The 72089-nt window shown below is 36.0% G+C and overlaps 1 long non-coding RNA gene across 1 annotated transcript; it reads left to right on the plus strand.

Moving 5' to 3' along the window:
• The first annotated feature begins 19816 nt into the window (after window positions 1–19816).
• LOC130458550 (uncharacterized) lies at window positions 19817–44774 on the plus strand. Its single transcript, XR_008917965.1, has 2 exons — window positions 19817–20597; window positions 44123–44774. It is a non-coding gene; the product is annotated as an uncharacterized LOC130458550 (long non-coding RNA).
• The last annotated feature ends 27315 nt before the right edge of the window (window positions 44775–72089 follow it).

The raw sequence follows: 72089 nt of genomic DNA on the forward strand, positions 1-72089 counted from the left end.
AGATACCAAATTTCCCAGGATCCATTCACCTCTTGTCTAATATCCCTACTCCTACATAAGATCTTTCCTGATACTCCCAATTATTAGAGTTGCCCCATCAAAACTATTTTGTATTTGCTTGGTATATATTTTTATCTAATGTTTTTCCTTTCATGCCAAGAGGCAGGCCACCACACAAGGAATATTTGGGAATTTAAGAGGGGTCTAGGTGGAACCTGGGATGGTTTTTCAGTACTGAGAAGAAATTCCAGAGCTATGTTGAAAGACAATGGAAAACTCCTGGATACACCATCTTACTAATGATGCTACATATTAAGCAGTGAAAATTATTCAACTTCAGAGGAGGTGGCTTAAACTGACTGTATCATTAAAAATGAAATAAAAGTTTATAGGCTGAAAAACATTACTTATGTTTCAGTCCTCCAAAATAATGTAACATTTGCAATCCTCAAATGAACTCAGAATTTAATGATTCAGTTTATTGGTGTTAAAACCGACTGTTCCCCCTGCCCTCCCTGTTTATTCTCAAGGCACAAACATCAGGTGGCTGTTCATTTTGAGAGACACATTAGGTCAAATGACCAAAAAGTTGAATGATGACACCTGCAATGGTTAAGTACCTTGCCCAAGGTCATATAGATAGTAAGTAAAAGAGTCATAATTTGAACTCAGGTCCCTTGTCTTTGGATTCAGTTTTCTTTCCACTGCACCAGGCTCTTTCTTAATTTTCTACCCTTTTTCCTGCTTTCAAGCTTTTCTCTTCATTTTCCATGAAAGGAAATGTCTGATGTCTGCCTGGGGGAACAACACTTCTGACCCTATTATTTTTCCTAAATTCAGACATGGAAAGCATGTGTCAGTGATGAATAAGAACACTCCTGCTTCTTTACAGGGAAAATCTAAATGACTTAGAAAATTCTGGAATATCAGCAGAATAAGTATCAGAAAAGAAACTTGTAGATAAGCAAATGCATAGGTTATCATTTGGAAAAAAAACTGCAAATTAATGGAGAATTTAAATTCATACAGAATGTGGGTATGAAAATGAGGATATTGCAATGTTTTAAAAACCAGATAAGACTCCAAAAATTGGCTTAGCATCATATTTTATTTGTTCTATATTTTGAGTTTCATTTAAGCATTGTTATTTTTAGAGATAAGGCTATGAATATCTGTTCTTTTTGTAGTTTCTTTTAGAAATGAATAAATAGGGGGCAGCTGGGTAACTCAGTGAATTGGGAACCAGACTAGAGATGGGAGATCCTAGGTTTAAATCTGGCCTCAGACACTTCCTAGCTGTGTGACCCTGGGCAAATCATTTAACCCCCCATTGCCTGGTCCTTACCACTCTTCTGCCTTGGAACCAATACAAAGTATTGATTCTAAGGTGGAAGGTAAGGATTATAAAAAACAGAAATGAACAGCTTCATCTTAAGAGGACTTAAATTCATTGCTAGAGTAAAAATAGCTAGGCATTAATTCTAGTTTTCTTTATAAACCTGTTATGGTATTATAGTTCAGGAGAAGCCAAATAAAAGGTGTTATCCCACTTAGAGGTAGTTTCAACAGACTTTATTATCACTCACAAAGGGAAGGAGAAAAACAATGGCTATCAGAGACAATCTCAGTGGAAGGTTTCTAAGTCCATGGTGGGCATCATAGTTTTTGGATGGTGGTGGTGTATAATCAGTCCTGTGATTGAGAAGCTAGAGACCTTCAGGGCTTAGCCTTATATATCTCTTGAACAAAGAGTCAATATGATACCCATAGAGGACTACCTTACTATTTATAGGAATAGTAAAATGAAGATATTTTCTAAATTACCTAATAAGGTGGGAGGAATGAGACAGAGGGATGTAGGAAATTTAATCCTAACAGAAACATTTTAGTAAGAGATGGAAATGGGGGACTAGCATTGTAAGAGCAAAACTAGTTTTATTGATTGATAGATATTAAACTAATTATATCATTTTTCATAATTATTTCATTTTCTTACATCTTATTAGGTGGTACAGTGATAGAGTTCTGGGTCTTGAGTCAGGAAGACTCATCTTCCTCAATTTAAATCTGGCCTCAAACACTTACTAGCTATAATCCTGGGCAAGTAACTTAACTCTGTTTGCCTCAGTTTCCTCATCTATAAAATGAACTGGAGAAGGAAATGGCAAATGACTTTATTATCTTTATTGAAAAAACCCAATGGGGTCATGAAGATTTGGACATAACTGAAAAACAACTGAACAAAACATTTTATTGCTCAGAAGCCTCTAATGTATTTTTTTTTTATAGAAAAGCCTAAACCAAATGATGGTACTATAAAACAACAAGGACTGAACCTGGGATTGCCACATAGACAGTAGCCCTTTAAAATTCTTGATGAATTCCTCTTTATCATAATCCTATAAACATCAGAAGCTATATGGCATAGTGAATAGAGTTGGATTTGGTGTCAGTTAGAACTGTGCAACCCTACTTAAATCACATAATCTGTCTCAATCGACCCTTAAATATAGAAGTTACAGAGCAGTTGTTGATTGGCATTAGAAGAGGAATTTCTCCTCTAGGAATTTCCTACATAGTGAAATTATAGGTCTATACAAAAACAATAAAATAAGCCAACTTTTCTTATGTCAAATCTGGTTCTCATTTATAGAAACTTAACATTGATTTGGAAATAGACAATTACTAAATATATATTACATATGTATATATATTATATTTCCTTTGAAATAATGTTATGTTTAATATGGAATAATTAGGAAATCTGAGGGGTTAAGATAAATCTCATTAGGGAAGCTCTATATCACTATGGATTTTCATATAATAAACACAAATTCATTTGTAAAAAAGAGCATCTAGAGAATCTAGTCAGCTACTGGGAAATCCTTTTCAATTTGGTCCTTGAGTTGAGCATCACAAAAACAATCAGCATCTTTGTTGAGTCAACATCTCCTCATTTCATGTTTTGCTTGATTTTGAAAAGCAGAGGAAGACCTGTGATCATCTTCTGAAATAGATTTGGGCATATGGGCTAAAATTATCTTTGCTGTCTTCTTTTGTATTGATGGGTCTTATGAACTTTGCAAGGTGAGATGACCAAATATATAAAATTATAATTTTTGTTGTCTATAGGTACATAATAAAATCAATTCCCATAGACTTTTTATTTTCCTCGATGAGAATATTTAAGCCATTGTTCCTTACTTTTCCCCTTCTCATTTAGAAAGAGAGTGGGGCAGCTAGGTGATCAATTGGATAGAGTGCTGACATTGGAATCAGGAAAAGGAGTTCAAATTCATTATCAGATTTAGTAGCTGTGTGATCTTGGTCAAGACATTAACCCTGTTTGCTCAGTTTCCTCATCTTTAAAATGAGCTAGAGAAGGAAATGGCAAACCATTCCAGTATTTTTGCCAAGAAAATCCCAGAGAGTCATGAACAGCTGGACATGACAACCAACTGAACTATAGCAACAGAAAGAGAATGTCAGTATTGATAGAATTCAATCCCATTAGTTTATCAACTGGTTAAGCACTGGACTTGTTAGTTAAAAACAACTCACATGAGCATTATTAAGAGATTAATGCTTATAGAGGTTTTAAAATAGTTTTTTGTAGCAGTCTCTATACCCTTCTCTGAAACTATTCTCTAGTCAATGTGAAAATAGAAGAGACTTCTATAATATTGACTGTTTTTTTTTAAGGGTTGCCATAGTCAAATAAATCCTCCAGTTGTCAATATACTGATGAGACCTTTTCATCTTAACTAGACTGAGTATCAGGTTGTAAGCATTGTCTGTTGTTAGAACCATACTCTTTCAAGGCTTTCCATTTCATGCATATTCAATATGTACTTCTATGTGTATATCTCTCAATTGTATGTAAATTCTTGAGAACAAGGACTGTTTCATTATTTCTTGCTACAGAGATGTGTCTTACTAAATATCTATGGAACCATAGAATTAAAGGGTCAGAAGGCCATACAATCTAACCTTCTTATTTTATAGAAAAGGAAACCGAAAGAAATGGGAAATAACTTCCCCATGGTTAAAAGGATAGTAAGTGTAAGAGAGAAGATTTGAACTGTCATCTTTCTGAATCCAAGTCTAGAACTCCATTTACTATGCCAGAAGTGTCAACCATGCAGCCTACTCTGGGTCAGACCCTTACGTAGTGGACTGAGCCAGATTAAAATGCAATTAGGGATTATTTAAAAAAAATAAAAACATAATAGAACATAGGCAATATTAATATGCAGTTTTCTAAGTCAATATGTTGCCAGCAGAGATCTTTATGTATGGTTTAGCATCCCTACTCCATTTGCATTTGCTTTTGATACTACTACACTCTAACATATTTGGTAGATGCTAAATTTTTGGCATGTTGATGATAAATTATTTCATTTAGGCATTCTGTAGTGTTCATTTCCCCATTTAAAAAGCCATACAAATAAACAAGTAACTGGAATTGATGGATTTGCTTTTGAGATCTATTCTACTATTCTATTCAGTTCTATTCTATTCCACTGATCTTTTGGGTAAGGGGTACTGGAGGAAAGCACTAATATAAATTAAGAAAGATATTTGCTTTATCATTCTCCAAGTAATTCTGATTCTAGGAAAATGAGAGAAGATATGCCAAGAGGAAATAAAAGTGAAAGTTTCTTAATTGGAACCAATTGAAATAAGGAAAACAATAAAAAATCAAACACCCACATTCATAAAAATGGAATTTTATAATAAAAATGAATGACAATGTAGATTAACTAAAACTTTTAAAGACTGAAAATAGACAAGTAAATCATTGAATATCAACCCAAATTTGCAACTAAGTAGGTCATCTCAACTCTTTTATACACCGTAACCATTTGTAATTTGTTTAGTTAAACTTTTGTGCATATCTGTTACTCTGAGGACAAATAGCACTAAAATTGGGAACATTGGTAAATCTAGAATCACGGATTACATGATTCTTGTGGAGCAAGTATCGAACTCAGAATGGAACAAATGGAAAAAATTACCATGTGATTGATTGTTTACCATGTCCCAAGTTCTGTGCTAAGTGCTGGGGATACAAATTTAAAAAAAATGAGGCCATCTATCTTTCTTTTTTTTTGTTTTTCTTTCTTTATTTTTTTTTTAAATATTATTTTATTTGGTCATTTTCATACATTATTCACTGGAAACAAAGATCATTTTCTTTTCCTCCCTTCCCCTCCCCCCCCCTCCCCGCCTTTCCCTCTCCCATAGCCGACGCATGATTCCACTGGTTATCACATGTGTTCTTGACTTGAACCCATTTCCCTGTTGTTGGAGTTTGCATTATAGTGTTCATTTAGAGTCTCTCCTCAGTCTTATCTCCTCCAACCCTGTAGTCAAGCAGTTGCTTTTCAGCGGTGTTTTTACTCCCACAGTTTATCCTCTGCTTGTGGGTAGTATTTTTTTTAAGATCCCTGCAGATTGTTCAGGGAAATTGCATTGATACTAATGGAGAAGTCCATCACCTTCGATTGTACCACAAGGTATCAGTCTCTGTGTATAATGTTTTCCTGGTTCTGCTCCTTTCGCTCTGCATCACTTCCTGGAGGTTGTTCCAGTTCACATGGAATTCCTCCACTTTATTATTCCTTTTAGCACAATAGTATTCCATCACCAACATATACCACAATTTGTTCAGCCATTCCCCAATTGAAGGGCATCCCCTCATTTTCCAATTTTTGGCCACCACAAAGAGCGCAGCTATGAATATTTTTGTACAAGTCTTTTTGTCCATTATCTCTTTGGGGTACAAGCCCAGCAGTGCTATGGCTGGATCAAAGGGCAGACAGTCTTTTATCGCCCTTTGGACATAGTTCCAAATTGCCCTCCAGAATGGTTGGATCAATTCACAACTCCACCAGCAATGCATTAATGTCCCTACTTTGCCACATCCCCTCCAGCATTCATTACTTTGCATAGCTGTCATGTTAGCCAATCTGCTAGGTGTGAGATGATACCTCAGAGTTGTTTTGATTTGCATCTCTCTGATTATAAGAGATGTAGAGCACTTTTTCATGTGCTTATTAATAGTTTTGATTTCTTTGGCTGAGAATTGCCTGTTCATGTCCCTTGCCCATTTGTCAATTGGAGAATGGCTTGATTTTTTGTACAATTGATTTAGTTCTTTATAAATTTTAGTAATTAAACCTTTGTCAGAGGTTTTTATGAAGATTGTTTCCCAATTTGTTGCTACCCTTTTGATTTTGGTTACATTGGTTTTGTTTGTACAAAAACTTTTCAATTTGATGTAATCCAGATTATTTATTTTGCATTTTGTAACTCTTTCTAATTCTTGCTTGGTTTTGAAGTATTTCCCTTCCCAAAGGTCTGACATGTATACTATTCTGTGTTCGCCTAATTTTCTTATAGTTTCCTTCTTTATGTTCAAGTCATTCACCCATTTTGAATTTATCTTGGTGTAGGGTGTGAGGTGTTGATCTAAGCCTAATCTTTCCCACACTGTCCTCCAATTTTCCCAGCAGTTTTTATGAAATAGTGGATTTTTGTCCCAAAAGCTGGGATCTTTGGGTTTGTCATATACTGTCTTGCTGAGGTTGCTTGCCCCCAGTCTATTCCACTGATCCTCCTTTCTGTCTCTTAGCCAGTACCAAATTGTTTTGATGACCGCTGCTTTGTAATATAGTCTGAGATCTGGGACTGCAAGACCCCCTTCCTTTGTATTTTTTTTTCATTAATTCCCTGGATATCCTTGATCTTTTGTTCTTCCAAATGAACTTTGTTATGTTTTTTTCTAAATCAGTAAAAAAAATTTTTGGAAGTTCCATGGGTATGGCACTAAATAGATAGATGAGTTTGGGTAGGATGGTCATTTTTATTATATTGGCTCGTCCTACCCATGAGCAGTTAATGTTCTTCCAATTGTTCAAGTCTAGTTTTAGTTGTGTGGAAAGTGTTTTGTAGTTGTGTTCATATAGATCCTGTGTTTGTCTCGGGAGATAGATTCCTAAGTATTTTATTTTGTCTTGGGTAATTTTGAATGGGATTTCTCTTTCTAGTTCTTGCTGCTGAGCTGTGTTGGAATTATATAGAAATGCTGATGACTTATGTGGGTTTATTTTGTATCCTGCAACTTTGCTAAAGTTGTTGATTATTTCAATTAGCTTTTTGGTTGAGTCTCTAGGATTCTTTAAGTAGGCCATCATGTCATCTGCAAAGAGCGATAATTTGGTCTCCTCCTTGCCTATTTTGATGCCTTCAATTTCTTTTTCTTCTCTAATTGCTACTGCTAGTGTTTCTAATACAATGTCAAATAATAGAGGTGATAATGGGCATCCTTGTTTCACTCCTGATCTTAATGGGAATGGATTTAGTTTATCCCCATTGCAGATGATATTAGCTGATGGTTTTAGATATATACTGTTTATTATTTTTAGGAATGACCCTTCTATTCCTATGCTTTCTAATGTTTTTAGTAGGAATGGGTGTTGTATTTTATCAAATGCTTTTTCTGCATCTATTGAGATAATCATGTGGTTCTTGTTGGTTTGCTTGTTGATGTGGTCAATTATGTGGATAGTTTTCCTAATGTTGAACCAGCCCTGCATCCCTGGTATAAATCCTACTTGATCATGGTGGATGACCCTTCTAATCACTTGCTGGAGTCTTTTTGCTAGTATCCTATTTAAGATTTTTGCATCTATATTCATTAGGGAGATTGGCCTATAGTTTTCTTTCTCTGTTTTTGGCCTGCCTGGTTTTGGAATCAGTACCATGCTTGTGTCATAAAAGGAGTTTGGTAGGACTCCCTCTTTGCTTATTATGTCAAATAGTTTGTATAGTATTGGGATTAACTGTTCTCTGAATGTTTGATAGAATTCGCTGGTGAATCCATCAGGCCCTGGGGATTTTTTCTTAGGAAGTTCTTTGATGGCTTGATGGATTTCAATTTCTGATATGGGATTATTTAAGAAAACTATTTCTTCTTCTGTTAGTCTAGGCAATTTATATTTTTGTAAATATTCATCCATATCACCTAGGTTGGTATATTTATTGCCATATAGTTGGGCAAAGTAGTTTTTAATGATTGCCTTAATTTCCTCTTCATTGGAGGTGAGATCCCCCTTTTCATCCTTGATGCTATTAATTTGCCTTTCTTCTTTCCTTTTTTTAATTAAATTAACCAGTACTTTGTCTATTTTGTCTGTTTTTTCAAAGTACCAGCTTCTAGTCTTGTTTATTAGCTCAATAGTTCTGTCACTTTCTATTTTATTAATTTCTCCCTTAATTTTTAGGATCTCTAGTATGGTTTTCTTCTGGGGGTTTTTAATTAGTTCATTCTCAAGTTTTTTGATTTGCATTTCCAATTCCTTGGTCTCTGTCCTCCCTAATTTGTTAATATATGCACTCAGGGATATGAATTTTCCTCTAAGTACTGCCTTGGCTGCATCCCATAAGGTTTGAAAGGATGTTTCGCCGTTGTCATTTTCTTCAACGAAATTGTTAATTGTTTCTATGATTTCTTCTCTAACTATCCGATTTTGGAGTATCATGTTATTTAATTTCCAATTAATTTTTGATTTGGGTCTCCATGTACCCTTGCCGATCAATATTTTAATTGCCTTGTGATCTGAAAAGGCTGCAGTTAACATTTCTGCTTTTCTGCATTTGAGTGCCATGTTTCTATGACCTAGTGTATGATCTATTTTTGTGAATGTGCCATGTGGTGCTGAAAAGAAGGTGTATTCTTTTTTGTCCCTATTTATTTTTCTCCATATGTCTATTAATTCTAATTTTTCTAAGATTTCATTCACTTCTTTTACCACTTTCTTATTTATTTTTTGGTTTGATTTATCTAAATTTGATAGTGGTTGGTTCAAGTCTCCCACTAATATGGTTTTACTGTCTATTTCCTCCTTCAATTCTCCTAGTTTCTCTATTAAAAATTTGGATGCTATACCATTTGGTGCATACATGTTGATTAGTGATATTTCCTCATTGTCTATACTTCCTTTTAGCAGAATATATTTACCTTCCCTATCCCTTTTGATCAGGTCTATTTGTACTTTGGCTTTGTCAGATATCATGATTGCAACTCCTGCCTTCTTTCTATCGGTTGAGGCCCAAAAGGTCTTACTCCAACCTTTAATTCTAACCTTGTGAGTGTCAACCCGTCTCATATGTGTTTCTTGAAGACAACATATGGTAGGGTTTTGGGTTCTAATCCAATCTGCTATTTGTCTGTGTTTTATGGGTGAGTTCATCCCATTCACGTTCAAAGTTATGATTGTTATTTGTGGATTCGCTGGCATTTTGATATCTTCCCCTAGTTCTGACCTTTCTTCTTTAGCTTTCTTCTTTTGAACCAGTGAGAAAGTGTCAGTCCCCCTAGTCCCCTCCCTTGAGATGCTTCCCTTTCTAGCCCCTCCCTTTTTATGCTCCCTTCCCCTCCCCCCTCTCCTTCCCTCCCTTTTTGTACTCCCTCCCCCCCCCTCCTTGATTTTCCTTTCTTTCTTGCCCTAATGGATAAGATAGAATTCAGGATCCCACTGGATCTAGATGTTCTTCCCTCTCAGATTTGATTTCACTGAGAGTAAGGTTTAAGTAATACCACTTCACGCTCTCTTCCTCTCCTTCTCATATGAGAGTTCTTCCCCTCCCCTTCCCATGTGTATCTTTATATGGGAAAGATTATTCTATTGATTCCCCCCCTATTTCTTGAAGTTAATCTTGGTATTATCGCGGTTCCCCCCTCCCTTTTCCTTTCTTTGCCCCAACTTTCCCCAAATCTTCTTACTGCCCCAATCTTTCCCTATGCATGTTTCTTCTAACTACTCTTATGATGATACAATTTATGAGAGTTACACAAAACATTTTCCCCACATATTAATATATATAATTTGATGTAAATGTAGTCCTTATAGAAGAGAGTTTGACTTAAAGAAAAAGATAAGATTTATCTCCTTTTCCCTTTCTTTCATATTTACCTTTTCATGTTTCTCTTGCTTTCTGTGCTTGGATATCGAACTTTCCACAGAGCTCTGGTCTTTTCTTAGCAAATGCTTGGAAATCTTCTATTTTGTTGAATGCCCATACTTTCCCCTGGAAGTATATAGTCAGTTTTGCTGGGTAGTTGATTCTTGGTTGGAGACCCAGCTCTCTTGCCTTTCTAAATATCGTGTTCCATGCTTTGCGGTCTCTTAGTGTGTTAGCCGCTAAGTCGTGTGTGATCCTTATGGGAGTCCCCTTATATCTGAAGCTCTTCTTCTTGGCTTCTTGTAGGATTTTCTCCTTTACTTGGAAGCTCTTGAATTTGGCAATTACATTCCTAGGCGTTGTCTTTTGGGGATTTAGTATAGAAGGTGTTCTATGAATCCTTTCTATTTCTATTTTGCCCCCTTGCTCCAGAACGTGGGGGCAATTTTCTTTTATAATCTCCTGTAGAATAATATCCAATTTGTTGTTTACCTCTGGTTTTTCTGGGAGACCGATAATACGGAGATTTTCTCGTCTTCCTCTGTTCTCCAGGTCCGTGACCTTCTCAGTGAGATATTTTATGTTTTCTTCCAATTCAATAATTATTTGGGTTTGCTTTATTGATTCTTGCTGTTTTATCATCTCACTTTCTTCGAGGTGCTTAATTCTGGTCATTAGGGACTGGTTTTGCTTTTCAGCCTTGTCTGCCCTTCTATTGGATGCTTCGAGTTCTTTTTCCAATTGAGCATTCTTATCTGTCAGACAGCTGATCTCTTTCTCCCATTTTTCTTTCCAGGTTTCCATCTTTTGGATAAGTTCCAGTTTGAGATCTTCCAGAGCTTGTTGATAGTTTCCATTTTCAGAGGCGTGTTCTGAATTTTTTTGGATTTCCTCCTCATTCTCCTCTTTTCCTTGGGTACTTCCACCATAAAAGTTTTCAATAGTCACTTTTTTCCCTTTCTTCCTGGAGGCTTGATTTTGGGCCATGTGAGCCATCCCTTTGGTGGTTTTATTCCCCTTTCCTTTTTGGTTTGGGGTCTGGGTTATATGAGCGGTTTTTCTGTGAATTTAGGTTGCTTCAGACTAGTTCTTCCCAGCCTCAGAGCCCAGGTATTCAGCTCCGCCCAGATAATCAGCGCGTTGTTCAGCGCAGCCCGCCCCAAGTACAGTTCCGCTGGATTCTCCAGTGAAAGCGCCCTGAGACGTTTTTTCCTGGCAGTCCCCAGATCCCAAGGACCCTGGAGTGCTCCCCCAGACAGAGATGCTCCCCACTCACTCGCTGTCCTGGTGAGCGCTCAGGTAGCTCACTCTGGTTTAGTGGGGGAGGTGGGGTGGGGGAAGGGCGGCTCAGTTCACTTTTCTGTGCAAGCTTTTCCTTCTTATTTTAGTGTGGAAATGTTCAAGCCCCACGTACCTTTGCCTCTGTGGGGTACTGGGGAGTCCTTCTGTTCCTCCAAAGGTGATTTTATGCTCCTTTGATGTAGTCTATTTCGTTCGGTGTGGGGGAGAGGAAGCGTGTGGCGTCTAGATTGCAGCCATGATTACCCGGAAGTTCCCATCTATCTTTCTAAGGAGCTTGTGTCTAATTAGGAGATATTGCATACCAAAAAAATAAATTATGTTCATGTTCAATTGATGGCAGATGGAAAGACTGGGTAGTACTGGGGAAATCTTCCGCCTGGTTATAAGTGAGTTATGAAACTTTCCGGGTTGATTTAGGGAAGGGAACATTCTTAGCTTTTCCTTAGTTGGGGCAGGTGATACTAATCTATCTTCAGGCTGCCTGTAGGATTACTGGTATGGGATGGGAGAAAGGAAGGTTTTTAGCTCTCCACCATCATTGGTGGTGGCAATCAAGTCAGAGGATCTGAGCTTAAATTTCAGCTGTATGATTAAGGACAAGTTACTCTTCCCCCAGTCCCAGACTTCAATATGCTCATCTGTAAATCAAGACAATTGGAATAAATGATCTCAAAGGTCACAAACAACTTTAAATCCTATTATCTTGCAGATTAAGTTTTTAATCTAATGTTATTTGGGGAGATGCTTGACAAATGAAAGAGCCATATCTCTAAGGATGGGCCACATTATTAACAAACTGCTATACTTTATGAGTGCTGTTAGAAGGCTCTATCCTTTGGTAACACCTCCTGCATGACTAATTCCTCATATCTACTTGATTGGAGGGCCAAAGCCCGTGAAAGCAGCTTACTGTTCCCTTTAGGGAACTATAGGAGGAGGAACGTTGAGGTTCTGGAGTGCTGTCTAGTGCTGCCATTCACAAGACCTCTAGTGATGTACTCCTCATTAATTATTAGCTGGGATTAATTGCTTTTTAGAAAGGGAATTTACTAAGCAGATACAACAAGGATGGTTGTTAGTAAAATGCGGACCCACCCTCTCCTTGTCTACACAAGGTCCATAAGGAGATAGGACTCAGGGGTAGAGCTTGTGTGTAGACAAAAGGTAAATTCTTAACTCCTGGTTACTAAAAATATCGTTTTTCCCCCATTTTGGAGTCCTCGTGAATTCTCTTTACATAAAGCTCTGCAAGACTGAGAGCTTGTTCATTTGGGGAGTTCAGATAATAATTTAATTAAATCCTGATGCCCTAGTGTTCTAGGGATACAAAAATACATCTAGATCATCCAGAGCTTGAATGGTCTCAGTGGTGATGGATTCTAGGCTTGTTTATTGTACAGATGAGGAAGCAAGCCTGTGGAGGCAGTTACTTGCCCATGATGACATAGCTGGTAAATATCTGACGTAAGTTTTTTTTTTAACCCTTATCTTCCATCTTGGAATCAATGCTATGTATTGGTTCCAAGGCAGAAGAGTTATAAGGGCTAGGCAATGGGGGTCAAGTGACTTGCCCAGAGTCACACAGCTAGGAAGTGTCTGAGGCCAGATTTAAACCTAGTACCTCCAGTCTCTAGGTCTGACTCTCATTCCCCTGGAGCTACCCAGCTGCCCCCGAAGTAAGTTTTGAACTCATATTTTCCTGATATCTGGTCCAGTACTCTATCTACAATTTCATACTCCCTTTAAAAGATATTCTCTGACTGGGAATATAATATTTATAGAGCTTACTAGGTGTCAGGCATTGTGCTAAGTACTTTACAATGATTATTTCATTTGATCTTCACAAGAATCCTGAATGTCAGTGCTAGAGTACTATCCCTATTTTTCATATGAGGAAACTGAGTCAGAGGTTAGTTGACTTGCTCCAGGTCACATAGCTAGTACTGAGACCAAGTCTTCCTGTGATGAAAGAAAGAAAGAAAGAAAAGAAAGAAAATAAAGAAAGAAAGAAAGAAAGAAAGAAAGAAAGAAAGAAAGAAAGAAAGAAAGAAAGAAAAAAGAAAGAAAGAAAGAAAGAAAGAAAGAAAAGAAAGAAAGAAAGAAAGAAAAGAAAGAAAGAAAGAAAGAAAAAGAGAAAAAAGCAAGAAAGAAAGAAAGAAGGAAGGAAGGAAGGAAGGAAGGAAGGAAGGAAGGAAGAAAGGAAGGAAGGAAGACACTCTATCCATTGTGTTAGCTAGCTTTGACAGCCCCGGCTTCCTGTGTAAGAGGGGTGAATCTTATTCACTAGCCCACAAAGGATTTTGAATTTACAGTTTCAGCAACGAGAGAGTTAATCTTGCCTTTCAATGACTATTCTTTGTAATATACATTCACTTCCCAGAAATCAAATCAGAGAATCATATACTGCATAATTTGGATGAGGTATTCATTTATACAAGTATTAATCAGGGTGCCCTATTATCTAATATGAGCATCTTTATTAAATAGAAAACTCAAGTAAATAGTAGACGCCAAAATTTTAAATCTGTTACATTTTAAAGCAAATCAATGAAATACACTTTTTGATCCATAGATGTGTCTTACAGATATAAGAGGGGAAGGAAGTAGGGTGGGAGTTGAGAGAGGGAGAGACAGGCAGAGACAGAGAAATTAATTTTAAACAGTGTTTAGCATTTCCCTTTCTTTCTTTAGAACTGATATAGTTTCAGAAGTTTTTCTCCTTTCTAAACTCAGTTGGCCTCAATTCATTAATAGCTTTTATTGCTGCCCTCGGTATTCATTTCCTTCTCCCAGTCTCCTTTTTTTAGAGCTTTAGGATCATTTAATCTTGCCACTTATTTGACATAGGGGGAAACTGAGGCCCTGAGAAGTTAAGCAACCTGCCGAGTAAACAATTTTCCTACTTGTTTATAATGAAAATATAACATAGTAACTTTTTTCTTTCAGGGATGTTGGGCATACCCTACACAAGAGTTTCCCAACTGTCATATTTCATGACAACATTATTGGTTATTATCTTTTGTACCTGAAGAGGACCAAAAATGACATCACTGTTGATTTCTTTTGATTCACTCATAAATGGGATTTGTGGGGTGGAGCTACACAAAGTAGTCAGTCTCCCTCTCTCCTCCAGAGTCACTGAAGTCTGGTGGCCAGACAAAAGTCAGGATGCCTGGCGATGACTTAGGATACGATTGGTGACCTTGGCTTCTTCGACGTCTAACCAAGCACATGTCTGCTGCCTTCATGACCCCTGGAACAAATTACTTTCATCCACCTTTTCTGCTGAGGGAAATCTTCTCATGATACCTCCCCTGCCTCACCAATTGCTTTGAGGTCTGTTGGTTTCCCTCAACTTGGTGTAGTTTCCCTACTGAGACAGGGTGTCCAGTTTCTTGGAGCCACAGGTAAGAGCTGGATGGTAGGTGGACACCAAAGGAGGACAGTGGTCTTGAAAGCTCCTCATACATTAATAAATCCCATTATAAAGTTATAAAGCTCCACTGTGATATCTTTTGGCAATGACCCATTTATAGCATCATTCCTATGGGAATGCTATTACTCCTTGTAATGCTGATTACCCAATAGCCTATTTAAAAATGTTTATTGATAGCTTTTCTTTTTATATCATCATTTCCCCCCAAATATAGCTTTCTCACTCTCTGACTCAGTAAGCTATCCCTTGTAACAAGGGAAAAAAAAAACAACATTCAGCGAATTAACCAATGCATTAACCATGTCTGATTCTATATACGATGCTCCACACTCAGTCTCCCACCTCTTCAAAAAAGACATGAATTTTCTCATCTCTTTTCCACGCACAAATTTGGTGATTATAATTATGAATGACATATCTTTCACAAAAACAATTAACAACAGTAAATGGGATATGTTTGTGTCTAATGTCTGACACTGTTTTTCCACCCTATCCTGCCCTATAATTACTTCTGTTACACTTATAGCATCCTTTAGGATTACAACAATTTGGCTATACAATAGATCAAATCATAACTTTTGAAAACTATGAAGCTTTACATTTTTAAAATACTTTAAGATTTACATCTGTAACATCTGCAAATTAAAGTTGTTGTTCCTCAAAACAATTGTAGGAGAGAGGTCATTGTTACCTCCACTTTATAGATGGGGAAGCTAGGATGCAGAAAGGTTGTGATTTAGGTAGCTAGATGGTCTAGAGAATAAAGTGCTGGACCTGGGATCAGGAAGACTTAATTCCATTCTTGTCTCAGGCCTTTACAAGCTCTATAGCCCTGGGTAAATAATTTGAATTCTTTATGCCTGAGTTTCTTTAAATATAAAATGGGCCATCTTGATAATCTTTAACATTCAGTCTTGTTCTAAAAATATTATCCTATGATTTTGACTTATTCAGAGACATAACTAGCAAGTATCTTAAAGAAGTATTTGAAACTTGGATTTACCTGACTGAGTTTTGTTGTGTCAGACATTTTTTTATCTTGCTTAAGATACTGGAGTGGTTTGCCATTTCTTTCTTCAACTCATTTTACAGATGAGGAACTGAAGCAAAAAAAAAGGTTAAATTACTTGATCACATAAATACTAAGTTTATGAGGCTGGATTTGAACTTAGGATTTGATTCCCAGCCCAGTGGCTTATCCATTATATCACTTAGCTGCCCTAGACTCTGAGTCTCTTATGTCATACTGTCTTTAGAAATATAAATAAAAACTTGAGGTATCCAAAACTTCATTTTCTCTACTTAGAAATGATCACTTGCTGTCCATTGTGTTTAGAGAATTTTCTTAGATTCAAGTTGGCTTATCTATGCTCATACAACTAGAGTTATGTCAAAGCAGAATTTGAATACAGAGTTTTCCAACTTAAATTCCAGCATGCTGTTCAATATCCACTGGGTAATTTAGGAATATTAAAGTTAACATTTGTTCTACTTAATTTATACACATTCCTGAGGAATGCATGAAATATACTTGAGATATTTTCTATTTCTGCTATTTACATGATTTTATGGTTTTCCCACTGTGATTTTTATTTTTGTTACATCAGTGCTCTACTCATAAAAAGTCATCACTGCTCTATTTATAAGAATTATTAATAGAAATCATAAATTAGAACTGTGCTTATTATTCTAACATTGATGTTCTGTTACAGAGAGTGAGCATTTGAGAATATTTTCACTCTTTATGGTCTACAAGAACATAAAGTAAACAAATCTAAAATATTCCAATGGATAATTTGGGAAGAATAAGGAATGTTGTTATACAAACACATTAAAGCAATTATTTGTTGTTGGCTATTGACATGAATCAACTTTTGATTGCCTATATTCATGATTGATCCCTGTGGCAAGGAAAATTCAAAATAGAAGATAATGCCCACTTAGATTCTCCCTTGGAAAACTGTAATATGATTTTATTTTTAAGAGCAGATTTAATTCCCTAACTGTATTGAGATTTGCTTATATTAAAACTATTTTTTCTTCCTTGAATATGCACCAGTCAATTTCAGAAAGAGGCAATCAAGAAGCATGCCTAATGGCAGGAGAGTTTTAAAAAAGAATTTAAAAATTGAGCAGGTATTATCAAGAGCTTTCTTTCTTTTCTTTTCTTTTTTTTGTATTAGGAAGCATAATAACAGAGTATAGATTCTGGGATTTCAGTGTTTCCCAACATTTTTCATATCAAGTACTCCTCATCCTTTAGGAGATGGTCTATGAGTTGCTATCTCTTCCCTCTGGGTTGGACTAAGCCCGAGTCAGGAAAACCTGACTTCAAATCTGCCCTCAGACTCTTACTAGCCCTGTGATGCTGGGCAAGTTACTTAGCTTCTTCAATCTTAGATTACCTCAACTATAAAATGGGGATAGTAACAGGAGCTACTACTCAGAGTTGTTGTAAGGATCAAATGATACAATAAATATTTATTTACTCTCTCTCTCTCCCTTCCTTCCATTCTTCCTTCCTTCCTTCCATCCTTCTGTTCTTCCTTCCTTCTGTTCTTCCTTCCTTCCATTCTTCCTTCTATTTGTTCTTCCTTCCTTCCTTCCTTCCTTCCTTCCTTCCTTCCTTCCTTCCTTCCTTCCTTGCTTGCTTCCTGCCTTCCTGCCTTCCTGCCTTCCTGCCTTCCTGCCTTCCTTCTTTCCTATATAATTAATTTCCAGCTTCCTGCCATTGAGTATCTTGCTAAATAGAGCAAAAGTAGGTCCTTTCGTAAGAGAAACTCTGGGTATCTTCTCCTTGGTGTTGTCTGAGGAAACAACATAGCTAGTTTTGGTGCTCTCATTGCAGGGGGCTGACCGCAATGTCCTTAGTCTCTACTTCTTCACAATATGACTCAAGAAACACAGTTTTCCTCTATTCTCAGATTTTTTTTAAATTAAAGAGTATAAGAAAATCTAAAATAGAAGTGAAAGGATACATAAGATGTCATTACAAATGAAATTACCTCTGTCAGTGACCCTGAAGGAAGGTCCTCTTATTTTTTTAAGTTTCTGCCCTTACTTTTTTGGATTCAGTGCCAACCTCAGCTAAAATGCCCCTCCCTAGCTCTTCTCTTGTCATTATATTGAAGGAGGTCTCATAAATAATGGAGCATAGCTCATAAAAATTCAAAAGGCTGAAAGTGGCCTCCAGGTAACATAATCCAACTCCCACTACACCAAAGGGACAATTCCAACTAACTTAAATCATTCTCTTTAAACCTTGATGAATGTATTACTTAGAACAAGGACATTTCCTATAAATTTCAACTCAAGGATATCCTATTCTTAGAGGTCAAAGGTGGCTAGTGGCATTGGACCCTCCTCAGAGTACTGTATTTGGAGTCAATGGATTGGGGTGTTCAAATCCTGGCTCTAGCATTTAAAACCCCTTTGACCTTGGCTAAGTCCTTTAACCCCAGCAGTCCTTAGTTTCTTCAACCATAAAACAAAGGAGTCTGATTACATGACCTCTGAGGTCCCTTTCAGCTTCAAATCTATGACTATTTTTCTCTGTATTACTGAAGAAGTATTGAAGTTTACAAAGTATTCTTTAAAAGAAGTTTTATTTTTAAAAATCTGTTAATTGATCCTTTTTTTTATATAACATTCATTTGTGAATATCACTATCTATATCAATTCAGTAAAAAAATCCCTTATACTAATGATTAAATAAAAGGGGGGAGGGAAGTTTAGCAGAACTAACAAGACAAAAATATTTGACTTTATATGCATATAGTTCACATCTATGGTGTCTTATTTATGCAGTTAAAGGAATGAAGTATATTTCCTGAACTAATTTAAAAGATCAAGTCGTCATTACAATGACACCACACACACACACACACACACACACACACACACACACACACACACACACCACCACCACCACCACCACCACCACCAAAACCCAAAATAACAAACAAAAAACACCCTACTATACTTTCTGGAGTGGAGGAGAGAAGGTGATGACCATCATACTGAGGGAAACTAAGATTCTCTGGATATGTATATCTCTTGAGAGTTCATGTTGCTTTCTTTCCCTTCAATTAATCATTAATCATTTATTAAGAGTCTACTATATGCTAGAAACTTTGGTAGATGATTAGAATAAAAAAACAGTAAAATAATTCCTTCAAAGAGTTTTCATCCTAATAAATAAGAAAACTAATACCTATTAGTGTATTCAACACAATTATGCAGCTGATATCAGGTAAAGCCTCCCACAGAAATAGTATTTAAACTGAATATTGAAGGAAATCAGGAATGTCAAGCAACAGAGGCAAGGACATATTGGAATCAGATGAAATAGGCTCCTGAGAGTCCAATTTTCAGTATGGGTATTTCATCCCTTGAAAGTTGGCTACAAATCATGGCTCAATTTTTATTTTGTTGCCTAATCTTGTCAAAGTAATCAAAAAATAATGAAACAGGTTAAACTTAAAAGGGTAGGAACTGCTGTTTGCCTCCTTTTGTATCTCTAGCACTTAAGCTAGTACCTAGAGCTTTATTGTTTATTGTTTATTGACTATGATTGAGTATGTCTTGGATTTTCATTAAATATTTACCAGCACACTGCTCAAGATGGACATGATCGGGGGAACATACCAGGGATGGGAGATAGCCACTGCAGAAGCAAAGAGATGTCCATGGAATGTTTGGAGCAACAATTAGATAGATACATTTAAACCAAAGAGTATACAATGGGAAGAAATGTTGACTAAGGTTGGAAAGACAAGATAGGGACTGGTTGTGAACAGCTTTAGAGATGGGAGGAATTTAAATTTTTTCCTTGATGTAATTAGGAACCTCTGGAGTTTATTGAATGGATGTGACCAGTGTTCAGACTCCACTTTAGGAAAATCATTTTTGTATCTGTGTTGAGGATGAATTAATGTGGGAGCAACTCCAGGTGGGGAGACCAGTTAGGAGACCAGTTTCAATACTGAAAACACTGGTGAGGACATTTTTTTTAAAAGAATTTTGGGCAAATGACCAAGGATTCACCCATTTCTGAGACTTCATAGTAGTTCATATCTATATATTGCTTTAAGGGAGTAGTCTCAAATTTAAATAGAAATGGAAGCCACTGAACTGTACAGTGGGCAGCTAGATGGCATAGTGAATAGAGTGCCAAATCTGAAGTCAGGAAGACTCATCTCCCCGAGTTAAAATATGGCTTCAGATTCTTACTAGCTATGTTACCCTGGGCAAGTCATTTAACTAAGTTTGCTTAATTTTCCTCATCTTTCGAATGAGCTGAAAAAGGAAATGGCAAACTGCTCTAGCATTTTTGCCAAAAAACCCCCAGATGGGGTCACAAAGAGTCAGACATGATTGAAACAACTGAAAAATAATAAATTATATATTGAAGATCCCTGTGGCTGTATGTTAACTGAAAAAAACAACAACAACAAAGTATTGTGAAGATTAAAATGAACTCTCCCCTAATTATGAAGATTAAAATTGTAACCCCTGCCAATTTTTTAGATTTAATCACCAAAAGTGTGAACACCTTACTTAAAAATTGAGTATGGAGATCTGCCCATTTTAGATCTAATCACCAAAAGTATAAACATCTCACTTAATCATTAGGTGGGAGGTCTGTGACCCATGTGTGTGATAGTGGGTGACAAATCAGAATTAAACTAACTGCCCCTGGGCAGTCCTAAAGCAAAGCTTCAATTGTGATTGGTAGATGTAAGATTAGGGGAAGACACAGGAAATGATGCAAAAGAAGCATCTTTAAAAGGAGCTATCACTTCCTGTGAGGGACAGTTCTTCATTCTTTGGAAGTGAAGACTAGAGACAAATTTTCATTCTTTGGAGTGGAGGCTGGATCCTGTTCCTGGTGAGGCTGTTCTAAAATCTTTTCCTTTGAACTGACAGGTGGTGAGTGAAAAGCTGACTCTTAACTGTTGGATTTTCTAAAAAAACTAACCTCAGGAGAGACTTACCTCTTGAAGGAGACTTAAATATCTTACCTTATCATCTCTCTGATTTTCTTATTTCACTCTTTCTACATTTTGTAAATAAATTGTAAATAAATCTCTTTGGAATAAATTAAATTCCTGGAGACCACACTCTTAAAAAATCCAATCCAACCCTTTAAAAATTAACTCCCTTCCCCCCTTACAGTATTAAAATTATCTATGATTTATTATCATTTTAATTATTTTCATCTTGTTTGATCTATTGCTATAGAGTATTTTGAGCCACAAGCAGTAATTTGTCCAGTGTCTGCTACCTCTGATTTGACATTCACAAGATGCTTTATTTACTACTTTATCCATAGAAGTGAAGTGACTTGCCCAGAGTCATCCAGCTAGTATTAGTCTGAGTCAGGATTTAAAAACAGGTCTTCCTGACTCTAGCCTATATATCACCCATTTTTACCTTTCTTTAGATCTGTAGTGCTTAGCATAGTGCCTGGCACATATTAAACATTAAAAGATGCTTGCTGATGACTTTCTAATGACTAGTTCAATGACACTTACCAGAAGGCTATGGCAATGTGTCAACACCTACAGCTATTTCTCTTATCTTTGTGGACACTTTTTTGTAAACTCTGTATTAAAAGAAAGGAAAAGGAAAAAAAAAATCAAGCAACATGTGTTGGTGCCAGACTAAGAGCAGTATTAGAAGACTGATTGGAGTATGCTGTCAAGTATATAAACTGAGATTTTAGACCATACAAAAAAGGTCCTGATTATAGCAGACATCACTTCACTTCAAAGGCAACACACATCAGACAGAACGGTGCAATGGGAAGATTGCTGGGTTTGGACGATGGCTTTGTCACTTCTTACTTAGGTGACCTGGGTCAACCCACTTTCTCTTCTCTGGGCTCCAATTTCCTCATCTCTATAAAATGAAAGGGTTGAACTCTAATACCTCTGGGGTTTCTTCCATCTCTAAATCTAAGATCCTATGAAGTTCACATTCAACTTTTACAGAAAATTGGGTCTATTTTTCCTAACTCCATAAAATTACCATATGTTAAATGAAAGACACACTCAGAAATCTGAGAGAACACAGTGAAAGGGGTTTAATGGGGCATAATCAAATGGAAATTAACTAGCTGTGTTCTTTAACTTGGAATCAGAGTCATGAGTTTAACGGTAATGGATTTATGACTCATTAGGGCTAAGAGAGGATGTAATTTTAATGGGAACATGATATTTGTGTGACAGTTTAAAAGATGAAAATGTTATGTTCAGCCCTATATTTCACAAAACTGTGAAGGCTCTGAATGTCTGAACACACACGAAATCATATTGTAACAGTGTAACTATCCTTTCATAGGTATAAACTTTTAATTGCTGTCATCCTAGTGAATTAAATTGTTTTGATAAAAAGATTTATTCTATATAAAAGCTTTTAAGAGGATAATGAGGGAGTAGCTAGGTGACTCAATGGATTGAGAGCTAGGCAGAGAGACAAGAGGTCCTGGATTAAAATCCCTTTTTGACACTTCCTACCTGTGTGACCCTGGGGAAGTCATTTAACCCCTACTGCCTAGTTCTTATGGTTCTTCTGTCTTGTAACCAATACCCAATATTGATTCTAAGATGAAAGGTAAGCTTCTTTTTTTTAAGGACATTGATAGTTGCCATTCTAATAAATTCTAAGTGAAATGAAAATAACCTAGAATAGATCTTTCATTATCATTCTTTCTTTTGTGTATGTCTAAAAGATAAGCATCCTAACTAGCATGGATTGTGGAAAGTGAAATTTCTACACAGGGAGTCATAGAAACTATAGAAAAAATTCACTTCGAAACCTTCTTCATAGAGAGAAGTCAGGGTGTGTTTAGCTTGGAGAAGAGAAGATTTGAGAACAGGATAGTTATTTTCAAGTATTTGTAAGTTTATCTCATAGAAGAGGAAATAGTCTTCTGTTTGGCCGGGGTAGAAACTGGGAGAAGTAGCAAAAAGGCTGATTTAGTTTTGATGTAATGAAAAAAATCCTCCTCACAATTACAGCCCACCATCTTTCTAGGGCATGAGATCCCCTCAAGCAAAGACTAGATGAGGACTCTGGTACATTGTGAAAAAATTCTTGCTAGACTTTGAACTGAAGAAGATGACTGCCACAGTCTCTTCTAACAGAAATTCCCTGATTCAGTTTTATTCTCTGAGTATGATGTAAAAAAGCTGAGAAGTGATTTTAATTTATCAATCGATGAACATTTATTAAGTGTCTAGTATGTGCCAGGCACTGTGCTGGTATCTAGGATAAAAAAAAGAGGCAAAACACAATTCCTGTCCTTAAGTTACAATTTAATGGGGGGACATCATAGAGTTTTGCATTAGATTCAGTTTACTATAATTCCCCCCACCCCCTTAAGACTTGGGCAAACCATTGTATGGTATTTGTCCCTTTTGCAAGTTTCCTTCTTGGTGGCAAGTGAAGTAAAAATTATAGTGAATGACAATGCTTGTCCTATCCCTGGTCCAGATGTCATTTTTCTATAAAGACTCTGTCTGTCTGTCTGTCTGTCTGTCTCCCCCTCTCTGTTCATCTCTGTCTGTCTGTCTGTCTTTCTGTCTCTGCTCTCTCTGTCTCTCTGTCTCTCTCTATCTCTCAGCTTCTCCCTCACCCTCTCCTTTTCTCCCTCTCCTGATTTTAGGCAAATAAGTATTCTGAAGGAGGGACCAGGGAGAGGGTGGAGTTGTTAAGTAATTGTTGATATTAGGAGATCCAACAAAGTCATCATAAGTCCAAACTGTGCTAGCAGTTATCAAGTCTAGTGTTCTTGTTGGGCACATCTTGTTGTACCCAACCCAGCAGGGTATTGACCTGGCAACTAAGACTCCATGCCTGGCAAGAAGCCAGTCAAGCTGAGAAGTGCAACTCCTTCATCACCAATTGCTTTCCCCAAAGGACACTTAGTGCAAAAAGAAAACTACTCTATCAGATCTTCATGTAATACTTATATATCAGCCTCTCCTATCTTCCTATCTTTTCTACCTTAAGTTTAAAGCCATTTTCCTCATGGACTTTGTGTATAACAGAATAGTGCTCTTTTTAGTTTAAGGGTCATCATGTCATGACTATTTCATTTGCTATAACTCCTCCCTGAATATCATCTTGTCAAAGTTAATGTGTGTCAACTGGTTGATTAATATTGGGTCGTATACTGGATAAGGGCTCATAAGTCACTCTAGTAGGTACAGTAGCCCCTTGAGATTGCCTTTGGACAATTGAGGGGAGCGACTACCATTGTTCTTGGGTACATTGGGAGAGTGAACTTAGAGGAGATACTACATATTTTCTGGCAAGTTAAATCTGTAAATGATATATTTATGATTACAGGAATATTAAGCCGGAATTAAAAGAAGCTCAGGGTTCAGAAGGCATCTAATTCATTTAGGATCATAGAACTAAATCTGAAAGAGATCTCAGAGGTTATCTACTATAATACTCTTATTTTACAGATAAGGAAACAGGTTCAGAAAGGTTCACTGTGGCATATGTACTGATAAATCCAAGATTTTCAGTCTCCTCAATCTGTGTGATTATTCTTATACCATGTCGCCTTCCATTTATGCATGCCTAACTTTTAACTTGACATTAAAAGAAGAATATTTGGGTTTTGGAATATTAAGAGCTATTATCCCCTTCCCAAAATGACAGCAAGTCCAAGGAATCTATGGGGACTCTAATCATGAATACCCCAATAACACTATCAATCTAATTTAAATTCTGAGACTGAGAAATTGTAAAAACATTTGTCCACTCAGTATAATATCTGCTCAACTCTAGTTCAGTTTACTTCTAAAACTTTTACTTCCCTCATCATTATGCTTACCCATACTTTCTTCACTATATAATTAATCTCCCAATTCCCACCATACTCTGCCCACTTTTTCTCATGCATCCTAAACAACTTGTGATCTGTTCTCAACAGATTTCCCTTTACTCTTCTTTTTTCTTGTACTCCATTCAACTCACAAGACCAGCCTGAATTCTCATCTTCTTTGCTTCCCAGTGCCACGCCTAAACCATTACTCTGTAACCATCATCTTGCCCAATTTATTGACCTATCCTTTTTCTCTTTTATTGACATATACATTTAGAGGGACCTCTAAGTACTGCTTTGGTTGCATTCCACAGAATTTGATATGCTGCCTTATTATTGTTATTCTCTTTAATGAAATTATTGATTGTTTCTGTGACTTGTTATTTGATACATTCATTCTTTGGGATTAGATTAATTTACAATTTTTTTTGATCTTTACTTCCACAGCCTCTGTATAATATAATTTTATTGCATTATGATCCAAAAAGGGTGTGTTTTATATTTGTGCCTTTCTACAAGTTTTTATCTCCTAATACATGTTTAATTTTTGTGAAGGTGCCATATATAGCTAAGGAAAAAAAGATATATTCCTTTTTATTTTCATTCAGCTTTCTTTAGAGGTCTATATATATAACTTTTCCAACATTCTATTTATCTCATTAACTTTCTAAAATTTTATTTTATGGTTAGTTTTCTCTAGCTCTGAAAAAGGAAAGTTGAGGTCCCCCACAAGTATAGATTTACTGTGAATTTTCTTCAGCAACTCATTTAGCTTTTTCTCTAAGAATTTAGATGCTATGATATTTGGTACATATGTTTGTTATTATTATTACTTAGTTGCCTCTGGTGCCTTTTTAGTAAGATGTATTTTCCCTACTTATCTCTTTCAATTAGGTCAATTTTTGCTCTTGTTTTCTCTGACATCATGATTGCTTCCCCTACCTCTTTTTAGAGCCCTTATTATCTGTCTTAGAATTTATACTAAGTATTGATTCTAAGACAGAAGAGTGGTAAAGGGTAGGAAATTGGAGTTAAATTTTCACAGAGTCACACAGTTAGAAAGTGTCTGAGGTCAAATTTGTACTGTTTAAAAAAAAAGGGAATATCCACTGAGGGGAGGCTTGGACCCTGAGGTAGAGGGGGAAAGAGAGAGAATTCCCTCCCCTTTTACAAAGCGGGGTTTGGGAGATAGCAGATGTAACAAGTTGGCTCAGAGAGAGGAGAGGGGGTATTGAAGATTTTCCCCCTTCTGCCTTCCCTCCTTAGCTAAAGCTGCTCTTCCCAATTCACTCTTGTCCCTCTTGTCCTCCCTCTACTAGAAGAGACTGAAGGGTCTCCCCTTGATTAGTTCACTCACACTCAGTTTGGGGAACAGATAACTTTTAATGTCATCTCAATCAGGTAATGCAAACGGAATAATGGGTAGGGAAGAATGGGAAAAGGAAAGTGGGAAAAGGGGGATCCCTGTCTCTATCTAATCCCTTTTCCCTCCCTCCTTGAGTTTTGTGGGAACTCAGGCCTTGGCAGCCTGAGACCCCCTGAGAAAGTCAGGTTGACTCACCCCTGGGTCACAGGAGCTGAGGTAAAGTCTGCTCAGGTTTCTCTTCAGAAAATCTCTTCAATTGGGTAGTGTTGGGGGGAAAAGATTTCCAATCACCAGCAGGAAAAGTGAATAACCCTCAGGAGAAAGTCTTTATCCACCTTCTCTCTTTGACGTCTAAAGACAGAGAGACCCTCACTGTTCTCCTCCCCAGAGTCTTCTCTCCTCAGGAAATTCACTCCTGGGGCCCCGCCCCCATCGAGGTGATCAATTTCATATACTCTTCAGTCTGGCACTTTTTCTCTAGTGCCAGCCTCTATCACAGTACCTAGGACTTCCCTTCATCAGGCTTAGCTTTCTATCCACTGAACTACTGAACTTCCCTTGCTTCTATCTTTTAAAATTTCAATAAATTGTAATAGGTTCTACTCTAATTCTTATTTTTACTCCAATGTAGCTATCCATTTAAGTGTGTTTCTTGTGAACAACAGATTGTTGGATTTTGGTTTCCAATCCATTCTGTTACCTACTTCTGTTTTATAGGTGAATTTATTCCATTCATATTTGCAGGTTATTAATTATGAATTTCCTTCCATCTTATTTTCTTCTATTTATTTATCTCTGCCTCTGTCTTTCTCTTAGTTCTTCCTTTAAAGTCTGACTACTGTAACTTTCTCTGAATGAATCATAATAAATCATGTCCTGATTCTATATGCAACTGATATGCATTGCTTTTTCTACTGTGCTTTAAAAGAAAGAAATGTTTACAAGCCCCTAAAATTATTTTAGAGGATTTAAAAAAATAAATTCAAGATTCATACCAAGGTATTTTTTCAAGAGGATTTTTCTAATCAAAATCTAATGTAGGGCATATCAATTTAAAAAATAATGCAATTTAAAAACCATTATTCCTGTAGAAAATATTTTGTGAGGTAATGAATGATATAAGAAAAAGTGACTTTATATATTTAATGTCATAAATTCTAAAGATTTTTATGCTTATTTTATCTGTTTATACAGTTTTTAGTAAAAAATAGATATTTTTGCATCTAAAATTACTATTTTTATATTTTCATGGGGGGATCAGGTTTTCTTAACTGAAAGTATTTGTATTATTGTCAGCTCTTAAAAAAATAAAGTCTGACAACTGCCAGTCTTAATCTTTCTCCCTTTTTATCATTTGATTTCTTTATCTTATCCCCTCCTCCTTCTACTTTCTACTTGAGTAAGATAGATTTGTATAACTAATTGACTTTGAATATAGATTCTTTTTGCTTTGAACCTATTCCTTGAAGAGTTTTCCTCTCCAGAGTAAAAGGTCTTCCTTGCATGCCTCTTTAATATGATTTCATTTTCCCCTTTCTTCATCTCCCTTTTTCTTACTCCTGGTGAATCCTGCTTCCTCACCAACACATTTTTCTTTTGGATCATTGCAACATAAATGACTCCACCTTATGTCTTCTATGTGGAATCCTTCTAACTACTGTAATAATGATAAAGTTCTTAGGAGTTACACGTATCATCATCTCTTATAGAGATGTAAGCAATTTAGCCTTATTGAGTCTCTTCTGATTTCTCTTTCATGTTTACCTTTTTAAGCTTCTCTTAAGTTATAATTGAAATTCAAATTTTCTGTTCAGCTTTAGTCTTTTTCATCAGGAATGACTAAAAGTCTATTTCATATATTTCATATTTCAATAGCCAATTTTTCCCCCTGAAGGATTATGTTTAGTTATTTCTGGGTCAATTATTCTTAGCTCCCTTGCCTTCTGGAATATTATATCACAAACCCTTTGTTATTCTTAGGAGGTAACTGCTAAATCTTATGTGGCCCTGATTGTGGATATATGATATTTTGAATTATTTTTTTTCTGGCTCCTTGATTTATTTATTTATTTACTTTCTACCTTTGAATTCTTGAATTTGACTATAATGTTTCTATTAGTTTTCACTTTGGGATATCTTTCAGATGGTGATTGCATAATTCTTTCACTTTTTAAAAATATCTCTTTCGTATCTCATATCAGGAGAATTTTTCTTCATATATTTTTTGAAGTTTCATGTCCAAGCTCTTTCTTTGATCATGACTTTCATGCAGTCCAATAATTCTTATATTATCTTTCTTCCAACTATTTTCCATGTCAGGTATTTTTTATGATAAAATATTTCTGTTTCTTCTATTTATTCATTCTTGTGATTTTGTTTTATTGTTTCTTGCTATCTCATAGAATTATTAGTTTCCACTTGCCTGAATATAATCTTTGAGGAATTATTTTAAGTTAGCTTTCATATATCTTTTTCTATTTGACCAATTCTGCTTTTTACACATTATTTTCATCACTAAAGTTTTGTACCTTTCTTTATATTTGACCAATTTGGTTTTTCAGGTATTATTTTCTTCTGTAGGTGTGGTCTTCAGAGGTGTAGTCACTGGTATCTTGCAAATTCAGGTAACATTACTTCTCAGTACCACTGCTCCCTTCTGACTGAAAATGATAGTACTCTTCAGGGCACTTGCTCTGTCAGGAATGCAAACTCTCCTCTCTTCCCTGAAACTATTACTTGAAAGTGGGTATAGGAAATGGAATTGACAAATGGAACCCTGCTCTATGTCCTGTGTTAGTATGGGGTTCCCTGTGATCTCCTTCTGACTACTTATCAGACTACCTTACCATCTCTGACTTGAGAAATCTAGAATCTGTTATTATTGTCACTTCTAAGGCCACCATTGGTGTTGCTTCCATGGGGCTTCAGGATCAGCCCTCACTCCAGTGTTATAGACCTCTTCTTCTCTCCTCCAAAGCTATCTTGGGCAGGAAAAATGTTTCATCCTCACCTTTTGTTGACGCTTCCACTTCAGAATTCAATTTGAGGCATTGTTTTAAAAGTTGTTTAGAGGGGAATTTGGGAGAGTTTGGCTCCTTCCTGTACTCCACTTTCTTAGCTCTGCCTGATCTATGTAGTTCTTCAGAATCATAATACTACTCTGTGCTTTATAGTTTTCTCAAAAAGAAAATGAACACAAAGTTGATAAGGGTGCATCCTTCTAGTATTGTGATAATTACCTCTTTCACCCAAGGGATTTCATATAGTCATTCTGTCTTATGGTATCATCCTTTCTCCAGAAATGGAAACATTTGGGGTTGCCAGATAGGCACCTCCATTCCTTAGGGCCTATAACAATAAAAAAAATCATAGTAATAGCAAAATAAAAAAAGGCCAAATTTTTTGTCTTCACTTTTTTTATCATTAGCCTTTGTGATTCTTTATCTTTAATGAGTCTTTATACTCAGAGACCATATGTATAATCACCTTTTCTCCAAGAATCTGACACTAAGAACTCTATATATGTCTGGATTTTGGAATTATGAAATCAGAGATGAGAGATTTTACATGGACAAGAGGTTATCTCTTGACAAGGACATGCTGAAAGAAGAGTGGGGTAAGGGAAGGAAGAAACTGAGAGTTCTAAGGAGGGAACAGAGCATTGGAGTTTCAAAAGGTAAGTCACTTCTGGCTTAGGGAAGAGAGGAATGAGGTGGATTACCAGGAGCTCAGAAGAAACCTTTTCCATTGGAGATCAATTGTTTTTTTCTGAACCCCTGAATACCTTCAACAGAACTTTTCATGACAGTAATTTAAAGTCCCCAGTGGACCTGTGGATTGGGACTTTTTGAAGAGAGCCATTCACAGATCCTTTCTCTGTCCCTCTCTCCCCTTTTCTGTTCCTGAACTCTTGTATTCAAGTTAGTTAGCTTAGGAGTGGGGATCAACTGGCAGAGGACAAGAAAAGGGATCAAGGCTGTGAAAGCCATGAACCCCTAAAATTTGGAGGACCAGTCTGCCAGAGAGGACAAGGCATAGGGCTTCTTGTTCACCCACCTACCCACTTGATACCTTACCACTCCTTCCCTGTTTGAACCCAAATAAATTTATCTGTCACTTTAGATCTAGGTCTGGGCCAGTTACTTACAGTAGTAAAGGGGACTAAGGATTTCGGGGAAAGTCATACCTCTACCCAAAAAGTGGGGATAACCCTAGGATCTCAGTGATTCAAACTACCAGACCCAAGGAGCAAACATCTCTCCCAGGCTGTGGCATAGCCCCAAGGACCTGAGGGGAATTGGCAGTTGGTGTCCCTGAGGAAATCAGAGACAAAATTCATCTTGCCTTTCAAGAATAGCCTAGACCTCAAGGGGGGTATTGTGTCATCTTACCAAGGCTTTCTCCTCTAGCTCTTGTCCTCCATCTCCCAGAATCAAGAGACATACTTACTCTTTCAAGGAGACAAGACTTGGTTACCTCCCCCAAAAAGAAAGAGAGGGGAAAAACAATCTCTCAACCCTCTCTCCCCATATCCCTTTCTCCCTCCATCATCCCTGTTCCCTTTTATACCCTACATTACAAGATCCTCTTTTCTCTTCAAGAGATATGAGATGTTCATTAATATATTGTCTAGAAATCTTACTTTAAGAACTCTGAAACTTGGGATTTCTAGCTAGTAAACATAGAGATTTACAATATTCAGATACTTGACTCCTCTCAAGAAACTTAGGATTTGGGAGAAATCTTGAGTTGAAGGGAAACCAGAATGGCTGAAATCCATGTTTTCTTTTGAGTTTCTTTGGCAAAGCCTTCCCCTGAAACTGGTTTCAAAGTTCATGGTCCCCAGGAAGCAGACATAAATTGGGGCTTATTTCTTGATATTACCTGAGTTTTGGAGGAGAGAAAGGACATAAAAATGATCAGAATGATCAAGTAAGTACAACTTTTATATAAATCCTTCTATTTTTTTCAGCTAAAAAAATTCAACAGGAATAAGAATAACAAAGTTAATTTGCTCCTACTGACAGTGAATAGAGCACAAGCAAGGTCAAATTTGAGTCAATGCAAGCCAAATTTTGACACAGGCACAATTTGCCACCATCAATATTAGTCATCATGGGCTTCTGACAAAGATGGGCTATGTTGTCAGGCTGCTTGCTCTATTTAAATGGGAGGTGTGAAAACTCAAGTTAAATAATCTTTTAGTAGAAGTTAAAAGTATTATATCTGCTCTATTTCTCAAAGTCATTCATTTTGGTAAGTACAAAGCTGTTTTTCAAAAGAGCTATGACTTTCAAAAATTGAAAATAACTCTAGAACATTTGAAACTTCAAAGATTCACATTTAATTTTCTTAAAATCCACATTTTCCTAGCTTTTAAAAAGGGAAATAATATTCTTTTTTCATAGCTGAGTTGAAAAAAAAAAAAGGCCTACTGGAGTAGTTGAAACTAGTTCAAGGAAAGACAATGAGATAGTTTAAATAACATGAATTAAGAAATATAAATCAAAGAAAGAAATACAAATCCAGAAAATGTAACTGCCATGTTATTGGAATTCACAAATTCTCATTATTGAAGAAGAGGGAGGAAAAAATACTATGTTTACTTTGGTTACAGATAGAGTGAAATGTAATAATCTAAAATGAATCTCAGAAGTGTATCTACAGAAATTCTAAGCCAGAGAAGAATATTTATTTAGAAAAATTAAGTTTTTTAAAAAAACAATCTAAAATTTTTTCACACTATGATATCAAAAGAATTACTAGTATCATCTAATGTTATGTAAATTATTATTGCAAAATGTAAAAGGCTTCACTGGATAGGAGAAACATTGATCCTATCTATAACTACTGATAAAGGTGAAATGGTCCTTCTTTGAGCTGTATGCAAAACAGTTTTGAGCAATTCCATCTATAAACAATATGATGGGGAAAAGGATTACTTATGTATCTGTAGAACTTTATAATCAATTATTTGAGAAAGTACAATCTTCCTATTTTGCACTGCAAGAGGGTGAAGCAATAGAGATAGGTAAAGATGTTTGTTTGACTATTTATGTGTTAGAGAAGATTTGTTATTTGTCAAACTATGGAAGACAATGCTGTACCAAGAAACATTGTGGGGATAATTGGAAGTATTTTGAATGAAAATGATATAATGTGGGGTAAATGTATTGTCAAGATCAAACGTAGTTCCGTTAGCAGTAGTTTAAAACATAGCATCCTTATGCGCTATTTGGACACATTGCATACTTCACAGATAATCATTTATATCAAGAAATAAGATTGAAGTTCTAAGTACAGTAGTTCAAGTTGTTATAAGAGTGACAGACTTTATTCAAAAATAGTGCAACAATGGAAAGCACTTTGCAAAATTACGTGACAATATGGGAAAGACAAAATAGAGTGCTTCTATGCTATGGTAAAGCCACTGGCTATTTTGAAATCAAGTGCTTCTAAAAGCATTTATGCTAGAGAAGATTTTGCCATTTTTCTCAGTGATAGTAATAAAGAGGAGATAAATTTACTTTAAAACACACATCTCCTGAAACTTTCAGTTGATTTATATTTTTGAAAAAGTGAGATCTCAATCTCCTAAAATTCATATTCTGATAAAGAAAGATGAGGTGACTAAATATTTTTAAACTGAAATTTATTTGTTACATTAAAATCCCCAGTTAATTATCTCATTCCCTTCCTTCCCTCTAGTCGAGAAACCTTCATTTGACAATATGATAATATATGTATATAAATATATAACTATGTCTTGTTTATTTCTATTTATCACCTTGTTCACTGGAAGAAGATATACATAAGTCATTAATCAAACTATATTTCTGTTGTATATAGTATTCTCTTTTTTATGCTTATTTCATTCTTCATAACTTCATGTAGGTCTTTCCATGATTCTAAAAATAATTAACCTATTTGTCACTTCTTACCATGTAGTAGTATTCCATTATATTAATATGCCACAACTTGTTTAGCTATTCCCCAAATGACAACATTTTTGAAAATATTTGAGTTATGGAATAAATTTACACAACAACATTCTTGAAATATTTCTCAGTGAAAACAAAATACTAGATCCAAATTTAAAAAAAAAAAGAAAGTAAAGACCTATTCATTAGAACACAGTAAAAAATGTTGGATATGTATTCTGGAGTGACCTCAGTTTAGATTTCATCTCTAATACTTGCTATGTGACTATTGGAAAGTCACATACATTTCTATTTCTTTATAATATATTACTATTAATCACTATTGTTTATTGTTATACATAATGCTATATATCTTTAATAATAATAATAATAATAATAATAGCCAGTCTCCTGACTTCCTGACCTTAGGAAAGTCACTTAAATGCTTGATGCCCCAAGATCTATCTAAGACTTGTCATTTGTTATTGGGACAGAAAGGGAGTATAAACTACAAAAATGGTGACTAAGTGCAATGATAGAAGTTTCCTTGTCTAAGAATTTTTATACCAATGAATCAAAATCCGAATCCCTATTTTATGTTACACTATTTTATTGTAGATTTGCTTGTATTTTCATTAAAATTGTTTAAAAGTCTTATACTGATTAAAGGGGTGTATGGAGTGTTCAGGGAGGGGTAGTATCTCTGGTATGGAGGGCTTGTTGTACCCTTCTAGGGCAGCTCTCCAGCCTCTGACCCCCACCTGACACCCAGCTCTCACTTGTGGCTCCCAGTAGCTGCTAGCAGGTGGCAGGGGCCACACCCCGGGCAACGGCTTCGACAGGCCGGCTAAACCTTGTGAGGGTAGCCATCGGGTCGTCCACCCCTGGTGAACCAGGGCTTTGCTCACCCAGCATGTGAAGACTGCTTCGGCTGAACAGACGGAAGAAACCAATAAGAAGGTTCAACGGCTGAGATGGCGACGCAGCAAAGCACTGTGGAGTGCTTAGGGCGTGTTGGAGCACAAAGGACAACACGGCCATCCAATGCAGCTGAGGAAGTCTCCAGGTGTAACGACTTTTCGTGCCACTGGACCCAGGCTTCCAACGCCGAGAGAGTGGGACTGTCTCTGTGCATCGGCTTTTCCACTTATATCTCCTTCACACACAAGTATCTTTGTGCACACTCATCTATACACCATAGATGAAAATGCACAAAGACAATCATCATCCTCGGTTACCGAGAGACTACTACTACATAGAATTTAGCCTTCCTCTAGTTGGAAAGATAGAGCACCAAAACTAAGAATTGGTTGGGAGAAGGAGGAGTGCCAGGGCAGGAGACAGATGATCATCCAGCAAAGGATGTTAAGAATTTATGTTTGTATAGGAAGGAAGAGGAGAAGGAGGGTAGATTCTATTTTCTCAGTAAAGTAATAATGAAGAAACTTCCTAGGTGTAGAGACGAATATGTGGGGGATTAAAGGGAGAAAAGATCTCTAACAACTGTTGAAGGGACTGGCTTAGAGAACCAGTCAAGGAAGAATGAAGTTTTGTTTTTCAACAAATAAAAGTCCTTTTGAAATTAGGTTCATCAATTGATTAATGGTCAAAGACTATGAATAAGCATGTTTTTGGAGTTAGAAACCCAAGCTATTGGTAGTCATATATATCTATATATATATATATACTAAATCACTAACATTAAATGAATATTAAAATAACTGCGTTTCCATCTCACATGCATCAGATTGGCAAAGTTGACAAAAAAAAAAGAATATGCCAAATGCTAAAAGTGCAGTGGGAAAACAGGTACATAAATGAACTATTGGGAAAATGAAAATATTTTAACATGTACATATCCTGTGAACCAGTAATTGCGGTATTAAGTCTATACCCCAAAGACAAAAAAAAAGATATCTATACATAAAATTATTTATAGTAACTCTCTTTTTGGTGGCAGAAAGAAAATGGTTTAAGAGGAACCCAGAAAGAATTTTATGAACCTCTTCAGGGTGAAGTTAATAGGACCAAGAGAATAATTTGTTCAATAACAACATTATTGCAAAGCCAAACAACTTGAATGACTTAGGAATTGATTAATAATGACCAACCCAGGGGGCAGCTGGGTAGCTCAGTGGATTGAGAGCTAGGCCTAGAGACAGGAGGTCCTAGGTTCAAATCTGGACTCAGACACTTCCCAGCTGTGTGACCCTGGGCAAGTCACTTGATCCCCATTGCCTAGTCCTTACCACTCTTCTGCCTTAGAGCCAATACACAATATTGACTCCAAGACAGAAGGTAAGGTTTAAAAAAAAATGACCAACCCAAATTCCAGAGGACTCATGATGAAATATTTCACTAACTCTCTGACAGAGAGGTGATGGACAGAATGTAGACTAAGGCAAATTTTCTTTTTGAGATTTCCAGTGGGAGAATTTATTTTGCTTGACTATACATGTCCATAACAGTGATTTTCTTTTTCTTGCTTTCTCAGAGGGAGCAGGGAGTGAGATGGGAAGGAAGAAGAAAAAGAATATGAATTTTTTTTTGTTAAAAATGAATAAAAAATAAGAAATATAGATATAACCAGGGCTTTTGTACATACTGAGTTTGTCTAGCATAGAGCCTGCTGATTCTATCATGTGGCTAGGATTGCCTTTTTTTGGTTGATTGCCTGCACCTTTAAGATTTGGGAGCAACTAGGTGACTTAGTGGATAGAGAACCTGGCCTGGACATGGCAAATTTGACCTCAAGAACTTCCTAGTTATATGACCCTGGGGAAATCACTTGACTCTAATTGCCTAGCCCATACCATTCTTCTGTCTTGAAACCAATACTTAGTATTCAAAATCATCCTTTTTATATGAAACAATGCTGTCAATCTCTTGTTCATTCATAAATTCTTTTACTGTACACAACTATAATAGAGCCAGCATATGTTCTCTGTTCTTCTAATTTGCTTCTGCTATTTCCATTATGCATGTCATATATGCATTTTAATCTTATTTTGGTAAAATGGAGAAATATTCTCTATCTAGTTTCTTCTAGACTGCTTTCCAGTTTTCCAAATAATTTTTTTACCATATAGTGAAGTAATTTTTTAAATAACCAATTCAGTAGTCACATATAATGGAATTTTAATGTGTAAACTGGATACCTTGGCAGTTCTAATCTCTTTATTAAGACAGGTGGCATAATGGATAGAACACAAGATTAAGAATTTAGAAAGAATTTAGCTTAAATCTTACCAAGATTAATTACTAATTGTGTGATCCTGGGCACGTCAATTACCTCTTAGCATAGGGTAATGGGAAAGAGAGAACTTTATATCCCTTTTCTCTCACAGTTATTTTATTAGTACTATTATATCAAGAAGAGAGAACATATCTAATTAGGAGCAGAGATACAAACCCATGGGTATTAAGGGTAAATTTTAGGGTTGAGACTGAATATATATTTTAGTTGGCCACCAGGGATTTAAATTCTAAATCCCTATGAAATACTCAAGTCAGAATGGAATTTTATGGTGGTTTATTTACAATAGAGGGAAGAAATTAAAAATGAGGGAGAGAGAGAGCGAGAAAGGGAGGAAGATCTGCTCTGGCCTGCTCTGAGCCAGAGGGAGTTCAGATGCCTCCAAAGAACCTTGAGCCATGAGGTCTCCTCCAAGATGAGGAGCCTCCTTGGAAGATTGTGCCTCTAGAAAGGCCAAGGAAAAGGGGAGTCAGCCTTAATGCTCACCACATGGTCATCTAAAGTAAGCAGTCTGAGGTCCCACGCTCCAGCCCTCCAAGCCAAGTTCCACAGCCAAAGTCCTTCTCACAGGAGGTGATGTGAAATATAAAGACAGTTCTTTACATCACTTCCTGTGTCTCACATGTACAAATGGTGGCTTAAACATGGCTTTGCACAGCCCAGGGGGTCAGTCAGTTGTTTCTGATTTGTCACGTGCTAACACATGTTGGTCACAGACCTTCCTCCCCACACTCAATCCTTAAGTGGGGGTGTATACATTCCTGATTGTTAAAATTCTAAAGACTAAACAGGGTGTAAGTAAATCTAAAATTCACATGGTATAGGCACCAACAGTTCCTTATAGGAATCCAACTTGCAAGAATGAGAGCAAGTTGGTGGGCTCACCCAGAGGGGATGGTGGACATTAACAGAACCATACAATCTCAGGGTTAGAAATAACCTTAGATACCATCTAATCTAATTGGTACATCAATAATATATTTTATAAATGGCCATCTGGACTTTTCTTGAGGAAATCCAGGGAAGGGAAAAATACCATCTCTTATGACAAACTTGTTTTTTATTAATCTTAGAAACTTCTTGATTTGACCGTTATAATCTGTCTCGACTATTGTCACATCCATGCCAAATAACTATAAAATTGGGGTAGCATTTTTTTGAAAAATATTTCTGGTTTTTCCTTACAAGTTTCAATGTAAAAAAAAAAGGCAGCTGTTTTCTTCACTTGTGTATCAAAAGGAATGATTTAATTTTAAGATACCTGAGTTTCTCATCAGGCTGCACTTTTTTTTAAAATCCTTACCTTCCATCTTGGAGTCAATACTGTGTATTGATTCTAAGGCAGGAGTGGAGCCAATGGGGGTTAAGTGACTTGCCCAGGGTCACACAGCTGGGAAGTGTCTGAGGTCAAATTTGAACCTAGGACTTCCCCTCTCTAGGCCTGGATCTCTATTCACTGAGACACCCAGCTGCCCCCTAAAGCTGCACTTCTTAGTTGTTTTTTTTATCACAGTATTTTTCATATAGCCAATCGATCACTTTTGGACAGTCTTGATTAGGGTAATCGTGATTAAATCCTGACTAGGAATTATTCCCTTGTTATCAAGTCTAAACTTGCCTTTTTGAAACTTCTATTCCTCCTATGTATGTTCCCAGGATTTAACAGATTAAATTTAATCCCTTGTCCTCCTGATAGTCCTTCAAATACTTGGATATAGCCATTCTGTTCCCCATTCCATGGAGTTTCTTTTTTTTTCCAGACAAAATACATGATTTATTATGCTTAGCTTTTTCAAAAATATTCACATTTTTGAAAATTAGAAGCAGCATTTTATTCATTCTCATCTCTATAATCTACTTGGGTACATAATATGCCCTTAATAACTAACTGTTTATTGAGTCCTTTTAATTCCTTGGATGCTTCTTCCTCAAACAGTACTTTGATCTCATACTCATCTGTCGAACTCTGTGATGACCCTTGAATTTTAAATTCACCAAATTATAATTCACCTAGGTGGTTCAAAGTCCCTTACTTCCTAGTTACCATAACTACCAACAAAAAACATTGCCGTTATAACTAGATTCTGAGTTAAGTTAAGCTCTGAAGAGAGATATCAAAAGCTACCTTTGAATTAAAAGCCAATTCAGAAGGTGAGACAATTGATCCTGTCCAACTCTCCCTTGCTAACAAGGCAAAACCCATTCCCTATTTATGACTAAGGGCTTATTTTTCCACCCCAGACTCTTGCACATGACTGCTATAGTCAATGCTGAGATATCACTATTTTAGGTTTATCACCATTTCATATTTGTGTTCCTTAATTCTGGGTCTCATATTTCTATGATGCTCCTGAAATATGCCTTTAAAGCCATCTGTGGCAAAATCCTAAGGTTATAGAAAATGGTGATGGTACAATCTGCAAATTTTTCATTGGTTCTTCAGTTAGGGAAAAGAAAAAATATACCATAATTTATTAGGAGAAAAGGGTGTTAGGGCTGCTTTCTTTAGAAAAACAGAGATAATTCTCCCCTGCCCAATCCCCTATTTTTATAAGTTTAGATAATAATTAAAGCACATTTAAAATAACTTATTTTATAATGTTTTCCCTTATAAATAATTATTTTGTCAAGAATCTTGAAACTTTCAAAAGCAAACATGAATAAAAATATGAAATACTAGCTCCTGGAATAAATATAGGAGTGAAAGGAGGAGGAAGGGTCAGTCATGATTTCTGTTTTTTAAACAATTGGCATTTTGGTGTCTTTTCACACAGATAATAATGATCATTATAAGTAATAGCTCTCATTTATATAGAACTTTAAGGCTGGCAAAATATTTCATAAATATTATCTCATTTGCTCCTTATACCAACTCTGGGAGTTAAGTGCTATTTTTATTTGTATTTTACTGATGAGAAAACTGAGGCAGTAAGAGATTAAGTGACTTACCCAGGGTCACATAGCCAGTATGAATATGAAGATGATTTGAACTCAGGAATTCTTTACTCCAGATTTAGTACTGTACTCTTATCATCTAGGTGTGGTACAAATGCTTCTTTTAAATGCAAATGGAGATTTCTGCATTTTATATAATTGTAATGAGTGATAATCACATTTTTCCAAAGCACAAATTAGGGCACAGATTGGCAAGGGCTGGTTATTTTGCAAAGATTCTTTAAGGATATATTTTCTGTTAAAAAAATCAGAGCTGGTAATCCAGCATCTAAGGGGAAAAGCTAAGGGTTAAATTGTTTTCATTTATCTCGTCTTTTGATTCCTGACTTTTGGGGTATGTCCTTTGAAAAGTTGCTTTTCATCTTGGAAAATAGAATAGATATAATTTTTCAGCTGATATATATGCAAAGCTTTCCTTGGCAATTTTTCAAGGTGTTAAAATTCTGGTAGATTTGCATATATGTATGTATCTAAAATTTATCTGATGCTCTAAAAGTGTTCTGAAAAGTTGAGGTTATATGTTTTTCCACAAGATGTTTGCAGGGCTCTCCACAAAGACACCTTTATCTCTTGAGGTGGTTCAGAAATATCTATAATAAAATGGGGGTCGGGTGGGAGAAATAACTCTAAGCATTAGAAGAGTAAAGAACAACATCTCCAAGTTTTGTTTTTTTAGTTGCTTCTGAGATATTGAGGGAAAAATGAGACTACTTCTTACAATGGCTAATATATAATGCCTGAAGTTTTGCAAAACCCTTTAGACATATCTTATTTAATTCTCCAAAAAATGTGAGATATGTATTATTATTAGATCCATCTTACAGATGGGAAAATTGAGGCAGATAAGGGTTAAATGATAGCTAATAAACCTCAGGCAGAATCTGAAATCAGCTTTTTTTATTTCAAGTCCAGGACAATTCAACTGTGCAATTTACTATACATCTACTTTGTCTTACCTAACAATAATAAATGATTAAACAAAATTAAGCTCTAACCAACACTAGTTTAAGTTAGTTCACCTTCCTTTGAATATACACAAAAAGTCAAATGAGCAATTTTTAAATAAATCATTTTGCAAACCTTAAAATGTCCAGGAAGCTTAATATCCTTAGGAATATGAAAGTTATCATCCTAAGGCCCATGAACATGGGTTTTAATATGTCATAAATTCACATCTTACTGGATGTATGTCTAGAAGAGACATTTTACAGCTCTCCCATTTTATAGATTCTATAAAGGAGGCTCAGTTTGTATATGTGCTGAAGTTTGTATAACTAATAAATATCAGAGACAAGATTGGAACTAAGGTCCTTTTCTTCCACGTCTGGTACTTTTTCAAGGAAACCTCCTTTTTTGGGGGGGGTCAGAATTTGTGATTTCTGTGGAATAAGGAGTCCATTGTGAGGAAGTTCATCTCCCAATAGGGTCATGCACTCACGCTATAATTTATAGTTGCCTGGAGGCAGATAGGTGGCAAGAGGATAGAATGCTGTGCCTGGAGTCAAGACTCATCTTCTTGAGTTCCAATCTGACCTCAGATATTTACTAGCTGTGTAACTCTGAGAAAGTCACAAAATGAACTATAGAAGGAAATGGCAAACCATTATAGGATTTGGCCAAAAAAATCCCAAATGGGGTCAGACATGATTTGAAAAATGACTGAAAAACAACAATGGAAGCTCTAAGAGGTTAAGTGGCTTGACCAGGATCACACAATCAGTAGATGAAAGTCAGGACCTGAGCACAGGTCTTTCTGAGTATGAGGTTGGCTCCCTCCCCACTATGCCATGTTGCTTTTCACAGTTACAATATTATCCTTTAAAAAATGTTGAGACAGGGCTCTTGCTGTCCAATTTTATTATAACAACAACAGCACTAGCTAGAATAGCATGCCATCAATGTTCCTTCCATCCAAGCGATCATGCAGTAGGGAATGCTGTCAGGAAATAATTACCACGAAACTAATGAAATCTAGGAAGAAAAATCAGCAAAGAGTTCCACAGCTGTTCTCTGGCAGCTTTCTGCCTCTAAATCCCATTCTCTTTCACTTCTATTTGTTTTTTAGTGAATTGGACACACAGTTAACATGTCTTTATTCAGAAGCAACACTTCTATCTCTAAATTAGATTACATACCAGTAATAATCAGAAAACTACGAAAACAGTGAGTGAAGAATTAACCTTGAAAAGCTTCACTATTTTATCAATTCTAGTACTCAGCTGTCTCCATTGATTCAATTAGGGTTGCCAAAATGTATTCGGGGATTCTTATCCATATTTCCTCACATATCATAAAATAACAATATCATAGACTTAAAGTTATAAGCTACTTTATAATCCATATAATACAGTCTCTTCATTTTATTGGTGAGGAAACTGAGGTATAAAAAGGTTGTGACTTTTCTCAAGTCACAGAGGTAGTAAACATCAAAAGTGGAATTTGAACATCTTTCCTCTGACTTTAAGGAGATCTAGGTGGAAAAATGCTTAAAGTACTGGGCTTAGAATCAGGAGGGTACATCTCAGCTCCTCATCTATAAAATGAGCTGGAAAGGAAATAACAAATCAATCTAGCATAATTGTCAAGAAAACACCAAGTGGGGTCATGGAGAGTCAGACTTATTGAAACAACACAACAAGAACAACAATTTTTGACTACCAACAGTGGTTTCTAATGCTAGAAACCTTGTTCTTATTCTTTGAAAATATCTGTGTCATTTGAGCTGTTCAACTCCAGTCTCACTCTTAAAAATATCTTACTTGTACTGCTATCTTTTGAAAATTATCAGCTTCATTTTCCAACATATCTCTCATTGATCTTGTATGCAACAAGCCACCCTCTGTAAAAAAGACAAAAATGTTAAAAAAAAATCTGTTCTGCAAAACCAACCGACAGAACAACCAAATCTGAGAGAAAACAAAATATTCTTTTTTAAAGGAGGGAGAGAGGTACATTTTCTCAGTGTTCTTCTGTGTCTAAGCATAGTCATTATAATTACAAAACAAGTTTCGTTTTTCTCTTCTTTCCATCTCCATGATTGCATTTAATGTGGATATTATTTTCCTGGTTCTAGAATATTCCTTTGCATTTCTGCTATTAGTGATGCCATTCTCCAATCAAAGGACATCTAACGATTTACATTTCGTTGTTACAACAAAAAAGTGCTGCTATGGATATTTTGGTATATTTTGGACCTTTGTTTCCATCTTTGACCTTCTTAGTTTAGGTTTCTCAACTTCTTGCTATTATTGATCTGCCTCCTTTTCTAGACATTTCTTCAACGATTTTTTCTTTTTTACAACTTCTTGAACACTTTTGGAACCATTCCATCACCTATTTTAATTCTTGTAGATTGAATTGCTCTTTGATTTACATCTATTAAAGATTAATCTAGCTACCTGTCTGTCTGTCTGTCTTGTCTGTCTATCTATCTATCTATCTATCTATCTATCTATCTATCTATCTATCTATCTATCTATCTGTCTGTCTGTCTGTCTGTCTCATAATGGAAAGATCCTCTATCAAGGATTCACAGGAATACATGGATAAGAACAGAACAGGATAAGAGGGTATGAATGAATTGCTAGATGCACTCTTGAAGCCAGTAAACATATCATGTGACCTAAAATCTTCTTGTTGTATTTAAGTGAATACCATGCTGCTTACATGAAATTTTCTGACCAAAAAATTTGACAAAATCCATGATGCCTACCGATGTTTGAAACAGTAAATATCTATGGAGTTAGATATAAAAATAATTTCCTGGTCAACCCCATTGGACCAGGGAAAGAATCTCAGAAGAAGTTCTAAGGATAATGGCACCCACTTCATGGTTATTTGTTAAGGGGCTCAGTGCTACTTCTAGTCAGACTGGGAAAAGTTAGGTGGTTTACAATAGGGCAACAAACTTCCAGGGAGACTTTTTTTTCCCCAAAAGCAGAAAATAGAGATAGGAGAACAGTATTTCTGCATTAGTGTTTTTTTTCTCCATCTAATTTCTGATAGTGCATCCTTAGAAAAAAAGTGTCTTATTCCTATACTGCTCAGTTGGATTCTATAGGTAAGTCCCTGAGGAAATTTAAAAGGAATTAAGTATCAATAAATACTTTCTAACAGAAAAATTATCATGTTATGATTGAATGATAGCATCCAATGATTTATCTCATTGTATATAGAGAAGAGAGTGACTGTTTTCATATATAGAGAAGTATAGAGAAGTCTCATGGGAGAAAATTGCCTTTAATGAAACAGATAACAGTAGATAAAATATCAGACCTGGAGTTGGGAAGATCTGGGTTCAAATCTAGCCCCTCCCCACTGCCAGCTGTTTGATGTTGGGCAAGTCACTCAATCCCCATTGCCTAGCTCTTGCTGTTCTTTTGTCTTGGACTTGTTTCTAGGACAAAAAGTAAGGATTTAAAAAAAATAAAATTTCCTTTTCTGATGTAGGATATAACTTAAAATCTTAGAGAGAGGCTCAGTACTTAACTTAGGTCACATAGCAAGTCTGTATCAGAGGCAAAAGCTGAGCTATGATTTTCCAGCTTTGAGGCTGTCTGCTTATTGGCTACACCATAATCCCTCTCCTAACATGGAGGCCATTCACAGGTAAAGTGCACTTTGTGAACACTCTCCTCTGAGGAGCATTACTGCTTAATGAGGAACATGAGCTAAGTGCTCAAGGTAATAGAATCGGGGAAAGGAGGAAGACTTTAGATTGTACTGTGATTTCCAGGGAAACCAAATTTCCCGTTATTAAAAATATTTCTCAAAGCAAAGCTCCTTATGAATGCCTCCCTCTGATGTTGTTTATTTTTCCCCTCAGCTATCTTTCTGGCTCTTTGTCTCAATTTGCCCTGTCTTGGCAGTGGAGTTTTCATCTTCTCCCCCCTCCCATGAGCCACACTAATGTTCCAGCCCAGGCTGCTTTTTTCCCATCCTCAAGTCCTTAACAGCTCTAGTCATCACACACCATCTGCTTCCTCTGACTTGAATCAACAGTGGAACACAACAGGAAAACCTTCTCTATTTTCTGAAATGACAATTTCATTTTCAAATCTCTTTCTCTTTGTAGGATAACAAGCTAGGATGAAAAGGCTTCCACAGTAGTGCCCAGACATTTTAAAGTGGAAGAGGTGATTGTCAGAGATCTACACTGATGGGAAGCATAACCAGCCTGAAATCAACAGCATCAGCATCAGCATCAGCATCAGCATCAGCATCAGCATCAGCATCAGCATCAGTAGCAGCATCAGTAGCAGCAGCAGCAGCAGCAGCAGCAGCAGCAGCACTGTTTTGCATCTAGTGACCTTTCAGTCACTTTTCACCTGGGAAAATGCCATTTCTCTGTATCCCTAGTTGCCATTATATGGCCACACTTGTTTAGTTTCCTCTCTCTTTTGCTGTCTGTCTTTTTCACACACACACATATCTCAATATCTCATGACCTAAGGAAATAAAGGAGATAATGTGGTACAGTAGAAAATGATGGCTCTTAATTTGCATCCCTCATTGCTTTTTACTATCTGTGTGATTTAAGTCTATTTAGTTTGAACTATGTGATCTCCGAAGTTCATTTCATTTCTATATCTATAATCCTTTAAAATCCAATATCAAATCTCAACAAAGATCACTAGTCAGTCAACTAGCATTTATTCATGTATTATGTATTAGTTGCTATACTAAGTGCTAAAATTATTTCTGGAAATAAACTATTTAATAAGAAATGATAGAGATGTGATTTTTTCTTTTTCTTTTCATATTTATGTAGCCCCTATAATTAAAAATGTGCATTTTTGCCTTCTTAATGTCACAAAGGAAACATTGGATGAGATACATAGACAGCTGGAAGTACCCTATTTTGCCTACCCTATCACTACTCTAAGAAAGAGTGGCATAGTGGATAGAAGACTAATCTTGGGTCAGCAAATAGCGAGTTCAAATCTTACTTTTGGTATTTGTCAGCTCACTGATCATAGAGAATTCACTTAATTTCTTGGTATTCTAGGAAAATCACTAAGTCCATAAAAGGAGGCAGTATAGGACAATTGAAAGAGCACTGGCAATGGAGTCAGTGGGATTAGGTTCAAACCCCACCTCTGACACTTGTTCCTTGAGTGACCTTAGGCAAATCGTATAACCTTTAAGTGTCCTTAACTTTCTTGATCTATTAGAGTTGGACTAAATGGTCTCTGAGATCCTTTTCAGCTCTAGCTTTGTAAATGAGTCTTTATTAAATGTCTATTATTTATCAGACACTATACTAAGCACCAGGAGCAGTTAGATGGTTCAGTGGTTAGTTAGAGAGTTGAACCTGAAGAAATTCAGCCTTTGATACTTAATAGCTATGTGATCCTAAAGCAAAACACTTAACATCTCACCAGGTCTCACCTAGGAGGCAACTATATTGCTCAGTGAATAGAGCTCTAGGCAAAGGATCAGGAAGACTTGAATTTAAATTCATTCTGACACTGCTTTTGTTACCCTGGCCAAGTCACTTAGCTTTTGTTTGCTTTAATCCACTAGAGAAAGAAATAGCAAACCATAACAATACCTTTGCTGAGAAAACCCACTGGACAATGTGGTCCACAGAGTCACAAAGAGTTGGATGTGACTGTACAACTGTACAATAAGATACTAAACTATGAGGATAAAAGAAAGGCAAAGTGATTTGCTCAAGGTTACATAGTCAGTGTCTGATGCTGGATTTAAACTCAGTTCTTCCGACTTTGGCCCAGAGCTCCATCCACTGAACCACCCAGCTGACTCCTAGGCAAATGGACTTTATGTGACTTAACCAGGACCACACAGCTAATAAGTCTCCCTGCTCTCAAGGAACTCACAATCTAGTGGGAGAGACACCATGCAAACAAGTATGAACAAACAAGCTATCTTGGATGGAGTTTCTGCAATAGATATTTTCCACACTCATTGAATTATGAATCTGGACAAAGAAGGCAAAAATAAGTTTTCTGACATGAAAAGTCTGGGAGAGGTGTGAAGGCAATATCACAATTAAAACTACCTGAAAAATATTCATGTGGATGGAAATCAACTATTTATTATATTAGAGCATCATAGAGTGATCAACTTTTTATTCATGTATAGATTGATCATGTCATAAAACCGTACATTCTGGCAAGAACCAAGGACAATAAAAGAATAGTGAAAGCAATATCAGAGATACTATAATAGCCCAAAGGCAGTTGATGTTTTCATAGTCCAGAACTGACTGTTTTTGCCAAATAACTGTGTATGATAAAGCCAAGTACAGAGAGAGCTTACTTGTATGATTGTCTCAGATCTGAGTGGGGGATGAGGAAAGGAGAAGGAAAACGGAGTTTTTCAGGCTTTAAACCCTTCTATGTGAATTCTAAGGTACTTGATGTAACCTAAATGATTTAAAGTAAACCAGAGCTAATAACAAGCATTTCAATTTGACTAAAACTATTTTCTTGCAGCTTGAATTTTTACATATTGTATCTCATCTGAATTTTGTGACAATTCTACAAAGTAAGCACTTTGGATGTTTTTTTTTTCCATTTTGTTGATGAGGACCTAGAGGCTCAGACAAGTTAAAGGACTTTTCCAGAGTCATACAGCTAATAACTTTCAGAGGTTAGATTTGAACCTGGGTCTTTCTCACTCCAATTCCAACATTGGAGTTTCCTCAGTAGGAATTTTCAGCTAAAGTTTATTTCAAGTTATATTTCAGAGCTATAAGAAATCACCCAAAGTAAATTATATAAAGTAGAATGGTAGAGGGGGAAAATGTTAGATTTGGAGATAAAGGGTATAGGTTTTGAATCCTAGCTCTGTTATTTAGTATGTGTATATATATATATATATATATATATAAGGGTGTGTATGGGGTGCTCAGGGAGGGGTAGTATCTCTGGTATGGAGAGCTTGTCGTGTCCTCCTAGGGCAGCTCTCCAGCCACTGACCCTTACCTGACACCCAGCTCTTACTTGTGGCTCCCAGTAGCTGCTAGCATGTGGCAGCGGCCACACCCCAGGCAACGGCTTCGACAGGCCAGCTAAACCTTGTAAGGGTAGCCATCAGGTCGATGTCAACCCCTGGTGAACCAGGGCTTTGCTCACCCAGCATGTGAAGACTGCTTCGGTGGAACAGGTGGAAGAAACCAACAAGAAGGTTCAACGGCTGAGAGGGCGACGCAGCAAAGCACTGTGGAGTGCTCAGGGCGTGTTGGAGCACAAAGGACAACACGGCCACCCAATGCAGCTGAGGAAGTCTCCAGGTGTAACGACTTTTTGTGCCACTGGACCCAGGCTTCCAAGTGGGACTGTCTCTGTGCATCGACTGTTCCACTTAAATCTTCATGCACAGGTGTCTTTGTGCACAAAAACGCACAAAGACAACCGTCATCCTCGGTTCAAGAAACAACCAACTATATATATAAATATATATATATATATTTATATATATGACCATAAGTAAATTAGAGAGTTCCATTCCATATCCCCATTGTGTTTGTTATATAGAACAGATCAGCATAAGAATTTATGTAGGGGATTTCAAAGGTTATTTTTTAAAAACGTCTTTTGTTATACATATTCAGCATTATTCTCAGATTTGTTTCATTTAAAAATTCATATTTATTTGGTATTTAAAATGAACATTGATCTACATATAGCCTACGACCAAATACTTAACTCAAATTTTACAATGAGGCACTGTAACACCCCCTAAAAGAAAAAAGAAAAAAAATTAAACTTCTCTGGTATGAAGGGAGGGTCAAAAATTTCATTCAGATTTTCCATATCACAGGGACATCAAACTCTTAACCCCAGCAGTGGAGAAGGGACACCTGTACTTCAATTCTCTTAGCCTATTTCTCATCTCAAAAATGAAGGCTAGATAGCTTCAATATTTTATTTTTTCATTTTTTTTCATTTTTATCTCAAGTAATTTTTATGACTCCTCTTACTTAAAAAAAGTTTTCCCACCTTATTATTCTCTATTACCTAAGGGTAATAAAAGGAAAATCTCAACTTAAGTCTTTACAGGGAAATCTGACACTCAAGGCACAACGTACTTGACTCCAACCTACTTTTCTAGCTTCGATTTATCATAATGTGTTTTGGACACATTACTCATCATATTCCAAACTACATTTTCCCACTGTCAGGGCTTTCTCTGTGCTACTGTCTATACTGAGAATGTCAGGACCTTTCATCTCTCCCACTTGAAATCCTATCCACATCCACCAAAAACTAGAATTCTTTTTTTTCTTTCCTCAAAGTCTATAATTTTTATAAATCCACTCTCTCTTGGTCCTCCTCCTAAATATCTGACCATTCTTTCTCTGTCTCCTTTCCTGGATCCTCTTCCAGATCATCTCCTCTAACCTAGGAGTCCCTCAGAGTTAGGTCTTAGGCACTCTTCTCCCTTTATACTACTTCCCTTGGTGTTCTCATCAGCTCCGGAGGATTTAATTATCCTCTATATTGATGTTTCTCAAATCTACCTATCCTGCCCCAATCTCCCTCACCTAGAATCTCATATCTATCTACAACTGCCTTTCAAATGTCTCAAACTAGATGTCCAGGAGACATCTTAAACTCAATATTTCTAAAACAGAGCTCATTATCTGTTTTCCCTCTAAGCCCTCCCTCCTCTTATCTTCCCTATTACTGTAGAAGGCAACCTGAATCTTCTAGTCTAGTCCCTCAGGCTCACAACTAGGAGTCATCCTGACTTTCTCATGATCTCTCACCTTTCTATATCCAAGCTTTTGTCCATTTCACTTTTGTAATTTCTCTCAAATAGGTCCCTTTCTCTCCTCTGACACTACCCACAAACACTCCAGACCCTCATCAACTCACTACTTAGTCATTAAAAGAAAAGTAAATACTTATCCATAATATGAGGAAAGCTCAAACACTAACAACTAGGTTTCCTATAGGAGATAGCACTTGAGCTGAACAATAAAAGAAGATGATTCTAAGAGGTGGAAGAACCAAGAAGGGATAATCTTTAAAGTAGAGATAAGGATAACCTATTCCTGGGCACTTTGAGAAAATGGTTTTAATGCCACATAATTTCCAGGATGATAGAGAATTTCAAAGCTATTTGGAAAAAGAAAATGCTGAATTTAGAAGACAGCAGGAAGGATAGTTGAACTGAAAATCAGAGTGCATGAAGGAAAATAATATCAAATAAGCCTCAAAAGGTAGGCTTATTTAATATGGTAAAGGGTTAAAGTATTGGGTTGTGGAATTTGAATTTTATAATAGAGGCATTAGGGAGCCCCTGAAGATTTTTCAGTAGGGGAATAATATAGTCAGATTTGTGGTTTAGAACTATATGTGTATAAATAGCAATTTGGGCTCTGTGGACATAATTCATTTAAGAGAAGAGAGACTGGGAAAAAGAATATCATTTTGATATAATTATGGAGATATAGATAAGGATGATCTTTATAGATAATATAGAAATGGATTTAACTATATCTATAGTACTCTATATATAATTTATATCTCTCATAGATACCTATAGACATAGCTATAGACACATAGATTATAATTATATAAATATGGATATATATCAATGTAGTACTAGATATAGAGATAGGAAACAGAGTATTTTTTGAGTCCCTCCGAGGAGATAAACAGAAAAAAATAAAAGAGAGCTATTATTTCTTGATTCACATATCAAATGACATAAATGGTTCTTCATTTTGGGAAAATGGCTATATGCCACTTAATTTTCCAGAATTTCAGTGAATTTCAAAGCTTTTCAGAAAGCTATCAAGGAGAATTGGTTGGGTAATTGGGAAAGTGTGTGGGCTGATCACTAACCCCATGAGTTTTGCTGATTTAGTTTTAAATGTTATCTCTGATTCCCAAATAATGTCTAGCTGACATGATTACTGGGATGCTCATCTCTCAAAACCTTTATGCTTTGCCAACATAATTAAGTAGACAGCAAAATAGTATTGACGTGTGTTAAGAGAGAAAAGAAAGAAATTCCCTGCATGGTTCCCCCAATTTTTCAGCTACTTGTTTCAAATTCTTTGTTCTTCACAACAAAAATTAAATAGAAATAAAACCACATTGTTTTCTTCTAAGATGACTATGTGATTAATTTTCCAAAACACTAAAAAATTTATGGTGTAAAAAAGTAATGGCTACCCCATGTTTGGACAGGGAGAGACTATTTATTAGAGAACTTTGGGTTTAGTGATCATTTTATAGGTCAAGAAGGCTACATTCATCTTCCCTGCTGGTACTTCTCTTGCAATTATTTTTTTTTGTCTCATTTTGGCATTAAACATGTTACTTTACTTTGTGATCTAACAGATTCTTGTCTTTATTCTTGTCTTTCAAATAAAATTTGAAGTATCTTGGGGGCACGAGCCACAACCTATCTGCTATGTTTCCTTTGTGTCTCCCTGGGGAATGGATTAGATGTTTATTAATATATTTTATAGGTTTGGGAATTTAAATAATAAGGCCTTTAAAAAGATCCATCTTTAGTCAATTCTTGAATATGAGTACATCATTACGTGTCTGCAGCCAAATGTTCTTTTTTACTTGTTAAAGTACAGAAAAAGACCAATTAAAATGTCAAATGGAATTTGCTACAAAATGGGAAACAGTTAAAAAAAGAAGAGCTAACGATGAGTTATAATTATAGAAGCTAGTGGTTTATTGGCTAGAGCACTGAAACTGAAGTCAGAATGATCTGAGTTCAAACGCAGTCTCAGATACTAAATAGTTATGGAATCCTAGGAAAGTCTTAACTTCAGCTTTACTAAAATTCCTCCTGTGCATAATGTAGATACCAAGAGCATCTATCTCCAGGGTCATGAGCATAAAATTAGATTGTATCTGTAAACCTTAGAGCATTAAGTAAATGAAATTATTATTGTTGTTACTACTACTACTACTACTACTACTACTACTACTACTACTACTACTACTACTACTACTACTTACTACCACCACCACTACCTAGCTGTATCATTTGAGACAAATAACTCAGCATTTTTAATCTTGTTTCCTAATTTGTAACCCCAAATAAATAAGTCAATTATCAGATTCCTTTATAAGCTCTTTAAAACCTTATGAACAATAATAATAAGTATGTAAGATATATAGAGAAGAAATGTTCTTTCTTAAAATACTTTTGCCTTTTTATATAAAACTCATAAGCAAAAGTGGTGTTTGGCCTGGATAATACTGAATACATCTTCCAGTTCTAGCTTTAGATTCCTACGTTGAAAAAAGAAACTGTTTAGAAAAAATAATGTATCTATTCTTGCTTTTAACCACTAAACTACTCAATCTGCAAATCTACAAATATTTGATTCAAGCAATGTAAATAATTAAATTACTATTTTCAAGCTTTACTTAAAATTAAAAAAAAAGAAACACTCAAAACAAGGCCCATAGGTGGCAGTACCTCACAATAAAAATCACAGGACAAATAGTTATGAGTTTGCACAACTTGGGGGGGAAAGGCAATAAAGTAAAACTCATCTATCACTGAGTTTAAAATGGAAAAAATAATAAAAGCCAAATGGTTCTCCCTTTTATAAGGACATAGACTTTTAGATTGCAGCTGCAAAAGCCTAGGGAACATTGTGACATACAGACTTGAGGAGAAACAACTTAGTTTGTTTCTAGCAAGGCATATTATATAGAAGGTTTATACAATGCATTTAAGCAATTTGCTATGAAGCTTCCAAAGGAATAGAAGGTGGAAAGACATTCTGGCATATTATTTGGACAGCTGGGGAAAGAGGTAGCCTAGAGAAGTAGTCTTCACCACTATAATTAAATGGCAATCTGGCATTAGTGAGGGTAGTTTTGGAGAGTCAGAAAGATCTAAATTACATGTAATTCTGAGCATTTCTTTCCAATACGAACTGGACTAAATGAAGTTCCTTGCCACCTCTGGAATTTTGTCATTCTATGAGTTCATATCATGTTTCTGACATTTACTAACTTTGTGGTCTGGGGCAAGTCACAACTTTTGAGTGTTCCAGGCATCTCTCTAAGATTTTAATTTACAGAGAGAAATTACAGGTTGAGACCAAAATAAAAAGCCAATTATCAGATTATTTTATAAGTTCTTTAAGACTTCATGGATAATAGCAATATGTATATAAGATATATAGAGAAGAAATATTAATTCTTAAAATGCTTTTGTCTTGTGTCTCTATGATATTCATTTTGCTCTTAAGAGTTGCTTGCATGCATTTCTCTTCTTCCTTACCAGGCTGGTACCTCCTTGGGTCCAAGGGAAACTAATCTTGCTCATCATGTTGGATTCTTGCAGAGTACATGGTACAATGGTGGAAGTACCACTCTAGCACTCAATAAATATTTTTGTTCATTGAACTTGTTTAATCCTGAAGCACTGTCATAGGTATTATCTCATCTGACCCTTAAAGCATTTCAAAGGCCAAAGATAAAAGTTATTTCTTTTTTTCATCTGATGTTTCTCTCTCTCTCTTTTTATGTTTTATTGAACAAAAATTTGTCTTTTTGATGTATGTGTGAAAACCAGAATTTTATTTTGCTGAGTTGTTCTAAAAAAATGGGGGTAGGTAGTCAGGGAAGACTTGCATAAACTGATGTAGAGTTAAATAAGCAGAGAGCAGAACAATTCATAGCATGGCAACCTTGTAAAAGATGAATAATTTTGAAAGATTGATAATAACCATGATTCCAAAGGACCGATTATGAAAAATTAGATTTATTTCCTATAATAGAGGTTACAGTTTAAGTATGTAGTATGGGACAGCCTTTTTTTTTTGTCATGACCAATATGGGAATTTGATTTCCTTGTCTATCTATATTTGTTACAAGTATTTCCCCCCTCCCCTCCAAGTTGGTTGAGAGGAGGGTAAAGAGGAGAAAAAATATTCTAGTTAATTAAAAAATAAAATAAAATTCAGTTGATTAATTTAAAAAGCATCGGCAGTCTAAAGAATCTGAATAAAGAATAGAAAAATAGCTATTCAGAAAACTGAATTCTACAATGCAAATCCATATTATTAAAACACTGGCCAGAGAAAATACTAATGTTCTTTATTATTAAATTTACTGAATTCCTGAAGAAACATAGCGAACTCTTCATTAGATTTATTCTTGATAAAGATAAAAATGAAACACATTTCAACTGTTAAGTAAACAATCCATGGATCTCAATTTTAAAATGGGGGAAAAGGAAAGAAACTGACATTTAGACATCATATTTAACCACATAGAAATTAAAGAAGTTATCTTTGACATCAAAACTTCTTTCACACATTCACAGAATCATAGGATATTAAAATTTGATGGCTTAGACACAATCTCATCTAACCCATAGGAATCCCCTCTATAATATATATATATATATATATATATATATATATATTAAACAGTCTTGAAATCCTCCATGAGCAGAGTATCCCACTATTTCTTTAGGCAATCCACATTGCTTTTGGATAGCAATTTGGATCCAATAGCTTTTGGATATTCAAAATTATTGGTTTCCTATTATGTGCAGAAAATTTGTGTTGGCACTATGGAGGAATACTCCATTTATATAATCTTTCTCTGTCTCTGTTTCTCTTGGTCTCTCTCTGTCTTTGTTTCTTCGTCTTTCTGTCTCTGGCTATCTCTGTCTCTGTTTCTATCTCTGTCTTTCTGTCTCTGTCTCTCTGTCTTTGTCTCTTTCTCTGTCTCTTTCTGTCTGTCTGTCTGTCTCTATCTATCTCTGTGTCTCTGTCTCTATCTCTGTCTCTGTCTTTGTCTCTCTCTGTCATTGTCTCTTTCTCTATCTCTGTCTCTGACTCTCTCCTTGAGTTGGGTTGGTCTAGTAGATAGAGAGCTGGGCTTGGAACCAGGAAGTCCCAAGTTCAAACACTGCCTTAGACACTTACTAGCTATGTGACCCTGGGCAAGATACTTAAACTCTCTGTCTCAGTTTCCTGACCTCCCAGGATTGCTGTGATAATCAAATGAGATACTGTAAAGTGCTTAGCATAGTCTCTGGCACATAGTAAGCACTTAATACTATTTCCCTCCTCCTTTCCAATCTATCTGACATTCATTCTTTCTTCAAAGGAGCTGAACATCTCTCAGGGCACAGAGAGTGCAAATGAATGGAATTACACTTTTGAATCCTGAGGGTAAGTAAATAAGGCAGCTAGATATTGCAGTGGGGGTGTATGCTGAGCTTGGAGTTAGTAGTAGAACCCAAGTTCAAATTCTATCTCATGACAATCACTATTATCTGACCACAGACAGATCACTTACTTTTTATCAGCCTCAGTTTCCTCATATATAAAATGGAGGAAATAATTGTACATACCTCCTAAGGTTGTTGTGGTGATCAAATGAGGTAATATGCAAACTTTAAAGTGCCATATAAACATTAGATGTTATTATAGGTAATTTTTGCAGGGAAATTTCCCTGATATTTTCTTCTTTTAATGGAGGTAATTTTATAAATGGGGGAATAATAGGCATAGGCAAAGAGGTGAAAATAATTGTTATTTGTACTGGATGACTAGATGGCACAGGCAGTCTTTATCCCTTGGGGAAGGATAAGAAAAGAGGTTGGTGAGATAGAAGCCTGGACTGTTGAAAGATTAAAAATTAATATCCAAATACTCCAAGTATTATTTTTATAAGATTTAATAATAATAATACCTTGAAGCAAAGGAAAAAATAGCTTCAGTAAAAAGAAAAAAGAAAGCTTCTCATACCGTACACTTGGGAGAGAGTGCAGAGCAGCCAAAGAAGCCCCATCCATGGGTGGCGCGTTTCCAGCAAATTTAAGGATGTAAAGTCCGGATGTAAAGGAAAAGGATGCTGGGTAATGTAGTTCAGGCATATAAAATTTCAATTTTACACACTTTAGTGGAAAACTTTGAATGATTTAGAGAGATTATACTATTATAGAATTTCTCAGTGAGGAGATACGTCCCCTAGTCCAGTCATGTCCAAAAAAGAATCCTCTCTAGCCTGAACACCGTATGATAGGTAATAGGAGTTACTATAAACAGAGGAGTAGGAAGGCAATGTGATAAATACAATTAACTACATTGCAAGATATATTATGTGAAAGCGATTCCTTCCATAAGGGAAATGTGAGCTAAATTTTGAATTCCTTCAGGGTAGAGGCATAGATGTTTCTTTGTTTCTGCACAAAGTTTGTGCCACACATAAAGGACACAATAGATATTTGTTGACCAGTTAAAATGAAGTACTTTTCTCAGATTTCTTTGCTTAATATTTTAGGTACTCCATATTCAGATACTCTCTGGCTTTGTTGGTCTTGGTGTCAACTCTCCCCCTCCATGCATTCTATTATCCAACCAAATAAAACCATATTTTTTAAGTATTCCTATCTTTGTTCCTTTGTTCACATCATTCCCCAAACTGGAATGTTCTTTTCCTCTTTACCTCTGGAATCTCAACACATCCTTTGAAATGCAACTCAAATACTACCTCTTCTTGGAAGTCTTTCCTTATCTCTCTATTACATCAAGAGCTTTACCATCGAACTTTACACAATACTTTGTTCTGTATCCCTCTGAAATCTTTATCATATTTAGTAGAGTCATTTCTGTTGTATCTAGTCTATGAACCCCAGTAGAGTAGGGACAGTGTCTTATCAGGAATCGAGAAGACATTACCTATATGTAAGTACATGTTGCATCTTTTCCCGATAGAATGTCAACTCCTTGAGAACAGGGGCTGTTTGCTTTTATCTTTTTATACTCTGTTCCTATAAAGTGAGCATCTAATAAATACTTAATTTATTGCTGATAATTTAAATTTTATACTTTCTATATCACTTAGCATAGTGACCTTAACATAGAGGAAACAATATATATGTTTTCTATATTTGAATTTGAGTACTGTATAAATTTATATAACTTCCTCTTAGTAAATATTTCATATTCACTTTCCTGGGTCAAGTTATAGCCTTTGTTTGAAAGCTAAAATGCGAGAATGAATAACTTGAGAAGCATAAGTGAAGGTAATCTAATGCCTTCCCCAAATACCTGATTAATTTTTTTCTAAGACATAAAAGATTCCCATCCTTCTTTTTGAAGAATGTTTCTTTCTCACAACTCTAACAAATAAAGTTTGATTTCCTCATGAGTTTTTAATTCTTCACCTTTAATGATCTAATGATGTCTGTAAGACTTTATAAACTCCTTTTGGCATTAATTGAAATGCCTCTACTGGCTTTCCTCTTGTTCTAATCATTTTTTAAAAAACAAAACAAAACTAAAACAAAATCCAAACCAGACTTCTTCACTCTGAAAATGAACTCCTCTTTGGGGTGTCACAATTTTATTTTAATTAAGGGATAAGAAATTCTTCCCGAATGTGAAATGATATAGACAAGCAATCTCACTAAGAGCAGAAAGAAAAGAAAATCCACATAAGTAAACATTTGTATACTTTTCAGGTAGGTGGAATATTTGTCATTACAGAAAGTTTTTATTTCTTAAATAATTGAGAAAATTTTTTGGTGAATAGAGGTGGTGGTGGTGGTGAAAAGAAGATATATATGAAAAGTGGAAGGAACTATTCATCTGTGTAGGAAACTCCATCAATCTCTCAAGTTGGCAACACATTTAAGGCATAGTAGATAAATCCTAAGGATTTCACTGGTTAGACTCATAGAGGTAGTGAGTGGATGTGAACTCAGATCTTCCTGACTAGAAATCCAACACTGTATCCACTATGCTATATGTTTCTATCCATTGAGATACCTGGGTTCAAACCCATTTATTACTTATGTGACCTAAATTTCCTCATTTGTAAAAAGGTAGAGTTTAAGTGATATTTAAAATATTTTCTAATTTTCATGTTCTATGATCCTATAGTTCAGGCTCTTTTCAAAATTTTATTTCATTAAATTTTTTTTTTCACAGTTGCGTGAATCTTGTCTCCCTCTCCTCTTCCCTTCCACCTCCTGAAGTTGACAAGAAATTTCACTGGGTTATACATATATTATCACTCAAAACCTATTTCCATATTATAGTTAAGGCCCTTTTAACGATTAGGTGGGTGGGCTTTCCCAAGTCACTTCACTTCTCTAAGTGTTGGATTCTTCATCTGTGAAACATAGGAATGGAACCTGACCATTTATTAAATGCACTCTAATTCTGCTCTATGATTTTGTGACACACAAAAAAGCCAAATTCTTTTTACCATTTGAAATAATATCAATTTGCTGTTCTTCCCAGAAATCTGTCTATAGCAATGTTAACCTATTTATCTCTGAAGTTTTTACTTTGATTTATAGCTAGTCATGTGCAAATATGAACACCTCAAATCACAAATAAAGAACTAGAACAGTTCTAAAAAGGTACCATTAGCAAATCTTGTTTTCAACTCTGATTCTTTGGAATAGTCAACTTTCCCTTTAAACACCTGTTCTTTGTAAGTGTATCTGGTGGGATGCCAAGAGCAATTAGAGACTGAGAATTTCCTGCATCTGTTTCTCAATTTGCCAAAGTCTGAAGCAATATCTATTATCTATGCAAAATTTTATTAAAAATACTTCTGTAATAAAAATAAGACTTTGGGAGGGGGAAGTTAGTATTCAGTATGATTCTGGTATAAGTGCTCCTTTTTTTTAAAGAGGAAATTAATACAATTTGAGGGAAGCATCCTAGAGGAAAAAAACCCATATATACTTATGTTTCTGTCTGTTTTTGCTCTACCCTCCCTCAATAGAAGTCTGCGAGCACCTAAATAAGCAACTACAAAAAGCCTAGACCAAGATGGGGCTTGAATCCAAGCCTTTAGCCAAGCAATAGAGAGCCTTTCCCAGTGGGCATCTTCCCCTAAGGTGCTCAATATAGTCATGGCAACCCACAGGATTGCTCTGAATGAGGTTCCAGCTGCAGAGAAACTCTCAGGCTCCATTTCTAGCCTAGCCTCTCTTTTGGGAGCTGCTCCTTCTTCAATGGGATGCTATGGGGATCTACTTGTTTCCTGTAGCCAGGTCAGTACTGGGTGCTACTTTCTTTTTCCCAGATCCTTGCTCTTCAGTTGCCACCTGGAGTTCCCATCCCACTTATGTGCTCTACAAAGTTCCCCTGGCACCAGAAATCTCTCCCCTTCTTCCACCCTTGGTCTAGGAAGCTAACTTCCTGATTCAGACTTGAGTGATTTGACCTTTCAATTTTTATATCCCTGAGGGGATTTCACCCCTAAAATTAGTTCCCTCCTTTTGTAGGAGTCTGCTAGAAGTGTCCTACCCCTGTGGAGTGCAGGGGAGGACAAGATCTGATTCCTTTTGTTACAAACCGGATAGATATATATCAGCTACTATCAGTAATCAAACTCTTAGATAAAAAGCATGAAGACTACAAGAAATTTTTCTTCTTGGATTTCACCTTTAATTGATTATCCCCATATTTCTCTATAAACTTTAGTTACCAGTGATATTTCTTCATTTTTTCCACCAAAATCTCTTCCTCTGCCTTAACAAGAGACCCTTATGAGTTTTACTGAAGAAAATATCCACAACCCTGAAGCTAACCAGGAGACCAGCTTCTCCAAACTTACTGAGACTGATTCTTAGATAAAGCTTACTGATTTTGCCCATCAGCTTCTACTTCCTAGCTGTGATAATTTGGGCAATTCATTTAAACTCTTAACCTCAGTTATCTCATCTGTAAAATGGGTATGTTGCAAGAATTCAATGTAATAAGTAAAGTGCTTTCCAAACTTTAAAGCACAATATAAATAATGGCTATTAATATTATTGTTGTTTTTGTTGTTATTTTTACCTTTCACCCTACATGTCTTTCATTCCTCTCTAGAATTCTCTCATCCAAGAAAGTCTTCAAATATAAATCTAGACCTTCTTTTAATTACTTTCAGTCAGCTACCAATAGCTTACACTACATTTATTTCCACTTATCTAGATGGATAGGTCCTTAACGGCAAAAAAAGGATTCTGTATTTCTTGTTTCTTTCACAGTCCCTAGGACAATGTCACACATAAACATATATGTATATGCACATATATATTTATATATTGGGCAGAGTAAATATATGTTGAAAAAATTAATTAAATTTTAAACTATAGTACAACTTTTTTAAATATTAAATTGCTAACTCCTATTTGCATTCTTCTTCTCCCTCATCTGGAATCAGCTGCTAAATCAAGCTGGCTAATTCTATCCCTCAAACATCTCTCACATCCTTCTCTCCACTCACATGCTCACCAACTTTGTTCAGGTGCCCATCGCCTCTCACCTGCATTATTGCAATATCCTCTTTTCAACTTTTAGCCTCTCCCCTCTTGAGTCCATCCTCTAGGCAGCTGCTAAATTAATATTCCTGACTATGTAACTACTCTGCTTAATAAGCTCCAGTAGCTTCCTCTTGCCTCTAGGAAAAAATGTAAACTTCTCAGCTTGTCATGTAAAGCCCTTCAGAATCTGACCTCAGGCTACCTTACCAGACTTACAGTGCATTATTCCTCTTCAATCACTCTACATTCTAGCTAGGCTGGCCTACTTTCTATTCCTTGTACACCTTCTATTTCTGCTCCTTTGCAGAAATGTCAAAAATATCTGGAATTGGGTCTCTCTTCCTTTGTTCCTTTTGGAATTCCCAGTCCTCTGTCAAGGTCCAGCTCCAGTATTACCTCCTATATGAGGTTAGACCTGATTCTCTTAGTTGTTAGTGCCTCCATCAAGTTACTGTCTATTAATTTTTCATATATTTTTATCTGTGTATGTGTTTTCCCTCAAAACAATGTAAGCTTCTTGATGTTAAAGGCTGTCTTGTTTTAAATCTCTGTATTCCTGACAGTACTTGGCTCATCAGAAGTGCTCAATAAATGTTTGTTGAATCATGAAATAGGTGACTTCTGTCCCTGACAATTAAAAACACTCCAGAAATATTAAGAATAACTTCAAACTAACATTTTAAAATGTCTGCTAGGTCCAAAGTACAAAATGCAATGAAGAACATTCTCTGTACTTCACTACAGAGGTGAATTTCATAGTGAAAGAAATTTACATCTTATTTGAATGATGACTTAATCATATAACCTGAAGTGGCAGAATTCAAGTTTTGGGGAAATGTGGGTTCAAATGCAGTTTTATCTCTAACTCGCTGGGAATTTGGAAAGTCCCTTCATGATCCTGGACTACATTTTTCTCTTATTTCATAAAAGGTTAAAAGTAAATAGGTTAATTGTCTCTGGGTCTTTTCAGTTCTTACATTCTATGACTAATAAAATTGTCATTTATGTCCAATATAAATGTATACAAACATATAATACACACATACATATAAAATAAAATATTCATATAATGCCTAACCCATAAGGCTATGATCAAATGCTATCTCTTCCCTGAAATCTCCTTTGAACTTTCAGCTCAAAGTGACATATCCATCATCCAAATTCTCACAGCAATTATTTTCATCTTCTTTTTTTACGCTGAGATGTTACTTTGTATCATTGTTATTTTGTGTTAATTTCCTTCCTAGATTATAAACTCCTTGAGAGCAGGAGATATGGATTATTCATTTATCCATCCCCCTAGGAGATAGCACAGGGCTCCATGTGCAGCTGATGCTTGATGAATATTGCTTTAATTGAATTGACCTAATCTGACTCTTACTAATGTTACTTCTAAACAATTGTCAGAACTAACATTTATCAAGATACTATTTATATTACGGAGGGAGGCAGAGTACCATGACCCTTGGTTGAAATATCTTTACTGCTAACCATGCCTAATTAGAGATTGATTCATAGCATCATAGAATGTGAAGGAGTGGAACCCTTTCCATCTGATCTCTTCATTTTTGTCTCAACACTCCTGTTAAAGTGAGTACTTTTATCCACATTAAACCTCATCAATCACTTATTCCCTAGTGATATAAGTGCTTATTGAGGCTATAAGCTTTAATACCCTTTATATTATTATATTATAAAGGAAGCTTACTGAGACTATTCCTGATTAGCTAGATAAGAGGAAGATGGGTGGAATAAGACTATATTATAATATCAGGGTTCCAGGGATGGGACAGGAGAGAGGATAGGCACAAGAGTAGGGTGTCTAAGGTCCCATAAGGCAAACAGCCCACCTTATAATTTTGTCCAGAACTAGTCCTAGTCTGTAGTGTAATGATTAGATTTCAAAATATTCCACCTTGGACTTCTATACTTTATTTATATAGTACATGTGCCATATAAATTTATAGGATTGTAAACTACACGAACACAGATAATATGCCTTGTCTTTATGTTATTCCAGCACCTAGCACAGGGTTCTACATAGAGTAGGTAGTTAACATTTGATAAATTGTTGAAATGAATCATTACTTATTCCATCGTCTACTTAAAAGGTGGTCTGGATAATAATGATAAATGGGTTAACTTATATAACCACAGTAGTATGAAAACTATATTTAAAGTAAAAAAACAACAACAACAAAGAAATAACACAAAACAAGACCTTGACTCTGTCTTTTTACTATTGTGATCCAGGGAACATCAACCTCTTTTGGCCACAATTTCTTAATTTGTTGTTTTACCTGGTGTCCTCAAACTGAATGTCTGGTTTAAACTTGGACTTTCTCACATGAACTCACTTTCTTTTTAATCCCTTATCTTCCATTTTAGGATCAATACTGTGTATTGGTTCCAAGGCAGGAGTGGCAAGGGCTAGGTAATCGGGGTTAAATAACTTGCCCAAGGTCACACAGCTAGGATGTGTCTGAGGCTAGTTTTGAACCCAGGAATCCCTTCTTTAGACCTGAATCTCAGTTCACTGATCCACCCAGCTGTCCCCATAAACTCACTCTTTTGGCTCATACTCCCCTTATGATTTTTCTCCAGAAACATTAGAGTGCTCTTTCTCCAGAAACATTAGTTTGACAAGTATTTAGATTTTCACAAAAAAAAAGGAAAAAGACTGCTCACTTCCCATGAAATGATAAAGCTAGAAAGGTTTTATTTAATGCCAGAAAAAAAATACAGAGACTTTATATTTGAGTCTATACAAAATACACTTTCCATTCCCTTTCTATTGAACTTGTGTCTCCTGTGGGGTTGACACAATCTTCCGCATGAGACTATTTGTTATACTCCGGCTTCCCTACTCCTCCCTAGTCAATAGAAAATACTCAGTGTCTCTCTAGAACTTATTTCCTTTCCCAGACTTGGACAATCTGCATAATAAATCCTACCAATAAAGGGCACAGTCTGTGTTCCTTTTTCCTGTTGTGATTCTGTGCCTTGTGCATAATTTCTTCATAGAGAATGAATTCTTTTGCTGAGTTCAGTAGACTTAGCCTTGGAATTCTCCTGCTTACTTCAGATGTGGTTCATCAGCTCCTCTATCATTCTGTCAATGCCTTGAACAGCTACATCTCTGTGGATGTGTAGTTTCTATACTGCTGGGGCCAAGTCATTCCCTGAAAGGATCAGGCTTAAAAATTTCCAAGAATTGAAGACTCCTATCAACATATTTTAAAAATATTTTGTTTTCTTACTCCCTCTCACTTTCCTTCTAAAGTGGAAGTTCAAGGGCATAGCCAGGAATATGACCATGCATACCTTCATTATTAGAGTGTTATTAATCACCTTGGTGATCATCTCATTATTGGTTTAACTCCCCAAATGTAGATCTTGTCATCTATGTATGAACTTCCTATAGCATTAAAATTACCCAACGTGGGGGCAGCTGGGTAGCTCAGTGGATTGAGAGCCAGCCCTAGAGACGGGAGGTCCTAGGTTCAAATCTGGCCTCAGACACTTCCCAGCTGTGTGACCCTGGGCAAGTCACTTGACCCCCATTGCCTAGCCCTTACCACTCTTCTGCCTTGGAGCCAATACACAGTATTGACTCCAAGACGGAAGGTAAGGGTTTAAAAAAAAAAAAATTACCCAACGTATGGCAGAGCCATATAATATCAAGGAATTAAGCTTGTGGAGGACATTTCACAGCTCATTAATGTGAACAACTTACCACTAACGATTCCTTTGTAAATTTTGTACAGATTTGTATAGATCAGTATTATTTCCAGTAACATAATTGACTTCCTAGGGTTTTTTTTTTTGTCTTTGTATCCCCAGGAATTGTTGATAGATTAATTGAATTGCATTAAGCTTCTCTAAATAATTTGGTTTATTCACTCACATAGATAGCCATCATCCCAATTCAAACCCTTGTCATTGTAGTAACTTCCTAACCAGGAGAAAGAGAGGGTGTTAGGGCATGCTGGTTATTTAGCCTTGGCTAAACAGCAAAGAGCAAACAGGAACTTTCAGCCTGCCTGACAAGTTGGGCTTCTGGGGGTTCCAGCACCAGCCAAGTCCTGAGGACAAGCAAATTCTATAATCCCCCAGAAGTCTACTTATTGAGACTCAGCCCTTGTTCATCCTTGCCACAACATCAGCTCAGGGGTACCTTCCTTGTGTGTTTGAAATGTGAGGGAAAGGGATAATTACAGACCATCTCTCAGCCCCAGTGATTCTCTCTCCTTTTCCATACCAACCCTGCTATCCTTTCAACCTCCTCCATCCTTGGTCCTTCCCTATCCATCTTCCCTTTTATTATCATAACAGGTCAGACACAGTGACCAGCACCGAATAGGTTTAATAGATAATTGGTAATTGTTAGAGATAATAATTGAGTTGAATAAACCTTGAAAGATGATTAGGATGACGGATCCTTTTGAAGCTCATTAATTCCAATTGTGATTTACATGTAGATGATATGCATACCTTTACATATATAGTTTCCTTCTCTGTAAAATAAGAATCAGACTAATGACCTCTCAGATACTTTCTATGTGCTTTAAAGTGCATAAATAACACAAATTGTGCTTGGGCAGGTTCATTATCCTTGGTTTCTTTCAGGACTTTATTATCAAGTGTGTCTTCTTTAGACACCTTCTGTCTTCCTGGATACATTTCCTGCAGTGGTCACTTTACAGTTTCTATCATATTTTAGCTGATTTGCCTCTGGTCAGTCAGCCAAGGTACCCCTGGCTACCCTTGCAGTCTTTTCATCTTCATCAAATCAGCAGCTATTAACTATTTCACTTCTCTCCATCTCAGACTCCAACTTGGTACCTAAACATTTTCTATTTACATTATTATTCTCTTGCCAGTCAATCATTCTTATATAAGCATTCTAAAGTCCTACATTTACATACAGATAAGATCACCTTTTGGTCCACAGTAAAAGGAGGTTACCCTACAACCCAGTATAAATTGGGGAGGGGCAGGGCTTCCTTTTCTACAAAAATGGAGATGCAGTATTTGTATATGACTTGATAGAGAGATGAGGCAAAATAAAGCCATAGGAAAGAAAATATTATCTCATCATGCTTACTTGTCCTATCTCTATAATCTCTATCTATAGATTTAGCTGCCTCTGAGCAGGGTACCCTTTGGACCACAGCTAGAGGATGTACAAGCCCACTTACAATGTTTTCTTTAATGTTTTACTGTGCAGTTCTCCCTCCTCCCGTTTCTCCATTTTTTTCTATGTATTCCTTATTTACTCATCTAATCAAATCAAATATCCACTCAGAGAACATGTTCAAAATTCTTCATTTCCTATCTGCAGGGCCACAGTGCATATACTCAGCAAATATTTGCTGAATGAATAAATATTGTGGCAGGATGGAGTCTGCCCATCTAAATGAATTCAACGGAATCTCTAAGATTAAAGACAGGAAACATGTATTATAGTTATGTGCATTCCTTATTCTCCAGAACATTGTAGGGGTCAGAGATATTTTTTCTTCTAGCATCTAAGTAGATAGGAATGTGGGAGATTGCTTGTGTGAGTTTCAGTAAGGCTACTTGGGGGAGTCACAAGATATGAAAGAAGGGCAATAAGAAGTTGAATAATACTCTGAATTCTGGACTGATGAGATTACGCTGAGACAACTTGATATAGAGGAAAGAGGGATGTGTCAGAAGTCAAAGGTCCTAGGTTTGAATCTTGGCTTTATTTCTTAATATTTCCAAGTTTAAGTTTTCACATATATGAAATAAATTGGCTGGAATAAATAACCTCTGAATTTATTTCCAATGTTGGGTCTGTTACTCTTTTTCTCTATATCTGAATTACTTCCATTGTCCTAAAGTCCTTTATGTAGAATTTCTTTTAATAAAGGGGACCATATTCCAAACACTTGTTCTTAGAACCATCATAAAGAAATGTAGGGAAAAATATAAGTAACATAGGACTGCATTTTGAGACATCAGAAAGTGGGGTTTATATAAAAAAACCTCATTAACTACAAAGAAAAATCATGTCAGAGACAAAAAATTCCCATCTAGAAATTTCTGGGTGAATCAAGTGAATCAAGGAAACGTGATAAAGAATCTGCGCTGTGTTGGAAGGATAGGTCAGCAGTAGGGAGAGGGATTGAGGAAGGTGTCTTCCCCCTACCACAAATATAAAAGGACAAAATCAAGTTTTTTCTTGATTTAGTAATGAGTTTAGGGAAGCTTTGCCAAAAATATAATCTCCCCAACTATTTGCTGGTGGGGAGATTATAATAATATAATGTTCTATAATAATAATAATAATAAAATAAAAACCTTGCATTCCAAAATTAGAAATAAAAAGCTAAAAATCCAAATACTAAGCATATGTTCCATCCAAGGTCATTCCCACTTAAATGTAATTGATTCTTTAATCAATAAATATATATTATTGATAGCTGATTCTTTCCAGTGAAGAGATCAAGGTCAGCAAGGCATGGGGAATATGAAAACTGATTGGGGGCACCACTCTATCGAGTAAGAAGGACAAGGAAAGAAAGACTGTGGAGATTTAATAAATGACACAATTGTGCATAGGTAGGACCCTGGATGGATAAACAACATGAGTGTGGCTGTTTCTATTGTGTGTGGGCACTATATATTTGTAGCATAATGGCTAAATTGTCCTTGAGTGGTTTGATGTATATCATTACTGCTGTGCGTGATCTATAAAGCACTGTTGTTGTTGACTGTCTTTTAGGAACTTTGCAGCGGGGAGAATAAGGGATGCATTAGGGTATACGAGTTTTTACTGTGGCTTCAGTAAAGGTTTTATAGGAGCTACTAAAGGATAGCAAAAAAAGGGGCTTAACCAGAGTTTTCCCTTTTCGTGATTCCACTCCAATATAGGGGACATGCTAACAGAGGGATGAATTGTCAGTAAACAAACAATATGATAGCAAAGTAGATAAAAACAAGGGTTGTGCAAAGCTCAAATGATTCATCAGTCCAGTTGTCGACCAAAAAAAAAAAGGCACAAAATTCTTTCAAATGAAACTTTTAAATGTTCAACAAAAATATAGTTATATGTTTTAAAAAATGCTCATTGCAATGTGTTTTCACTGACCTCTTCACGAAAGTGACTGACACAGATATACTATGTAAGACATAATATTTGGTAATATCTTCTTTCCAAGGAAATTTAAGGAATTCCTCAACCTTCTTAAACCAATAGAGATTCCCCTTTCTGCTTTATCTGGTGGGGGAAGTCTACTGACTTTTCTGACTGGGCCTAGAAGATAGTATCTTCCTTTCCAGATTTACTTTTGGAGATGAGGCATATAGGCCTTTATTCTTAGAGTGGAAAATTGTGGAGCCCATTTTTTAAAACACTATCCTTTATTTGGTTCATGCCATTCAATAGTACAATGTATTTTTTCTAGCATATTTCTTTTTATAAGAATACAGGTCTATGTGTCCATAATAATAGGAAAAAAACCATAACTCTTAAAAATCATATCAATAACACTTTAGGGAGAAAGCTGCCCATATACATTATCTCATCCCACCATCCAGACCTATAAAATGAAGCCCACTAGTCTTGGCAGAAAGAAGAAATGATTTCGTTTGTTCTCTCAAAACAAATGTTACTTTTTATTATGTCCTCGGGAACTAAATTCACCAAAGAGGGGAAAAGGTTTATTTTGTATTTTGAAATTGTTTATTGCCAATTCCCTAGGTGAAAAAGATTAATAAATATGTGAAGGAAAACTGCCAGAATCTAAGAACTTTTCTGATATCGGTAGCTGACATAGTATATTAAACATTTAAAGTTGATACACTAGCTAAGAGGGGCAGAATAATTTTATTTGATAAGGTAGGTAAATGGTTAGAAAAGAAGATCTTGGAATTTGTGTTACCCCATCCATATTTTGGAGTCTGATCTTGAAACACTGCAGACTTGGGTTCTTATGTACAATATAAACTCCCTGAAGGTAGTTTGTTTTTATTTGTATGCCCAGAACTCTTTGAATAGTTTAATTGTTTTAATTAAAGGCCTTTAATTTTTTAAATTAAAGGCATTTAGTGAATGCTTGCTCTTTTGTATTGTACTAGTGGTTCAGGGCTGATCAAATCTTGGAAAAACTTGGTTTATTTTACGAATGTAAGGTAATCATTTAGTATTAAAGTCTGCTAAATAAAATGGGAAATAAGTCTTCCCAGTAGAGAACGCTGCTAGGAAAAAAGATCAATCATATGAGAAGTTTATTTGGAATGAATATGGAACCAGAATTAATATTGAAGTGGTCTGATTGACTGATTTTTGTTCCCTTTCCTTCTCTCCAATATACTGCCTGCACTTCATTCTAGCTACTATCTTGTTCCAATCCTTCCTGTTCTTTAGATCTCTTTAGTTTTCTTTTAATTCTCTCAACTTTTAAATCTTGTTTCCCACAGTAAGAAGTTTCCTTTGGGTAAAATTACTCCCACAGAATTCTAACCAGAAAGTGTACCCCTAATTAGAACCCAGGAAGCAGAGGAGTGCATGGCATAGGGACATTGGACTCTATGAGTCAGGCAAGACTAGAGTCAGAACCCTTTTTCTGTTACTTTCTTACCTAAGGGAACCTGTGCAAACATCTTGTTTCTCTGTGTCTCAGATTTTCCATGAGTAAAATAGTGATCATGGTATTGGTACAGTGGAAGGTGGTCATCATGAAAATGCTTTGTGAGCCTCAAATTGCTTTAGTCATGTTAGATTCAGATTCATTTCAATTTAACCAATATTTATCTAGTACCTTCTAAGTGTAAAGTACTGTGCTAAATGCTAAGAGCAGGAATCTGGACAGGTTCTATCATGTCATTAGCATACAGTACTCCCAGATAAAGAAATTCTTTCATCAATGTAGGCTGGCAAAGTAAGACATTTTTTGGTCACATGTGTGCCTATAGATGAATACATGTTTGCACACACACATATAACATATAACAAGTTAATATAGTTGTACAAGATTCTAAGAGCTGGATGAATCAGGAATATTCTTATGTACAAGGTAGTCCTTGAAATAGGTTTTGATTGAAAATAGGTATTCTAAGAGTCACAGACAAAAGGAAATGAATGTGAGGGAAGCGGGGTGGCCAAAGGAATGGAGATGGGAGGTCTAATAAGGAATAAACAAACAGCAAAAAAATGCCAGTTTGGCTGAATTATAATGTTTGTGAAGTGGAATAGTATATTAGGCTGGAAAAATAGGTTTGGTCCAAATTATGAAAACGTTAAAAACTAAACAGGAGAGTTTATATTTGATCCTGTTTGTATCCCTAGAATTCACATTTTATTTTGTACAAAGTAACACCTTATTAAATATATTTTGTCTTCATTCAATAAGGATCCATGGGAATTTATTGAGCAGAGGGCCACCAAGTTCAGACTGGTTAAGAAAATCTCTTTAGCAGCAGCACGGGAGAAGGATTGGAGTAGAGACAGATGAATAAGGAAGACAATTAGAAGGCTACTCCAGTAGTCTAGGTTAAAGGTGATTAGGACCTGAATTAGAACAGTGGCCATGTCAGTAGTAAGAAAGGTACAGATGTGAGAGGTGAGACAGAGGCAGAAATGACAATGTTGGACAAATGCTTGGATATGTGGAGTAAGGCAAAGCCGATTCTCATTCATATATGGGTTGAACTTGAAGGGCTTTAGAAATTCCTTCTGACTCTAAAATTCTGTGACTCTATGGTGTTATAGCAGTCTAAGACAGAGGTGATGGGGGCTTAAATTAGGATAGCAACCTTGTTAGCAGATATAGAGGAATGGGTGGAGGAAAGATGTGCAATGGAAATTGCAACCATGCTTGGAAAGTGATTATTTAGAGGATGCATGTGTTGTGTGATGAGGGTTGGAGGGGAAAGAGAGAGAGAGAGAGAGAGAGAGAGAGAGAGAGAGAGAGAGAGAGAGAGAGAGAGAGAGAGAGAGAGAGAGAGAGAGAGAGAGATGGAAAAAAGAAATGAAGGAAGGAAAGAAGGAAGGAATAAGGGAAGAAACAAATAAGAAAAAGAAAGGAAGGAAGGAAGGAAGGAAGAAAAAAGAAAAGGAAACAGCAAAGGTGTAGGATGATTATAACAAAGCTGCATGACTGGAAATAAGGTGGTAAACTATAGAAATAGGCAATACTATCTAGGGATTTCAGTTTACTCCATCCATCTATATCATTACATGCAAATGTTATAGAATAAAAGCAGTAGAAAAAAGGGCTAGAAGTGGTAGTAAAGAGAGTTTGAGAAAAAAAAAAAAGCAACCAGTGCTGAGGCATGCCATACTACCTATCTATGGCAGAAATGAGGTGTTTTAAAGGAAGTCATACTTTTGTGAGCACAATAAGATGGAGAGAGTGTGAGAAGAGATCTAGGATAGTAAGTTGGGGGGAGAGTAATCTTCTTTTACTTGTTATCAGTGCTTAGCACAGTGCCTGGTACATAGCAGTCATTTAATAAATATTTATTAATTGACTAGTAATAAAGGCAATTTTTAATGGTGATTTCAAAAGGCACAGTAAAAAAAAAGACAGAAGAAGACCAGGCCTAAGGAATTATATAGACTAACTGATGATAGATGAAAGGGATGGTAAGTATAGGTAGAGGTAGAAAAAGAAAATTTTTGCCTCAACTGAAAATGACTTGATCTTACAGGGGACATTGTTATTCATTATAACACTTTCTTTAATCAGATGAGAGGGTCACTGATAATGACCATCAGGAAGGACATTGGATGAATGAAGCCAGGAATCTTGATAGGATGGGGTTTGGGTGGCTACCTTTCCTTTGGTCTTTTCTATCACTGTCCTTGAGAAAGCCTTGTGTTGGCACTATGGCAGAGAATGTTGGTAGTAATATCAGACAAAGGGATCCTTATTTGCCTCCTGGATCTCCTACTTCCTAGTGCTTTACTTTTTAACCTTGTAACCTGGTTTGGATTCAGTCCCTTTCCTGGTAAAACTAAAACAGTTATTAGACCCTTTCTGCCTTGTCATACTTTTTTTCCAATCCTTACCTTCTGTCTTAAAATCAAAACTATATATTGGTTCTAAGGCAGAAGAGTGACAAAGGCTAGGCAGTGAGGGTTGAGTGATTTCCATAGCTAGGAAGTGTTTGAGGCCCAGGATCTCCCATCTCTAGTCCTGGTTTAGGCATACTTCTGTACCTTCTCCCTTCTCGCCCAATCAGCCTTGTTGTACTACTCTTCAGTATCAAGGATATTATGAATTTATTGTAAAGTGATGTTTTCTAATGTCTACCAGATCAGTGATAATATCAATTATCTTAGGGCTCTAGTAGGGGAAAAAGTAGAAAAAGATCAATTGATTAAAGAGTTGGAGACCTGGGTTTATAAGTATAGATTAATTCTCCTACTTATAACCTGTGGCACTGGATCAATGATTTCAACTCTTTATGCCTCAATTTTTTCATCTGTAAAATAAGAATATCACACTCAGTAACCTCCAAAGTCCCTTCTATCTCATAAAATCTACTATCCTACAGTCTTTTACCTATACATCTGAACTTTATCTCCTCCATTTTTTTCTTATAAGAGAATGAGATGACATTGGATTTGATTTATGTTTTAGATCAAACACTTCAATGCATTCTGATTAAAAAAAAGAAGGCAATAAAAGAATAAGTTTTAAATGAACCAAGGATCCTGTCTCAATGAATGGATGGGAGTTAGAAATGGAAAAATAAAGGAAAACATCTCTGTCTAAGTATAAAAGCCTTCCTTACCTTGGTGATCATGGCTGATCTCTGATCCAATGGCAGTATACTCACTTACAAATGCTTGATTAAACCTTGTCAGTTATTATAGTAACTATACAATCTGATTAACCAAATCAGAGCTGGACAATAAGCATTAATCTACATGGTTAAAATAAAAGAAAGTAGGAAACAATTTCTGAAGGATCCTTTCCTTCCTGAATTTTTGCATTATAGATCAAAATTCAGATGAATATTTGGGGATTCTTTTTAAAGGGAAGAAGTTTGAGTTTGGGAGTCTTAACTTATAATTTCTAAAATGTAGAAATTTCCTGATGAGGAAACTCTCCACATTAATAAAGATTACCTGATCTCCTTCAATTTATATTCTTAGAAGGAAGCTCAATATACTGAAAGGTTAAGTGAATTATCCAAAGTCACAGTCATAATGTGTAAGAGGCAGGATTGGAATCTAAGTCTTCATAGCATTATGCCTGACTAATTTCACAGCATGACAAGCTGCCATTCTTTCTATGCATCTGTGAAAATAAAAAAAAAATCATGTTTATGATGAATATATTTTTCAATTCCCACTATTAAAGATGACAATGCATAGTCAAACTTCTTTAGGAATGTACAAACAGTTCTAGTTTTGAAATTCACATGTCTAAAAAGGTAAATCACTCCTATAGATCATAAATAAATAATATTCAAAAGACTACATTGACTGTAAGAATCACACCTTATAAATCAACATGTAACTTGCTTAGAAGATGTAATAAATTCTGGGAAATAAATCATGGTTTGCTTACTGAGAAGGGGAGTATATGAAAATCTAACTTACATGATTGCAATTAATGAAACAATCTCTCATCATAAGTGACCATGATTAAATTGCTTACTAATATGGTTAAAACTGTCTTTAAACCTTTATAAATAAATCATGTATGCCTCTGGAAAAATTAAATTAGGTGATGATTTGACTATGTTCAGAGAAAGTATAATCTATGTAGCTTTGCATAAACATGAATATGTCTATATAT

This window comes from Monodelphis domestica, chromosome 1 (assembly GCF_027887165.1).
Source record: "Monodelphis domestica isolate mMonDom1 chromosome 1, mMonDom1.pri, whole genome shotgun sequence".
NCBI classification, from domain to species: Eukaryota; Metazoa; Chordata; class Mammalia; order Didelphimorphia; family Didelphidae; genus Monodelphis; species Monodelphis domestica.